The following is a 72,089-nucleotide window of genomic DNA, read 5'->3' as shown; positions in this document are numbered from 1 at the left end:
AATTGTTTTAGATCAATAGTAAATGGTGACTGCTGAATCTGGAGGTGATTGACAGGTGTTTGTTTTGTTATTGTGATGCCACCAGAAATTGCACACAGGGCCCTCTTCAAGGTAGGCAAGGGCTTCACCATTGGCCTTTCCATTTTTTATGTTGAGACAGGGTCTCATTTTGTTGCCCAGGCTCCCTGGAATCTGGGATCCTCCTGTCTGAGCCTTTGGAGTAGCTGAGATTGAAAGTATGTACCCACTTGTACCCACCTCTGACAACTTCTGAGCCACATCACCCACAAACAGATTAAGTCCTCTTTGAAATTTCCACCTTACAATTTGTTCCAAGGCTGGGCATGGTGGCACCTGCCCGCAATTCCAGTGACTAGGGAGGCCCAGACAGAGGATTGCACCTTGGAGACCAGACTCAGCAATTCAGCATGGACCTAAGCAACTTGGTGAGACATAAAACAAGCCAAATAGTCAGTGTTTCCTAGGGCTTTAAGCATGCTAGGCAAGTGCTTTACCACTCAGTGACATTCTGAACACTCCAATTCATTTTTCTAACTCCCTTTTTTAAAAAAACTATTTTTATGTGTAGGTGGATACAATACCTTTATTTTATTTTTTAAAAATATTTTGCTGAGGATTGAACCCAGGGCCTCAAGCATACTAGGCAATTACTGTACCACTGAACTACAACCCCAACCCTTAACTCCCTTTTAATTAATTTCCCTAACATAGAAAAGTGTTCCTATGAATTAGTAAGACTGAAATCAATATGAAAAAAAAGGCATGGAAAGATAGTTCACAGAAACGGAAATATAAATGTCTCTTAAACATATTAAAGATGCTCAACTTTGTTTTTATTAACATACAAATTTAAATTATACTTATTATTTTCATCTATAGAACAGCACAGCTCAAAAAGGTTGAGTGCCCACTGTGATGGTAAAGATATGAGGAAATAGTAACTATATTATTGATAGGAGTATAAATTGATCATTTATAATATTTGAAAGGAATCACACAGAGACACAAACCAAAGCCAAATGCTGGAGCAGTTCCCTTTTATTTTAAAAGTGTACACACTTATATAGGACCAGGAAGAGGTTGATTGGTTGGGGCATGAAATGGGTGAGAGTTGATCGGGTGAGCCTTGTTGCTAGGGTCTGGGTGGGGTATCAAGCTCAGTGGGCTGCAAGTTCCAGGGGTGGGAGAAGGTCGGCCAAGCACAGATTGGGAAAAATAAGAGTAGTGACCTTATAATATTTATTGAAACTTTAACCAGGTGGGATGGTGTGTACCTGTAGTCCTAGTTACTTGGCAGAGGGAGAATCACTTAAGCCCGAGTTGGAGATCAGTCTGGAAAATATAGTAATATCTTCATCTGAAAAAAACAAGCTAAAGAAAGGGAAAAAGTTTGAAAGGTAAATACCCTTCTAGGAGTGTGTCCCAGAGGTATACTTGTTCATATGAAATCACTTAGAGACAAGGTTATTCATTGTAGTGTTGTTCCTTATGACAAAAACAAATCAAATCCACCTTAGAAACAATAAATTTAAATAATTAGAAGGAATAGGATGCAGGTTCAATAAATAATAGTGAATTCATATGATGAAACCTATAAAGTTAAGACCAAGACCCGGTGGAACATTCCCCAAAATACACTGCAAAGTAAAAAGACCAGGATGCTAAATATAATACACAGAATATGGTACAACTTATATTTTTAAAGTATGTACCATTTTATGTACATAGAGTTTCTTTGCAAGACTACACAATATTCTTGTAACAGGGATGAAAACTGGGTGACTGAAGAGGAGAGGGACTTTCCACTCTACCTTTTTTGTAACTTGGATTTTCAAGCATATGAATGTGGTATTTGTCCAAAACACCGATTAAAAGTTATTTTTTAATGAAAACATTTCAAAACGATCATAAAATTTTGCTTCAAGTGTAAAAAAATGAAAATATTAAGCACTTTGAGGAAGGGTGTACATATACATAACAAAATTCAATTATAAATTTGAACTGAAGTTAATAAACTAATTACTACATTAATAATTTGATAGTAGTAATTTTGTCTGCCATTTAAAATTTAAAATGGCTTTGGTAGATAATTTAAATGCCCCAATCACATCTTTGATTTTAAAAGGCAGATAAAATTTTACCACTGATATTCTCCCACTGAAAAATAGTTTCTAAAAGCATTTATTCAACATTTCTCCCATTTACTATTTCATACTTCCTTAATTCATTTAAAACTACAAGTGCTGCTGTCAGTAGCAAATCAAATTAACACCATAGGAAACAATTAATGTTCCTTTCATAGTTTGCTGCCATACATGGTACTTTTATAGTCGACCTGCCTGAAAGAAGTGGGAGGAGGGTCACAGAGAGATTATCTTTTGACTTACAACCCTTACAAGAGGCTCTTTCCAGGAAGCCACATGCCCTGCAAAGCAATATGAATGATATTGTCCCAAAAAGAACTATTTTAATGAAACTCCAAAAGATTCATTGTGCCCCTATGGAACAAACATGTATTTATGTGTTACATACAATCTGCTATTAAACAAAAACAGTTGTCCTGTTGCTCTGGAGTATGAAAATGACACTGAGGTCATATATGTATTGCCAACACTACCGGATAGTCAGTTTTTTGTAAGTACTTGTCCCATTCAAGTTCTTATAATTTGTATTATCACAATAAAATCCTTCCAAGTCCTGGAGATTATCAAGTTGATTTTTCAACAATGAATGTATTCATCATCTGTTCAGTATACCTTCCAGACAGGATTTGGTTGCTTATCAATCACATATGCATGCTGAAACTGATTACAGAAAGGGAACTTAGTAAAGAGAAAATAAATTAAAAATATTGATTTCTTTGACCCAAAATGTTAGCACATATAGTAATTTACCTATATTGTTTTCTATTCAAGACTAATTAGTAGGTGTGACAGATGTAGCATGTGGCAGGCAACATACATTCTACCACCCTATTATCACAGATAGGAAAGCTAAAAGCTAGACTCCATAGCAGCTAGGATTCTGGAAATGATTTAGGATAGGCTTATCAGATACACGAGTGAGATCTCAGAAGGAAGAAGTGAGGTGGAAGGGGCAAATCTCATACTTCTGCAGGCAAGCATCATTCAATCAATAGTTTTGTGCAGCAGCAGCAGCACCAGCAATGAATAGACCAACTTTCTTGCATTCCGACCCTGTTAGTGGATCATAGTTATTTTGGAACTACTCTGTTGGTGGCCAGATTTGAGGTGTGGTTTTAGGACTTGTTCTAAGGATCAACACATCTAGAGTCTACTTAGAATAAATACAGTCTCATTTATCTAGCTATAATGGATTCTATTCCCAGCAACTGAACTCAAAATAAAATATCAAAAGACAAAAAATTCCTCCACAAGGGTAGAAAACATGATATATGTTAGTTTATACTACTAGCCCACAATGAAGTGCCATTTTATTTGATAATTATGATAGTCTACTCTACTCAAGGATACTCAAATTTTTTGTTTTTGCTTTTGTTTTTTGGAGGGCAGAGGTCTTGCTATGTAGTTCAAACCAAGTCTCATACTCCTGAACTCAAGTGATCCGCCACATTCAGCCTCCAGAACATCTGGGATTTCTGGCATGGGCTATCATACTTGGCCAAACTTTAGTTTTTTGCCAAATTCATATATACCCTCTACTTAGGCAAAAATATTTGTGATCTTTTGGTGCGATCCTTCTAAAAATTCTTGTTGGTACTCCTGGAATATGAATAACAGGGATTAATCCTCCTAATTCTCTTCAACCAGCCCTCACCCAGCAGCTACTGGGAGCTGAAGCCCTTTTCATTTGCTCACATAGCATACCTGAGAATTCTGGGTAGTGTAATCCATCCCTTTTGGTCAGGAATCATGCAGATTATCCTCAGAATTGCAGGCCACATGCTCACTATGCAACTCTCAGGATTCTGGGTACTGAACTCCATTCCTCTGTTAGTACCTCATGCAAAGGATCAGCAAGCTGCACATCACATGCTCACTGGGCTCATTGTAGCTTTTGGCTAGTGCAACCTATCCTTCATATACAGCCTCAACCAGATGCTCCCCAGGCACCCTGGGGATTATGGGTAGTGCACTCAATTCTTCTTATGAAGCCCTCACGCAGAGGCTCCTAGGAACTGATGGCCACATGATCACCACATCCCCCTGAGAATTCTGGGTAGTGTATCCAATCCTTATGTGACACTCACCCAGAGGATCCAGGGAGCTGCAAGCTACATTCCAATCATACAATACTGAGTATTCTAGATAGTCCAGACTATCCAAGTTGTGCAGCCCTCACAGAGAGACTTCTGGGAGCTGCAGGCCACATGCTCATAAGTCATGCTCAGGATTCTGGATAGTACTGCCAACCACACCTGTGCAGGCCTCATGTAGAGGCTACTGAAAGCTGAAGGCCACATACTCACCAAAACCCCATGAGGATAATGGGCAGTGTAACCCATACTTCTTGTGTGATCCATACCCAGAGGCTTCTGAGAACTTCCATGATACCACACAACCCTGAGGATTCTGGGTAGAGTAACCCATCACACCTGTGTAGCACCCACCCAGTGACTCCCAGGAGGTTTTGGCCACAGGCTCTCCAGGCACCCTCTGGATTCTTGGCAGCGTATCTCCAGTTTCCTGTGGAGCCCTTACCAAGGGGTTGCAGTGAACTGCATGCTACAGTCTCCCTATATAGCACACAGTATTCTGAGTAGTGCAGCCCATCCTCCATTGCACCTTTCACCCAGAGGTTCAAAGGAGCTGCCGGCAACATGCTCACCACAAAACCCTGAGGATTCTGAATAGTGTAGCCCATTCTTCCAGTGAGGCCCTCATCCAAGTACTCCTGGGATCTGCAGGCCACCTGTTCACCAGTTCTCCTGAGATTTAAGAATAGAGCAGCCAATTCTTCCTTGGAAACCTCATCCGTAAGCTTCTGGGACCTGGAGGCCACATGCTCAGCACCCATCCCTGAGGATTCTGGACAGTGCAGTCCATCTCTTCTATGTGGCCCCCATAGGGAGTCTTCTGGGATCTGCAGGCCACATACTCATAAGGCACCCCTGAGGATTGTGGTCAGTTTAACTCATTCTTCCTTTGCAGACCTCACTCAGAGTCTACTGGAGGCTGCAGGCAACATGTCCATAAGGCATACTTAGGATTATGGGTAGTGCTACACATTTTTCCATTGCAGCCCTCAACTAGAGTCTGCAAGCCACATGCTCACCATGCAGCCCTGAGGATTCTGAGAGTACCCGACATCTCTCCTGTTCAGACCTCACACAAGGCTCCTGGGACCTGAAGGCCATAGGCTCCCCAACGAACCCTGAGAATTCTGGGTATCAGAACCTATAATTCCTGTGTGGCCCTCACCCAGAGGCTCATGGAAGCTAGAAGACACATGATCACCACATATGATTGAAGATTCTGGGTAGTGTAACACATCCCCTCTCTGTGGCCCTCACCCAGAGGATGTTGAGAGCTGCAGGCCACAGACTTACCATGACTCCTGAGGATACTTGTTAGTGTAGCTCATCCTTCCTTTGAAGCCCTCACCCAGATGCTACTAGCAGCTGAATTCCACATGGTCACCACACACCCCTGAGGATTCTGGATAGTGTAACACCCTAAACCAAAATCCCTAAAACAAAGTCTCCTGTAGTTACAAGCCACATGCTTACCTAGCACAATGAAGATTCAGATATTGCAGCCAATTCTTCCTTTGTGGCTATAAGCAAGGGATTCTGTCAGTTGCACCACACCATGGTGTGTGCTCACCACAGCCATGATGACTCTGAGTATTGTAGCACATCCCTCCTGGGCAGTCCTCATTCAGAGGCTCCTTGGAGCTGAAGGTCACAGGTTTATACGTCACCACTGATTAATGTGGGTAGTTTAACTCATCCTTGTTGTACAACCCTCACCCAGAGGTTCAAGGGACCTGTGGGCCACATGATCACTACACACCCCTTAGGATTCTGGTTATAAAGCCCATTCCTCCCGTGAACCACCCCCCCTATGCACAAACTCTAAAGAGATGCAGAACACATGCTCACTACACACTCCTGAGTATTCTGGGGGGTGCAGAACATCCTTCCAATGCAGCCCTCACCCAGAGTTTCCAGGAACTGTATGCCACCTGCACATGAAGCACCTCTGAGGGTTATGGGCAGTGTAACCTATCCTTCCTTGACAGACTTTACCCAGATGATCCAGGGAGCTGCAGGTCACATGCCTTCCACAAACACTGAGGATTCTGGGCAGTGCAGACCATTTTTCCTTTGCAGTCTTCACCCAGTAGCTCCTGAAAGCTGCAGGCCACATGCTAATGACTCACCCCTGAGGATTCTGGGTAGCTGATTGCATATCACTTGTGCAAGCCTCACACAGAGGCCATTGGGTGCTGCTGGCCACATGATCACAACACATCTCTCAGGATTCTGTATAGTGTAGCCCAACTCTCCTGAGTGCACCTCACACAGAGGCTCCTGGGACCTGCAGGCCACATACTCTAAGGCACCACTGAAAACTGGGGGCAGTGTAAACCATCCTAACTGGTCAAATATCATCCAAATTATCCAGGGAGCTGCAGGGCACATGCTCACCACAAACCTCCAATAATACTGGGTAGTAAAGCCCATCCTTCCTTTGTAGGCCACACCCATAGGCTCCAGGGAGTTGAGATCACATGGTCACCATGCACCCTTGTTGATTCTGCATAGTGCAGCCCATCTCTACAATGCAGTCTTCACACAGAGGCTCCTGGGAGCTGCAAGCCACATGTTCATAAGGCACCCTGAGGACTCAGGGTATTGCAGTCAATTCTTCCTCCACAGCCCTCACCCAGAGGCACCTGGGAGCTCCATAACCCATGCTCACCACAATCCCCTGAGGATTCTAGCAGTGTATCCCATTGCTCCTGTGTGGGCCTCAGGCAGATGCTTCTAGGAGTTAAATGCCGCATGCCTATCACACATCGCTGAGGCTTCTTCTGGTTAACTAATCCCTGTTGTGAAACTGCACTCCGAAGATCTAAACTTCCAAAAAGACTAAGCCCCACATCAATGGGATAAGATTTCCCCCCACATCCTCTAGGTCAGTCGCCATGATAGTGCATCCCTTCATACTGACAAAAATGACTCCTGGAACACTCACAGAGGGTAGTGGATTGCTGACCTTGCTCATGTACCATCCAGGAGGCTACTGTCTGGTTGACTGTTTCCTCCTTTCTCAGGTCTATGAGGCAGCCTGGGCTGGGTATTGTTGTTGCCATATATAGGCAGAGGATATTCCATCTTCTTTTATTCTGGGAGGGTGAAGAGTTAAAGCCCTAATAAATGTAACAATATTAATTTTTCCTTTTAAATCATTTTTATTCTCATCATTTCCTTTCTTCCAACTTTTTTCCCCTTTTTGAGCACCCTTAATTATACTGTTCTATTTTCAGGCAATTTTAATATAAAGGAATATTAAATAGAGAGTTATTCCTGTGCTTGTGATTTGTCATTGAATCTTCAAAGGGAAAGTTTTTGAAGACATGAGGCTACTCTCAGCATCGTGATTGACAGCTCTTGGATGGACCTATTTTACTGACCTTGAACTTAGAGGTGTGATGTGCAGAATGTGTCAGTACTGTGAGATAAAGAGACTTTGGGGTGATAGAACACACTAACATCATTGACAAGAATGAAGTATGTAAGAGAAATTGCTGATGTGCAGATCTGTCCCTAAGATGTAACAGTCCTGATTCTGAATTTTAGGGGAGGAAAACAAACAGAAATAAGTGAATACTCTGCAGGCTGAATGGAGACACAGAATCAAAAAGTGCTATTTTCCATCCATGTCTTGCTCACTATGTCAGATTTTATGGGTCTGCAGCAATTTCCTAGGAAAGGGCTCCCATGTTCTGCTGGGAGGGCACTCACATGAGCTGTCACTTGGACCTGCATTGTTGGTGTGTTCTGCAGACACCATGGAAGCACTAGCCTCCCAGACATTGCTAGCTTTGTGGGTATTGGAGCCCCATCTTGGAGATACAGTCTAGTGTTTTTGCTAGAGGCTTGTGTTTCATGGATTTGGTCCCATTTTTAGGAAATGTATTCTCATCTGTTATTTCTTGACCACTTTTTAAAATCATAGGTGATTTCTGATGTATCTTGCTCTTATTTTGCCTGGAAGCATATTTGTTCTTGATTTTATATTTGCACAATATTTGCAAAAATGATTTTTGTATTATTCATAATTTAGTCAAGATTTAATTATTCTGACATTAATCAATAAAAGTATGTTTAAATAGGACTGTCAAATTATGATTATCTAGAAATTGAAAATAACTTTTAATTAGTTGTACTTCTTTAAATGAAATTACATAACCAGTGAAATCATTGTTTTTAATAAAACACAATTTAAAAATTGATCTTTTTAAAATTTCACTGGAACAGGGGAAAGCCAACCTAGGGAAATGGAAATGTTGCAAATACAATTTGGATAGAGAGGAGCTAAGTATAAAGTGGTTCCAAATTAAACTAACTAAAATGAAGCTGGAGAAAGGAAAAGAGCAAAAACTTTTTTATGTACATTGCTAATTTAGATGTCCCACAAGCCATTTTTCCAACATTTACTCATTAGAGCATTATGCAGGTGATCTTATTATATGCAATAAATACTAAAGTTGATTTAAGAATAAATTCTGCTTCAAGTCTCCCTTCATAATATCTGTTTCTTCCTTTTTGCTGCATGATTTTATAATTCATTTCATTTGCACTGTTGGTGCATAAGCTTAAATAAAACACATTTTGAAGTGTTATAACGTAAGGTCTTAAAACAGAATCTCTGTTAAAAGTTAGAATTAGCAGTTGAGGTATAGCTCAATGGTAGTTTACCTAGCATGCATGCAACCCTGGGTCCAAGCTGAAGCACAGAAACATGTAAAATGATGAATCATGCAATGTGAATGTGTTGAGAGCAGGGTGGTATCTGTGCTGCTAACTGTCTCAAGGACAAACAGGACTGCTGGGTCCCTGTGCTTACCAAGGTTGTTAAGAGATATTTGTCCAAGGAATGTGCGGTTGCCTGGAGACCTTATCTGTCAAGGACGGGAGCAGGGCTTAGCCCCGACTCATCTCCTGCATAGTTCACCCCTTCCCTCCTCCCTTCTTCCACTAGGACCGTTCAGTTCTGGCAGGACCCAATGAGAATCAAATAGATTGGCAGGACCCAACCAGAGGAGGACTAATGTTTAGCTGTTCAAATGTTAACCAATTAAAAGAACACTGTAAAACGGCTTGCTTTTCATTATAAAAACCCTGCTAACAAGGGCTCGGGGCCTCTCTTAGCGTCACTGGTTTAGGACACAGAGGACCAGGCTCGAGCTTGCTAATAAATGACTCTTTGTTGCTTGCATTGATCGTGGTCTCTGGTCGTCTTTGTGGGGTCTCGAGCCTTTGGGCACAACATATGGGGTCACATCCGGGATGTTCCAAGCCCACCTAGACCCCTGATCATAGAGTCATTCGGCCGGTGAGTAAGGCATTGCCATGTGTTTTCTGGTCTGGATTGCCTGCAGGTTCTGGTTCTGGGCAGGCATAGTCCTGGCGGACGTGCTATAGGACCCCAGCAGGGTCTCGGGAGACGTCCCCTCAACCCGTCGGGTGACGTTGTCTCATCTGGTGACTCTGTCACATCTGGGCAGCTTCTGTGCTGCATCTGGGCAGCTTCTGTGCTGCATCTGGGCACCTTCTGTGCTGCATTTGGGCGACTTTGTCGCATCTGGTGACTCTGTCACATCTGGGAAGCACTGTGCTGCGTCTGGGCAGCTTCTGTGCTGCATCTGGGCAGCTTCTGTGCTGCATTCGGGTGACTTGTCCCATCTGGTGACTCTGTCACATCTGGAAAGCTTCTGTGCTGCATCTGTGCAGCTTCTGTGCTGCATTTGGGCAACTCTGCCGCATTTGGGTGACTCTCACATCTGGGCAGCTTCTGTGCTGCAATTGGGCAACTTTGTCACATCTGGGTAACTCTTTGTCCCATTTGGGCATTGGGTTGCGTCTGGGAAACTCTTTGATACAATCAGAAATTGTTTGTTTTTATTGACAAAGTACCAGCTAGCCAATTTTTGATTTGGCACGCTATGTGTCTGTCTGTTTGTGTATTGTACTATATGGTCTTTACTCTTGCCTTCTATTAAATTCTTCATTGTGTTAATCTGATCTGAGGCTTAGGGATACTCATTGCAGGGTACTTTACATTCCTTCTCCTTGTTCCTGAGAGATTTGTTTACTCCAATCCCCCTAGGCAGAGAGCTCAGCAGCTCCATTCCTCAAAAGTAGTAAGAAATAAAGTTTTGTGATTTTCTGCATTCAAACCTAACCTGATTTCTCAACCAGGAAGAAAAAGGGTTAAAAAGTCCTAGGTGATCCCTCTCTCCCCCCTGCCTGGCCTTGCTAAAGCCTGCATTGGAATGTAAACTGCAGCAGTCTCAGCGGTAAAGGGGGGTGACCTGAAGAAAAGAAAACAAAAAAAAAGTGTCCATTTTAAACTCCTGGGCTGCTACGCAGAACTAACTCATTCTCTAGGATTCTTGTTTTGTTTTGTTTTTCTCTAATGCTGTATTTTTGAGCTCATAATTTTGATCCTGCATACCTAGGTTAATGATTTTTTTCTTTTTGATCAGTTCTATTTTTATTCAACTAGAGTTTTTGAACATCTGTTACATTGCAATGGAGATTCACCTATAAAGTTACAAGGCCTTTGATTTTGTATTATTTGTATGTCGTGCTAGTGTCATGTTTTGTCTGTATCAAAACTGAGTGCTCCTAAAATTAAAATTTAAAAATGGATCCAAATACTTTTATTCACGTGATTTAAAAGGATTCGATTTAAATTGGGTAAACTAATAAAAGTAAAATGTCTTTAGAAATAACTCGCAAGTCTCTAGTTGGTCAAACTAATGGAATGTTGATGTTAAACAATGTCTAATATCAATTGTTTCTAGGACTTTTCTTCAACAGGAAAGAGACAGCAAATACTGTTCAGGACACTTGTCTGATATCTTGGTTTTTACAGAATAAGTGAATTAGAGTTAACATGTATGGGATTACTCCAATGTGTTTGTTGGTGACATCTGATTAATTTGCAAAGTTAAAATGCTCATTGTTAAATAACATCAAGTACTTTTAACTCCTTAAATTACATGGGGTAACATATTTAAACATTATTAGTGTTTTCATAGGTTGGTAAATTAAAAAGGGTTTAAAATTGCTTTGTGTCATTACTAAAAACAAGGTTATTAAGAGTTATGTTCTAACAGATACAACCTCAACTCAGAGGGTGAGAATTCCATCTGCTCTCTTACCACTTCCCCCTGCTCCCCCTCCAGTTCTGCAAAGCTCCAAGGAGCTCTTAGATTTGGATTTAGAGTTACCATCTCCCCTTTCACTGTGTTTCAGTTAGAGTACTATAAACCACAAAGTATTTTATCTTGTTAAATTGGAGTAATTTGTCTAAATTCAAAAATTTCATAAGAGTTGTTTCAGAATGTGGACAAAAAGGGGTCAACAGATAGGAAAGAGAAAATAAAAGGTTCTGGGTTTGGAAATATATTTAATAAAAAGGAAAAGAAGGGCTGGGGAGATAGCTCAGTTGGTAGAGTGCTTGCCTTGTAAGCACAAGGCCCTGAGTTCGATCCCCAGCACCCAAAAAAAAAAAAAAAAAAGGAAAAGAAAATGTTTCTGGGTAAGAAAGTGCCTGTGTGATGGAATACATGAGGGTCTAAGTAAGTGCTAAGAAAGTCTGTGTGTAAGTAAAGGGCAAGTTTCAACAAGTCTGTGTGTAACTAAGTTGGCTGTATGTATGTGAGACAGCTAAAGCTATTTAAGGTTTTTCCTAAGGTGAAATACTAATGTTCTGATATAAGCCAAAGTTTAATCTATATGGTAAAATGGCATGGTAAAATAACAAGGATTTCTTAGAAACACTAATTTACTCTTAACTTTGTGTCTGTTAAGTTTCATTCTTTAAAACAATTAGTCTTAAAAATTGGGGTTTATACAATTATGGTTAAACAACTGTTAAGAGTATTGTACTATGTTACAGAGTCTAAATTTTTCTTTAAAAACTGATTTTAGTAAGATTAAAGTGTCAAGGTAATTGTGAAATGGTCACTCCTTGTATATTAAATGTATTCATATTTTCCAGGTATACAAGTTTTTAAAGCAGGAAATTTGTCAAGCTGCTATTCTCCAGAATAAACTTGTCTGTACTGGTAATATTAAACTTAAAGAGTACATTTTATTGGGGATTTATTTCTATCATTTAATGTTCTATTATGGGACATATTATCAGTAAGGTATATGTAAAATTGGTTACTTATTTCACTGAGATAAAAATTTAAACGTAAACGTATATCTAAGAGTGACAGCATGATTTGTTTAAAGGTTCATATTGTAGAAGGTGAAAGCATTTTGCTACACAAAAGAAAAGTTAAAAGCTCTCTCAGCCTTTCTTTGATTGATTCCTGTTTTGGATATAATGTTAGACTGTGTTAACTAATGTTCATATGGACTCAGGAATCAATATATGTAAACTTCTTAAAATGACATTTAAGAAAGAGTATAATGCACAATAGCAAAAATGGGACAACAATGACTGAGATTGGGGTCCCTGACTTCATGACTGTAGCATGCCTGGTGCCTGGGAGTGTTCCTGTGTAGGAGCACAAGATGCCTAACTGCTGTGGCAGTAGCCTCCCTGGGGAGGCTCTGTACAGGAGTCCTATCAGCTCTTACATTGATCTCAGGCACACAGCTCTTGGGCAGAAAGAAATTGTTTTGCTAGATAACCAGTGTTTCATCAGTTCCCTTCTCTAGTTCCTGCCCACCTTACAGTAACTTTGGACAGTGGACTTCTTTGAGAGCTACACGGAGTTCCTAACATTGCACTTTGCAGTTGTGGGAAAAAGTTATGTAGATGTTCTATTCTCTGTAACTCTCCTGAAAACAAAGAATAATGCTTACATAGTCTTTAACCTAATAATAAGACATGTATAAATGTTGCTAACATAACTCCTTAGATCTGCATTTCCATCAGAGAACAGAGCTCCATTTGATCTCAGCTTAATCTTCAAAATCTGTGTTTATAAACCTTTATTTTCTAATACTCCTTTGACCCTCACTGAACTTGAAAATTTGGTCATGCTGGTCATGGCAAAAGGGGCAAAAATTAGCTTTAGGATTAGAACATTTTACTTAAGACTTGTGAAGAGCCCTGCCTTACCTGAGATAAGGCTCTGCCTCACCCTGCTACATGTTAAAATGACTCCAAAGTAAGCCAGACTTTAACTCATTTAAAGTTGTGCTCAAAAGTTTGATGCTTGTTGTAAAGATTACTGTGATCTCAAACAGGGTATATAATGTAGAACTCAGCCAAAATTCAAGATAACTATTATACAAGCTAAATATGTTTTTACTCTTGCTAATTTCATTTTGTAAAACTGTTGCCTGTTACTGTTTTGCAGAAGTAGCTGCTTCCAGAACATACAATCTAGGTAACTTGTGATAATAGGCCATCACCTTCAAAACAGATAGTATGTGGTAGTACTTTAATAAAAGGGTAAATGACTGTAAAGTTATGGACATTAAAGTTAAAGCCCAGTACTCTTACTTTATGACTGGTGATACTGGCTTGCTGGATGATTAAGATCAAACTTAGAAATTGGAATTAAATACAGAGACCAAGAAAAAAAACAGTATCTTGCCCTCAAAGTCAGCCTGAACCCAGGGAATAAGAGGACTTCTCTAAGGAGCGCTGCAACTCTGGGTCACACAACCTCCTGATCAAGGAGATTATTGAGACTAGAGGATGAAAATCACTCAGTGCACCTGCTGCAGAGGAGGGTCATGGAAAAAGGGAGACACCCCTAATGCTTTCAAGGAAAGCCACCTCATCGAGAAGACCCTACCTAACCAATAGCACTAATGGAGCTAAGAAGCTGCTCTTAAGTTCTCTATGAGTGGCCCCTGTGGAAACTCAGCTGACTCTTTAACAAGACGGGAACCAGGTCAATTTGACCAGCTTGATCTTGGACACCCAGCAAAACAGTTAAAACCAAAATATAGCCATTCTTGGGCATTTAAAAGAAATAATAGTTAAAAGTAACTTAAGATGTACACTTGTGTTAACCCACTAAAATTAAGAGTGGAAGCTACAAAAGAAAGATCTTAGGCAAATGTGCCTGGTAACTATCAAGGAAAACTGCCAGTGTCAGAAGATTTTAGTCAGTTTAAGGCCAACAGTCACAGGTAGGCTTTATCTATGTTTGCTAGTATGATTATCTAGCTCTAAGTAACAGAAATATAGAGATCTCTACTTAACACAGGCTATACCAATAAAGAGATATTGTACAAAAATCAGATGATATTAAGTAGCTTAACTATATTTTCTGGGCACATCAATGACATTAAGAGTTAAATATTATGTTTACATTCCTGATAACATGGACAATGTTAAAGTCCCCAAATAAAAGCCTTGTTCCCTCCAGCCTTTGCTAGACCTTGTTATGGGAACAACTTCTCAGTTCTTCCACCCCCTGGTGAGGAATTATTGACTTCTGTCATCTTTATGATATTCATTGGCATGTTCCAGATTCCACAACATTTATATTGTATCAATCTCATTTCATTATTCATGTCTTTTTGTTCTTCTCTCATAGAAGCAACCAACCCCAGATGCCTTTACAACCTGCTCTTCCCCAACAAAACTTCTACCTTGGACCCCTCAGTTGACCCGATTTCTAAAAAGGGAACTCCAAACTGCTTGCCCCATGCTGCCCACTTCCAGCTCGAAGAAGCCAGATTGGTCATCGCCCATTTTCCCTACAGCAGTGAAGGAGTTCCTAGTATTAGAGGGGTAAATGAAGTCAGAATTGGGAACAGGCAGTTAGTATAGAAATATGGGATCGGGTCAAATTAAGGAAGTGAAGGCCATGAATGCCATCTGCTTCTGGAAGTTGGAGACTGCCCCTGGGAGAATAAAATGTTAAGGATCTCCTTAACTCATTGATTACCAAATTTACCTGCCTTTAAAGACTGTAAGCAAGGAGGTCTATGTGCAGCTCTGGGAGAAGAAAGTTGGTTTTATGCTAATCATTCTGGAGTAGTGAGGGAATCCATGGCAAAAGTCAGAGAAGGACTAACAAACAGAAAGAAAGAATGGAAAGCTAGTCAGAGCTGGTTTGAATCCTGGTTCAATTTTTTCCCTTGGTTAACTACTCTGGTGTCCGCTATAGTGGGACCCCTAATATTGTTGTTACTAGCTTTAACTATAGGACCTTGTATAATCAATAAGTTAATTGCTTTTGTTAAAGATAGAATAAATACAGTACAGCTAATGGTGCTAAAGGCCCAATATCACCCATTAAGCAGCAAGAATTAAAACAATAGAGACCCAAGATTGGCTCTCTAAATGTTCTTGGAAAGGGGGGAATGTTGAGAGCAGGGTGGTATCTGTGCTGCTAACTGTCTCAAGGACAAACAGGACTGCTGGGCCCCTGTGCTTACCAAGGTTGTTAAGAGATATTTGTCCGAGGAATGTGCGGTTGCCTGGAGACCTTATCTGTCAAGGACGGGAGCGGGGCTTAGCCCCGACTCATCTCCTGCATGGTTCACCCCTTCCCTCCTCCCTTCTTCCACTAGGACCGTTCAGTTCTGGCAGGACCCAATGAGAATCAAATAGATTGGCAGGACCCAACCAGAGGAGGACTAATGTTTAGCTATTCAAATGTTAACCAATTAAAAGAACATGTAAAACTGCTTGCCTTTCATTATAAAAACCCTGCTAACAAGGGCTCGGGGCCTCTCTTAGCGTCACCGGTTAAGGACGCAGAGGACCAGGCTCGAGCTTGCTAATAAATGACTCTTTGTTGCTTGCATTGATCGTGGTCTCTGGTGGTCTTTGTGGGGTCTCGAGCCTTTGGGCACAACAAATGCTACTAGCATGGTATTTGGTTAAAAAAAATGATCAAAGTCAGTAAAAGGGTCTTGAAAGATAGAGACTAGTTCCAAAATTATTTTATGGAGTTTACTATTTCATTTATTTTTCCCTCAGAATTTGTAAAAAACAAACAGTGAGATTTTTAAGGTTCATAAAATTTGGATGATGTTAGATTTTTGTATTCTTTGTTCAAATTAATTGTCACTTATTTTTAAAAGGTATGATCTTAAAGACCATATTATGCTTCCTAAATACTCTGATAAGTAACAGTTTTATTTTAAATATTATTAGATTTCTTAAGCATGCAAATAGGTTATAAACATCAAAATAATATTACTGAACTCTAATTATATTTAAATTATAAAACTTTTAGTTTAGATCCCAAAGTCATTTTTAACTGAAGAATCTTCAATAAGTTAAATGAAGTAATTTATTGAACAAGTTTGAAAAAACAACTAAGGATTCACAATGCAGGAGCACAAGAGCAGAAGGGCAGGAACTCAGGGTCAGGAAGCACTTTCAGACAAAACAGAAGTAAGGTACAAAATAGCTCAAATGGTTACAAAGTCACCTTTGCAGATTTCAACTAGTGTTTGTCTCCTTCAGTCAGTTCAGAACATGCTGCTGTGATTGGCTGGTACTCTCTGTTAGTTATAAGATAATTCTCTTAGGTAGACTTTCAGTCCTCTAAATACTAAAATAGATTGCAAATGGAGGTTCTGTGCTTGGACCATTCACCTTTTACTAATTCAATATTTTTCAGCCTGTGAGCAGGGACAAGTAGTTTTGTCCTGAGGCCTGAGCTCTTTAAAAGAAGTAAATGTTTTATACTGAGGTAATTGCAGATGCACACTGAACAGAAATGGTGAAGAGAGACCCTGTGCCCTTTGCCCTGCCTTTCCAGGTGACCTCATTTGAAACACTGTGTTGTGGCCTCATCAGGTGCTGCCATCAGCACATTCAATAGGCAGAAAACCTCTAGTGCTAAGGGCCCCTCCTGTCTCCCTTTCTCTTCACCTCTGTCCCTCCCCAGCCTTATCACATCCTTAACCCCTGACAGTCTTGAAAAGGTCCTCTGTGTCTGTGTCCTGGTCACCTCATCTGTGTTGCTTAAGTGGACTCAGGTGGTGTGTTACCTTTCAGATGGTTTCCCAGCATGAGTCTCTGGGAACTCACCACACCTGTTTGTGTGAACAGTTCATTTTCTCTTTGTTAAGTCTTGTCCTGGTCCATGGTTTTACCAGTCTCTTGATTTGACCATTTGCCCACTCATCTTAGTTCTGGAAGCCTTATGGCTAAAGACACTTAACACCTTCCTTGTGATTGTATTCTCTTTCAGCAAAGTCCCCTCAAGTCTTTTGCCATTTTCTTTAAGGTTTTTTTTGTTGTGTTTCATGTTGAGTTTTTAAAATATTTTTAGTTTTAGATGGACCTTTATTTTATTTATTTATTTTTATTTGGTGTTGAGGATTGAACCCAGTGCCTCACATGTACTAGGTAAGCACTCTACCACTGAGCTACAACCCCAACCCCTAGATTGCACTGTTTTTTGAAAAAAAGGGAATAATTTGCATAACCCTATGTCCCAAAGATTTCCCCATTTACTTTAGTTTTGTTTTCCAAAATGTTATGGTTTGGATCCAGAATGGCCCCAATGCTCAGGTGTTCATGTTGCAGTGTTCAAAAGTAAAAAGACTGGATTACAAGACTCTAACCTCATCAAGGGATTAACCCATGCAGTCGATAAATCATGTGAATGGAGCAGCCTGGGTTATAGCCCTGTTGTAGAGCACCTGCCCACCATGTGCGAGGCCTTGGGTTCCATCCCTTGTACTGGCAGAAAATATAAAAATATAATGACTTGGATGGACTTCACTGGGAGGTGTTGAGAATGGCAAGCAGGTGGGGTTTGGCTGGATGAAGTGGGTTCCAGGGTGTGGGCTTGCACACTGTTAAGACCCCTTACTGTCTGTCTGTTTCTCTTTCTGATTTCTGGTTACCAAGAGCTGAGTTGCTTTCTTATTTCATTCCCGTCCACCATGAGGTTTCTGCAGTGCAGTTGGCCAACCATGCTCTGATTCCATAAGTCTAAATAAACCTGTGCTCCTCTGAGTTGCTCTTGTCAGTTATTTTGTTCACAGTTATGGGAAGCTTAGCAACACACTGTGCATCTCACAGTGTTGTGTTTTCTTCCAGGTCTGTGGTCCACCTTAATTTATGTGTAAGGTTTAAGACAGCTCATTTCCTTTTTGGCAGTGGTTGATGAGCTCTCTCCCTGCACCATTGCTGAGAAGACCACACTTCTTTCACTAAATTAGTTTCTTGGCTTTGTGCAAAGTCAGCTAACACATTTCTCTGGTCTCTTTTTGGTGCTGTGTTCCAATTTATTGTCCCTATGTCTCTCCCTCTGCCAGTCATCACATGTGGTCTTCATGACCAATGCGATGAGTCTGGAAGTCTGGTGAAATAACTCCTTCAGCTTATTCTTTATATTCAAAGTATTTTAGCTGTTATATAATATTCAAAGTATTTTAGCTGTTATCTTTCTTCTGTCTTTCAATACAAAGTTGACAGTAATTATGTTTGTGTCTAAAATGCCTTTTCTGATTTTTTGGGGTGGCTACCAGGGATCGAACTCAGGGGCACATGATCACTGAGCCATATCCCCAGCCGTATTTTGCATTTTATCTAGAGACAGGGTCTCACTCAGTTGCTTTGCCCCTCACTTTTGCTGAAGCAGGTAATTCTGAGACTCACAATTCTCCTGCCTTAGCCTCCTGAGCCACTGTGTTTACAGGTCTGCACTATTGTGCCTGGCACTTGATGTGACTTTTTTAAAAAAAATATTTTTTAGGTTGTCAATGGACCTTCATTTTACTTATTCATATGTGTTTGAGAATTTAATCTAGTGCTTCATACATGCTGGATAAGCACCCCACTGCTGAGCCACACTCCCAGCCCCTCTTGATGTGATATCGATAGGAATTTCCTTGCTCCATACATCCTGGTCCTAAGCTTTTGCCCACATCAGATGGTGCTTTGATTTTTGCTTCATCATCCAATAAGGGTTAAGAAACTTGAGTAGTAGAGAGTCTGATGTATCAACATACACTTCTGTTTCCTGGGTACTTTCTTCCTGCTGATATCCCCATCATTCCTTTCTGGACAGAGAATTCCACTGGCTCTTCCACAGGGCAGGTTTGCTGGTGTCAAGTCCTCTGTTTGCCTCCACTGAAAAATGTCTCTTTTACATCTTCATTCTGAAGGGTATAGCCACTAGTTGGAGACTTATGAGACCCCTTATCTTTTTGCACCTCACAATTTGTGCCACTTTCCTCTGGCCTTCATCTTTGTAATGGAAACCTCATTGTCATTTTAAGTGTAGAAACTCTGGAGTTTTGCTGTCAAGAGGAGTAGATAGTATGGGACCTAGCTGGAGAGGACCATCGCATCAAGTCAATCTTCTATTGTTTTTTTTTTCCACAATAGGAGAAGTTTGGTGCCATGAGCAGCCTGCAGGTTGCACACTCCCCAGTCTTAACTTAGTGACCCATGAGAAACTCTGAAGTGCCTGGCATGGTGGCCACAATTTCATCCCAGCAAATCAGAGAGCAGAGGTAGGAGGATCACAAACTCCAGGCCAGCTTGTGCAACTTAGGGAGAACTCATCACAAAATAAAATTTAGGAGAAAAAGCTTTGAAATAATGAGTGAATTTCTTACCTCTTCTTACTCCTTCTGGTGGGATTCAGGCCCAGAGGAAATGCTGGTTCATCTTGAGGAGCAGCCAGGAAGGCTGTGACCCAGGTGTGTTAGAATACTACAAGCATGACCAGTCCAAGAAGCACTTGTGGATCATCAACCTGGGCCCCTGTGAGACTATGACCCAAGTGTGACCTTTCACAAGAAGAGGCTGCCAGGTGGCTTCATGTTCAACATCAAGACCAGAGAGGGCACATTTTACCTGTTGGCAAGAATGAAGGAGAACATGCATAAATGAGTGTAGAACATCCATCATGTCCATGGCTTCCAGCAGGAGGTGGAGAGCATTGGTACAAAGACAAAAGCCTCCTCTGGAGGCTGATATGGACCTCAGGTTCCCTTTGTAGGTAGACCAGGTGCCAGTCAAATCAGATGTCAGGAGGACTCACTGAGCTCAAATGGGAAACCAAGAGATGTGGGTCACAATGAAGCAGAAGTTATTTTGTGACATGTCCTCAGGCCCCTTAACCTCACCTCCATCTGCCATTGTGCCACCCTCCCTCTTCCTCAGCTCTCACGCATGCTGACTTTCTGCCATCCTCAGGGAGGACCTTGTGGGTACTCTTCTATCTGGCTTGTGCAGTAAGTCTTGACCTTTGGTCCTCTGTGATTATTGTTGATGTAGAATCCCAGGGCTCCTCCAAGTCCACCTGGTGAAGACAGGTGAGAGGGAAGTAAAACTTTATGTTTGGGTTCTCATGGCAGGATTCTTTTAGGAGTGGTCAGTCAATCTGGACTTAGTGATGACATTTGTACATCTCTGTGAATGTACAAAAAACAACAGAATTTTGCACTTTGAAATGGTGGCATTAATGGCATGTGAATTGCATAGCAATATTTTTTAAAAAGGAAGTTCCTTAGGTTACTACTGTTGGCCAGCCAGGTTCAGGTCCCCTGGACTTGGACAAGCAGTGTGGGCTTGTGCCCTGTGCTGTCACACAGGCACAGAAGGCTGCACTCGCACCAGAATTTGGTGCTTTCAGTCCTGAGGTCCTGTAAGTTTTGAACATAGAGCACTGTGCTTTCATGTTATACCAGGCCCTGGAAAGTGTGTGGCCTGGGGTAAAGTGCTGCTGTGCACCTCTGATTTTTGTCTTTCTGAGAGGAGGTTATTGAGCCCTCTTCCTCTCACTTTTTGTAAAGAGTAACTCCATTTCTCAAAGCTATTTTAAATTGCCTTGTGTGCTCTCTATGGTGGGAAGCTCCTTGGTTCTCCATGCATGTCTTCCATGCTTTTGTATCTGATGAGGCTGCAGATGTTTTCAGCTGACTCTGGGGCACAGGCCTCCAAGTTTGGCATGTGGACAGGCATCAAACCTGATAATCACAAGGAGTTTGTCACCAGGCCAGGGATGTTGGCTTGAGCAGCAAGGGCTTTCTGAGGGAAGATTTAAATGATCAGGAAGATTGTTAGTGAAGCAGTTGAGTAGTTGGTTAGTTTCTTTTTCTTCTAAAGAATATGTTCCCTTGGGTCCTTAGATTCTTTTTCATGAGGGAATGTTCTCTTAGCTGGCTGTATGTTCAGTTGCTAAATGGAGGATATTAGTTGCATTTAAGGACTTCAGAACTGTGAGATCTTTCTGAAGAGTTCAGGTGGCTTCTCTTCCTTCTCAGAAGAGAATCAAGTGTGTTGCAAGTTTGCAGCTGTCTTAAAAAGTGCACAGTGTATACAAAACTCTCCACAAGAGTCAGAGCTTAGTCATTAGTCAGGGTTCCCACCTGAGCTGGGATCTGTGAGGGAGCAAGGAGCCAGCATCTGAACACTGTTTATGAAAGAACCTGTTGCATTAATTGCTCTTTCAAGTATTTCTGTTTTTCTAGTAAGGAAACAGTATTTCTTTCCTGCCTAACACTGAGACTTTGCAGAACTTAAGGTCTTTCTGCTGACCTGGGCTGAGTTGGTATGGGCACTCCACTTTCACTGCCTAAAACTCCCTTGAGGCAACATCTTTCCATTGACGGGCCTGTGGAGAAAATTCCCACCTTTTCCCAGGATCAACCTGGTATGCAGCTGAAGAGATGCTTGCACTCATACCAGCCCTCACAGCCACAGAATGATTGACAGCAGCTCTGACTTGAGCTTCTCTCTGAAAGCAGAGACCTTGTAGAAATACCACTAATGAGCAACACTTTCAAGCTAACCAGTACTGACCCCAGGTCACAGAGCTGACAGCAGGATTTTGTGTCAGCCAAGTCTGATTTTATGTTCTGATGCCTAGCCTTTTTGTCCCTGACCTTTGCAAGAGTCAGGCCTGGGTGCCCCTTTGAACTGAAAGCTTTCCCTGATCTCTGCCACTAGATCCTGCCCTGGTCCTAGGTTTTTGGGGAAAATGTCCCAGGGAAGGAAAGACTGACCCATCTGAGCAAGCAGGTAGTGTGAGTGGGCAGTGGAAATTATCTAGTATGCAAGGAAGACTGACCACTGTAAGCAAGCAGAGACTGTGAGGGGCCAGTGTGAAATTATTGGGGTGTAGGGAAGACTGATCAGATGAGCCAGCAGTCGAGTTTTTGGAGCTGGGATAATCCACTGGGCTGCAGGGAAGACTCATGCAGTTCAACTTGCAGGCAGTGTGATTGACATGCAGACAACTGCTGGTGTGCAGGGAAGACTAACAAAGCTGAGCTAGTGGGCAGTGTGAGGGGCCTATGGAAACCTTCTGGGGTGCAGGGAAGACTGATGCACAGTGAGTAGGATGGCAGAGTGAGGGATGTGGGGAAAACCTATAGGGTGCAGCAAGGAAATCTGAATCCCAGTGAGAATTCTGGAGGTGTGAGGTCTGCACAGACAGTTGGTGTTCAGGCAAGACTGAGGCAGTGTAGTGTGAAGGGCATATGGCAACCTGCTTGGATGCAGAAACCACTCAAACAAAATGAGTAAGTCGGCAGTTTGTAGAGTTTGCAGACATTTTGGGGTGCAGAGAAGTCTAACTCAGGTGAGCAAGCAAGCAGTGTTAGGGGCCAGTGGCAACCAGCTGAAGTGCAGGGAAGATTGACACAGAGTGTGAGCAGGCAATGTGAGGAGCCTCGGGCAACCTGCTTGCATGTAGGGAAGTAGGACCCAGATGAACAGGAAGGTGATGTGAGGGGTGTGCAGACCCTAGATGGTGTGCAGAGAATGATGATCACAGTGAGCAAGCTGCAACTTTGTGTGGCATGTGGATACCTACTGGGGCACAGAAAAGACTAACACTCAGTGAGTAAGTAGTCATTGTTAGGGACCCATCACAGCCTGCTGAGCTGTAGGGAAGACTGAACAAGAGTGAACAACCTGGCAGTGTGAGGTGCGTGCAGATTGCTGCTGGCACACAGGGAAGAATGAGCCAACTGCCAAGGAGCCAGTTTGAGGGGCTGATAGATACATGATGGGGTTCATGTCAGGGAAGTCTGGCCCATATTGAGTAAGCAGGAAATCAGAGGGCACGCGTACATCTGCTGGGGTCCAGTTAAGACAGACCACAGTGAGTAAGGAGGAATGTTTAGGAGCATGGGGGAAATGCTGGGTCATAGGAAAGACTGACACAGCTGAGCAAGCAGGCAGTGTGATTAGCCTGTGGAAATCAGCTGGGGTGCTTTGAAGACTGACCCAAAGTGAGCAAGCAGGCAGTCTGTGGGGCCTATGACCACCTGCTGGATAGCAGGGAATACTGACCCAGCTGAAAAAGCAGGCATTGTGCAGGTGAGGAAATACCCAGAGAAGTGCAGGGAGACTGATAGTTGACCAAAGAGGCAGTGTGTGTAACCATTGGAAATCTGCTGGTGTGTAGGTAGGGAAGCTGACCATTAATGAGGAAGAAGGCAGTGTGAGGGGCATTGGGAAACTTGCTTGGGTACAGGGAAAACTGACCCTTCTGAGCAAGCAGGCAGTGTGAGGGTCCTGTGTAAACCTCCTAGGGTGTAGGGAAGACTGAGCCAGCTGAGCCAGCAGGCAGTTTTTGGAACTTGTTGCAACCTCGTGGGGTGCAGGGAAGACTGATTCAACTCAACAAGCAGGCAGTGCTGGGGATACATGCTCAGGTCTAGGAAAACTTCCCTGCAGTGATTAAGCAGGCAGTCTGACAGTCAGGTCAACATCTCCTTGGGTGTAGGGAAAGCAGACCACAGTGAGCAAGCAGGAATGTTTTGGTTTATGGGGATAATGGTGCAGTGCAGAAAACACTGTCCCAACTGAGCAAGCAGGCAGTGTTATTGACTACAATAACACTGATTTGCAGTGCAAATCAGCTGGTGGGCAAGGAAGACTGGCCCACAGTAAGCAAGCAGGCAGTGTGTGGAACCTGTGGCCACCTGGTTGTGTGCAGGGTATACTGACCCATCTGGATGAGAATGCAGTGTGAGGGGCAGGCAGGTTTCTGATGAGTGGCCAGTGGAAATCAGCTGGTCACAAGGATTAGTGACCCACAGTGAGCAAGCAGGCAGTGTGAGAATCCTGGGGCAACCTGCTTGTGTGTAGAGAAGACTTACCTAGGGGAACAAGAAGGAAGAGTGCAGTGGTTGTGGAAATTTGTTGGGTTGCAGGGATGGGGGACCAGGGTGAGCAACCTGGCAACGTGAATGGCATGCAGATTGCAGCTGGCATGCTGGGAAGAATGACCTAATTGAGCAAGGAGCCAGTGTGAGTTTCCTGTGGATATGTGTGGGGGTGCTAAGAAGACTGGCCAGAAGTAGGCAGTCTGAAGGGCATGTATACATTTGCTGGGGTTCAGTGAAGACAGAACACAGTGAGCCAGGAGCAATGTCTAGAGGCCTGGGAAAATGCTGCAGTGCAGGAAAGACTCACTTTGCTGAGCAAGTGGGCAGTGTGAGTGTCCTTTGGAAGTCAGCTGGGGTGCTTTGAAGACTGACCCAAAGTGAGCAAGCAGGCAGTGTGAAGGGGTGCAGATTCCTGATGACGTGCAGGGAACTGAGCAAGCAGGTAACTTTCTATTCCTTTAGTGTTTGAGCTCATTGTGTCCCAGAGGTTTTGATATGTTATATCATTTTCCTCATTTACCTCTATTTTTTTTTATTTCTAACTTCTTTTCTTCTGCTATTCATGCATCATTCAAAAGTGCTTTGTTGGACTGGGGTTGTAGTTCAGTGATAGTCTGCTTGCCTAGCATATGTGAGGCACTGGATCAGATTCTTAGCACTGGGTCAGATTATTATTTACATGTAAATAAGTAAGGTAAATGTCCTTTGACAATTAAAAAATTATTAAAAATATTTTGTCTAATATCTAGGAGTTAGAGTGGTTTCTAGTTTTTATCTCATTGATTTCTAATTTTATTTCATTATGATCTGATAGAATTTCTACCAGGTATTTTCTCTCATTTTCTATTTGCTAAGAATTGCTTGGTGACCTAAAATAATGCCTATTTTAGAAAATGTTCCATGTATTATTGAGAAAAATGTGAATTCACTCATTGATGAATAAAATATTCTATAGAAGTTTGCTAGGTCCACATTTTTTTTAGTTCTGTAGTATCTTTATCTAGTTTTTGTTTCTATGATGCATCAAGTGATAAGAATGTTGTGTTAAAATTAAATGGTGATATTATATTGTGGTCTATTTGATAATATTGGAAAGAGTTTCTTTCATGTATGTAGATGCTTCATTTTTTCAGGCATAAATATTTGTGATTGTTTTATCAGGTTCATGTATGATTCTCTTAAACAGAGTGAAATGATCTTCATCACTTCCTGTTAATTTTGGGCTGAGTAAATTTTAACTGGTATGGTAACCCATGCTTTTTTTGGGATCACTGTGAATTTTAGGTTTGTCTGATCTTTTCACCTTCAGTCTGTGGATATCTTTGCCTGTAGCTTGAATCTCTTGCAGACAGCATATTGCTGTGTTTTGTTTTTAATCCAGTCTGCCAATCTATTTGTTTTCATTGATGAGTGTACACCATGTACATTCAATGTCATTGTTAAGAGAAGATTTTTATTTCCTGCCATTTTGATTTATTTCTACCAATTAAATGGGATTTGATTCCCCTTCACTTCAATATTCTAGTGTAGTTTCTCCCTTTCCTGGCTTTCATTTCTTTCCTTTGTTCTTCATGAAATGTTGTATTGAGTGTTTCATAGTGCAGACTTTCTTTCTAACTATGAATTCTTCTTAGCTTTTGTTAATCTTGGAAGGTTCTTATTTCCTCTTCAATTCAAAGCTTAAATTTGCTGGAGGTAGTACTCTTGGTTGCATCCATTTTCTTTCAGTGCATGGTATACATTATTCCAAGCCCTCCTAGTTTTTAAGGTCTAGGTTGAGAAATCAGGTGAAACACAGATTGGTTTTCTTCTAAGTGCAATCAGTAGTTATTATTTTTCATCTTTTAAAATTCTATCCTCATTCTGTTAGGTATTTTGATGATGTGTCTAGGATTGGGTATACTATAATTTTGTATATTTGAAGTTCTATATGCTTCCTGAATATGAATTTCCATTTCATTTTTAAGGTTTCATAGTATTTCTGATATTATTTCATTGAAAAAATTGTGGATTCCTTTATTTCATTAAAAAAATTGTGCATTCCATTAGTTTGTAATTCAGAACCTTCTTCTATCCCAAAGAATCTTAAGTAAACCTTTTTTTTTAAATTATTTATTTAGTTTTTAACTTTTTACAGACTGCATTTTGATTCATTGTAGACAAATGGGGTACATCATTTTGTTTCTTTGGTTGTACATGATGTAGATTCATACCATTTGTATAATCGTACATGTACATAGGATATTAAATAAGCCTTTTAAAGTTATTCCATATTACTTGAATTTTCTGTTTATGGTTTTGCAAAACCTTTCTCTATGGTCAGCTTTATGTTCAAGATTATATACTTGCCTTTGAGACCTGACAATCTATCTTCAAAGTGCCCTTGAGATCACACAGGATCCGGAGCTGGTGCTGATAACAGCGGAATCCCCCGTCTACCTCTCTCCTTGGTCCTGGAATAGCGCTACCGATCACCAAGTAGCCATAAAATAATAAATGCTCAGCACTCGCTCAGTAGTTTTGTGAATGTCTCAAGTAAAAGAGACATAGGCAAAAAATAAAAAAAAAATTTTGTGTGAACTCCAAAAATAAAATTCTCTAGGGATTAAAAAGAAAGAAAGAAAGAAAGAAAATGCCAGCCGATATAATGGAGAAAAATTCCTCGTCCCCGGTGGCTGCTACCCCAGCCAGTGTCAACACGACACCGGATAAACCAAAGACAGCATCTGAGCACACAAAGTCATCCAAACCTATCATGGAGAAAAGAGGAAGAGCAAGAATAAATGAAAGCCTGTGCCAGCTGAAAACGCTCATTTTGGATGCTCTTAAGAAAGCTAGCTCCCGGCATTCCAAGCTGGAGAAGGCGGACATTCTGGAAATGACAGTGAAGCACCTCCGGAACCTGCAGCGGGCGCAAATGACTGCTGCGCTGAGCACAGACCCGAGCGTGCTGGGGAAGTACCGCGCCGGCTTCAGCGAGTGCATGAACGAGGTGACCCGCTTCCCGTCCACGTGCGAGGGCGTTAACACCGAGGTACGCACTCGGCTGCTCGGCCACCTGGCCAACTGCATGACCCAGGTCAACGCCACGACCTACCCTGGGCAGCCGCATCCCGCCTTGCAGGCGCCGCCGTCGCCCCCGCCAGGACCCGGCAGCCCCCAGCACACGCGGTTCGCGCCGCCGCCGCCACTGCTTGTGCCCATCTCCGGAGGTGCGGCGCCCCCTCCCGGCGGCGCACCCTGCAAGTTGGGCAGCCAGGCTGGAGAGGCGGCCAATGCCGGCTCCTGATGGCCAATTTGCCTTCCTCATCCCGAATGGGGCGTTCGCTCACAGCGGCCCAGTCATCCCAGTCTACACCAGCAACAGTGGGACCTCAGTGGGTCCCAACGCAGTATCTCCTTCCAGCGGCTCCTCGCTCACTGCGGACTCCATGTGGAGGCCGTGGCGGAACTGAGGGGCTCAGGCCACCCTTCTCTTAAGCTCCCCAGCCCACCTCTCTCCCCTCCAGACACTAAACAGGAACTTGGATGTTAGAAGACTTTTGTGATTAAGTGGTTACTCCGTTTTGTTTTGTTTTTAATTTCTAAAAAGTTACTTTTTTGTAGAGAGCTGTATTAAGTGACTGACCATGCACTATATTTGTACATATTTTATATGTTCATATTGGATTGCGCCTTTGTATTATAAAAGTTATTTCGTTTTTTACACGAGATTTCTTTTTTATGTGATGCCAAAGATGTTTGAAAATGCTCTTAAAGTATCTTCCTTTGGGGAAGTTTGAGAAAATAAAAGAAGTGAAGGCTTAAAAAAAAAATGCCCTTGAATTTTGAACTTGGTTAATTGATTCCTTCATTTCAAGTTTTTCCACTTTGTTCTTTTTCAGAATTTCAATCTCTTAATTCAAGTGTTCTTTCTCTTTATTTTAATCTTTGATTTTACTCATTACATGGTCTTTTTGCTCATGAAGTAGTTCAATGATAAATTTTCTAATTGCCTTCTCTGGTATTTTATTGTTGAAACATTATGGATTGTTTAGGATGCATTGTTCCCTTGCTGTTTCATATTATTTGTTCATCTACTCATCTGCAGGTATTGTTGTGACTTCTTTTAAGTGAAGGAATACTTTGTGAGCTTCTTAAGAATTGGGGGAATATTCAGATAATGATATTTTAATTTAATGTGTGACATATTCTGATCCCAATATCAGCACCACTTTAAGAGATGTTACTGAGCCCTATTAACTATAATCACTTCTTAACCAATTTTTTTTCATATTCAAACTTATAAGAAAAAAAAAACTTGTGATATTTTTCTGTGGTTCCTCAAATTCAAATTCAAACCTCCAGTAAAGTTATGGAAGAGGTCACAGGTAGTTATTATGATTATGAGTACATTTATAACATTAAGTGAGGGTCAAAGATGGAAAGAAGAAAGTTTGGACAATAGGAGAGAGGAAGAGAAAGAAAGAAATGAAGGAAGGAGGGAAAGAGAAAGAAAGAAAGAAAGAAAGAAAGAAAGAAAGAAAGAAAGAAAGAAAGAAAGAAAGAAGAAAGAGGGAGGAGGGAGGAAGGAGAGAGGGAGGGAGGTAGGAAGGAAAGGAAAGAAGGAAGGAAGGAAGGAAGGAAGGAAGGAAGGAAGAAAGGAAGGAAGGAAGGAAGGAAGGAAGGAAAAGAAAGAAACAGAATAAAGAGAAATTCTATAAAATGGTAATTTACACCAAGATATAAGAGAGAAATGATGAACAGGTGTTATTTGAAGTAGCAGCAGATATTGCAAGAGGATGAGCAAGGGCAAAGAGAAGTAGGTATAAACTAGAGTTAGGAAAACAAACATAGGAAGACTGATTCCACTGAATACTTTAAACATTAAATGAACTACATTCAAATGAGTTGAAGGTAAAATATTGGCTATGGGGTTGACAATTATCATTCAAGTTAAGGAGTTATTTATATGATCAAAGTTGATTTTAGAGTTGTAAATAGTATACCATGTCAAGGTTGGTAAAATTCTAGTTGAATCTTAGTTTTAATTTCCTTGAGGTTTGGATATTTAGCAGATGTCCATCAGTCTTTGTGGATCTCTCAGGAGTTGCAGGGGCACAGTAGATGATCCCTGAGTTGCAATAAACCTCATAGCAGTAACTTCTCATTTGACAGCTCAGGGGAATACACCTTCCTGCTTGAAGAGTGCAGAGCTGTCCTTTGGCTCTTTGTATTGTGTGCAGTAGTTCAGAATGCTTGATCGTTTTTGTGGTAGTGAAGATCCTATTGACTGACTGTGAGCACAGGAACTCTGGTTGTGGAATTTTCTGTGTGATCTCTGATGCAAAAGTATTCCCTCAGCCTATTGCCCTCCCTGAAGTATTATAGTGAAGGGTCTCCAGTGGCTTAACTGGATTCTCTTTTTCATTGCCCCAGACTGATAATGGCAGGTGTTAACTCCTTTTGGTTACTAAGACTGATGCAAGATTCTGCATTTATCCAAGCAAGGTTGGTCCTTTCACTTTCCAATTGTGATCACAATTCAAGGTGTGCACCCTTTAAGGCATTTGTTAGCCCCTTTCTGCTGCCTCCACTGAGAATTTCACACTGAATCTCTGTCAATAGATATTCAGACATCATCCCTTTGCTGTGGCACTACAATCCTGGAGAGGTCCCTAGGCTACCCACAGTGCCTCCCTTCATTGTCAGTGGTTGGTATAAGGTCACCCCCCCCAGGTGCCAACATGGTGCTGGCCGAGCTTCTCTTCCTGATTTTACTCCTCATAACTTCTTCCCGCTGGCGGGAACCTGCAGCACATCAGTCCTTGCCACCCCGTCCAGGGACCTCAGCAATAGGGCCCCATTCAATCAACTGCCACCCCGCCTCTCTCCCTGAACTATTAGCTCTTCCCCAGCCCTATAAAAGAGCATGTATTTTCAGAATAAAGCAGAACTTCTCTGGTGATTTGCTTTGGACTGTGTCTCTTTGTGCTTCTTTCATTGGTGCCAAAACCTGGGAGGGAGATCCCTCATCAATTGAGGACACCCTCCATCCACCCAGCCAAAGCTTCTCCCCCTCGTCTGCCTTCTCGAGAGCTGGCTACCCTGCAACCATCACCAGCCAACTGTCAGGTGAGTTACCCTTTGTGAGGCAACCACCCTTAATCAGACTATGGCAGGACTTTGGTCATGATCGTCTGGCAAATTCTGACGTCTGGTTATAGGGGGGAGACCACACCCCACCTCAGCCTGCACGACCACAGTGGACTCCTAGGTGCCTCTTTCCTCCCTCAGTTGGGTGGGAGGGAACAACAGACTCCTTCCTCTTCTCTCTTCTCTTGATATTTCTCTCCTCTCACCTCTCCTCTTCCATGCCGACTGGAAAAAACCTAACACTAGGTACTCCAGGACCTCCGGCTCTTGCCCTGGCAGGGAAAATCTCCGGTGATGACCTAACTTTTCCCTTGCCACTGACTCTATCAAGTCCCGTGAATGGTTTTGCTTGCTGGGGACACGTGAACGAGTTGCCCATTCACTTCCCTGGGTCCGGAGAGCTCTCTCTCTCTCTCTCACACCCTCCCCTCCTCTGCCTCTCATCTTCCTCAGTTCCTCTCCTCTGTAAACAATGGGGGCCTCTTCTTCCCTCCCAAATGACTCCCCCTTAAAATGCCTACTCTCCAACTTGACTCGTCTCTCACTCATTCCAGATATTAAACCTAAAACCCTCATTGAATTCTGCACCCAAGATTGGCCTTCGTACCTGTTAGACAATCTTAGTCAGTGGCCTCCCGAAGGCTCCCTTGACCCCCAAATTCTCCGGGATCTTTTCAATTACTGCCAGCACTCAAAAAAGTGGAAGGAGATCCCCTATGTTGAAGCCTTTACCCTCCTCAGTTCTCACCCCATTCTCTGTTCTTCCTGCAGCCCTCATCAGGTTACCCTCGCCTGCAAGCCCTCCCCTACGGGTGAACCTGCCACCTCCTCTTTTGATCCCACGGATGAACCAACCCCCTACCCTCACCCACCTCCCTCTGTCCCTTCCTCTCCTTCACCATCCTCTCCTGAGTCCTCTTCATCATCACCCTCCCCTGCCCCTAACTCCTTCAGCCCTCCAGCCACTAGGTCACACTCCCAAACCACCCATTCCCATGTCCTGGCACCCCTTTGAGAGGTCACTGGACCCAAAGGGGTTATTCCAGTTCATGTTCCATTTTCCAGACTGATCTCACCCAGCTTGAGAAGAGATTGGGCTCTTTCATGACTGATCCCACTATGTGTATTCAGGAATTCCAATGGGTCCTCCAGGCTTCCAGTCTCACCCACCATGACATCTACATGCTTCTGGCCAATACCCTTCTTCCTGAAGAACGTAGACAGGTATGGGAATTAGTCCAAGTCCATGCAGATGACACCCAATATGTTAACCCTAACCATCCCACTGGCCCCCATGCGGTTCCTGAACAGGATCCAGACTGGGATTATAGCACCACAGCCAAAGTGAAGCTGAGAAATCAGTTTGCTGCCTGCATAGTTGCTGGCCTTAAGAAGGCCACCTGTAAGGCAGTTAATTTCCAAAAAATCCAGGAAACAATGCAGAAAAAAGATGAAACCCCTTCTGCATTTTTAGATCATCTCACTAAGGCTCTGCAACAATATACCAACTTAGATCCCGAGACCCCGATGGTAGACACATCCTTATGAATTATTTTCTATCTCAAAGTTACCCTGATATTAAGGCTAAATTTAAAAAACTTGAACAAGGGCCTGCAACATCTCAGACCGAAATTCTGGCTATGGCTTTCAAGGTCTTCCATAATCGTGATGAGGAAGCTGAATGCTGCAAATACCAGAGATATGAAAAGGCAGAGCATAGTAAGTTTCAGATGCTCGCTCAGGTCCTTCAAGGGAACCCCTAAACACGGCGCCAACATCATCCACAAGGTAAAAATCCTCCAGGTGCCTGCTTCAAATGTGGAAAAGAGGGTCACTGGGCAAGAGCATGTCCCACCCCAAGGACCCCTATTATCCCTTGCCCTAAATGCCAACAAATGGGTCACTGGGGATCAGACTGTCCCACCTCCCAAAGGGGAGCTGCGGCCAGGAACCCTAATGCTGACCTCCTGGGCCTGGCACACAACGATTGACGGGGCTTTGGGTCCTCCTCCCCGGCCATCACTGTTTACAGGCAGGAACCCAGGGTGGAAATTCATGTTAATGGGCACTGTATTAACTTCCTCTTAGTTACTGGAGCCACATTTTCGGTCTTGAGGGGGTTTGGGGGACCCACAATACCATTGTCCTCTCCTATTGTCGGGGTAGGAGGGAAATCTATACTTCCACTGAAGACCCCTCCCTTTACATGTACCATAGAAAATTTCCCATTCTCACATTCCTTCCTTGTCATGCCCCAGTGTGCAGTGCCACTTCTTGGTAGGGATATCCTCTCAATCCTCAAAACCACCATCTCAATACAGCCACCATCTTCCCCCACTCTACACTTCCTAATGGCCCTCCTGACAGAAGATTCCACAATTCCCTTTTGCTCTGACTGGGCCGGGCCACTAGAGGGCCTTCCACACACCCACTTTCCTGTCCCAACCCACCTTGTCAATCCTATCATATGGGACACCCAAAGCCCCTCCACGGTCCATTGCCCTCCTGTCCACATTTGCCTTAAAGATCCCAACCAATTTCCTAGTCAATCCAAGTATCCCTTGTCCACCACTGCCCTGCTTGGCCTCCAGCCTGTCATACATGATCTTATAACTAAAAAATACCTTCAGCCTACCCATTCTCCCTACAACACCCCCATATTAGTGGTTAAGAAACATAATGGTACCTACTGGTTGATACAAGACCTTCGCCTCATTAATTCCTCTGTTGTTCCTCTCCATCCCCTGGTCCCTAACCCGTACACTCTTCTTTCCCAGATCCCGGCCACCTCTACCCATTTCTCTGTTATCAATTTAAAGGATACCTTTTTCTCTATTCCCCTTGCACCCAAATCCCAAGACATTTTTCCATTCACCTGGACTGACCCCAAAACCAGACATTCTCAACAACTCACATGGACTGTCCTTCCTCAGGGTTTTAGGGATAGTCTCTATATCTTTGGGCAGATTTTGGCAGTGGACCTGGAAGGTTTCCACTCAGCCTTTCCTGACTCCAGGCTCCTTCAGTATGTAGATGATCTCCTCCTTTGTAGCCCTTCGGCTGAAATCTCCAACGCTGACACCATCAACTTACTCAATCACCTAGCCCAAAAGGGGTATCGGGCCTCCCCCCAAAAGGTGCAAATCTCTACACCCATGATCACCTATCTTGGGTTCCTCGTTTCACACGGGAAAAAGGCTATTACCACTGACAGGAAACACCTCATTAACTCTCTCCCCACCCCAAAAACCAAGGCCAATATTTTATCTTTTTTAGGACTGGCAGGATACTTCAGGGCATGGATTCCAAATTTTTCCCTCCTAGCTAAACCATTATATGATATGGCAAAGGGCCCCCAGAATGAGCCACTACTTTCAACCACTGGACGGCCTTTTCAGATCCTCAAACAAGCGCTCCTTCGAGCTCCAGTCCTTCACTTGTGTAATTTATCCAAACCATTTCTCTTCTATGTTCATGAAAAGGGAGGCCAAGGGTTGGGGGTCTTGGGACAAGAGTATGGCCCCACTTTTGCTCCAGTAGCCTATCTTTCTTAACAGCTAGATCCCACCATTAGAGGGTGAAGCTATTTCCTCTGGCCCTTCTCTGCCTGCGGACTCTGCCAAAGAAACCCTCACTCCTTTCCCCTTTTGAAATTATGGTATGGCCACCCTCTTCTTCCCCCTGGCATCTCACCAAAAGCCTGGCCCCTTCCCAAGAACTATGCCCTACCCCTTCTTTTCCACCTCCGAACTGAATTATGAAAGCACCAAGACTGTCTTCTCCCTGACCCCGACCTCTCTCAGAATCCCCTCCCTCTAACACCTGGTCAGTTTGTGTACTATTGTCCCCTGGGAGAAAGAGATCCCCTCAAACCAAAATGGGAGGGCCCAACTTCGGCGATCTTGTGTACTCTGACAGCTGCCAAGCTGGCCCTCCCTAACAATCAGCTTACTCCATAGATTAATATTTCTAGGCTAAAGCCATTCTCTAGTTCCCTGGATCCTGAAGAAACTCACCTGGAGTCTTCAGCGACACCTTCCTGCGGACCTCAAACAAAATACTCTTGCTTTACCTCTCCTCATAATACCTTAAAGCTTTATTTTTCCCATGTCTCCCTTCTTGAGCCAGTTCCTGAGCATGATCCATGTTAGTCCAGCCCTAATCCCTATCCTCCTACCCCTTCTCCTTTGTTCCTCTTAATAACCTCCACACCTTTTGTGTGGAGATTTAAGGTGAGGCAAACATACACAGAAAAGAACACCAAGACCACCTCTCTGGCAGCAATAGCCAACTGTCCCCTGTTTCTCCCCTCCACTCCCCACTGCAGGCGTCCTTCTCCTCACCTTCCTGCCCTCTCTCGCCTCATCCCATCTCCCTCCTGGGTCTCTCCCCATCTGCATTTCTGCATCCCAATGGACCACATACTAACACCAGCCAGTAACAACTTCTCTGGGTTTCTGTTTTCCTGTCTGTAGAAATGGGAATCATCAAAGTAGTTCTAAGAGAATCCGAAGGCTGGCGTTGGGTTTCAGTGAGTTTGCAGGTGTAAAGTGCTGACCATACCATCATTAGGGTTCCTCCTTAGGAGGATGCCTCCCTGCCCAGGCTGGTGGTCTCAGCAAGTCACCCAGGATGTTCCTTACGAGTGGAGTCAGCCTCAGCTCTTTCTTTCCATTCCTGTGTCCTCAAAAGGCATTCTGGCTCTTACCTTTTCTAGTTCACAGTGTGCTCCTACCCCTTGCTACTGAATCTGTGCCATCCTTCCCAGTTTGAGGAAACCAAGACCTGGAGAGCTGCGGTCACTCAAGAGGAGCATGGGTTTCCTGTTTGGTGCTCTGGGCTGGGCTGGCCCTCACAGGCAAAGCCCAGTCTCTCAGGGTGGTCTACTGACACTGGCTAGGAGCCACTTCCCTACTGGCAGGGTGGGTCAGTAGGCAGGTCCTTGAGCAAGACAGTTTGTCCGCTTTTCAAGAAGCCCTAGTGCCACCTCGTGGTCCCAGGGAGAAATGCACACAGGGAAGTCTAGGCTCTGGCTTACCAGTGGGGAGGTACTTCCTCCAGGTCCAGGGGCTGCCTGCCTACCAAAGCTTTATCTGCAAAGCACAACCTGGCTGAGCTACTCTGCTGAAAAGTGGAAATGGGTTTTGAGGCTGCTTTGCCTTGCACCTGATTCATACAAGAATCCTCCTTTAACGCCAGACCCTGTGCTCTGCAACAAGGGAGCAAAGAGGTGGTGGTGTGTGGCAGAGGAGTATCTGCCCTGCTTTGGCTCCAAGGGATACCCTGGAACTGGAGAGACAGAAGTAGCCCAGAGGAACGCTGTGGGAGGCCAGTTGACCTGTGTGCTAGGATCTGAACTCACACAGCTGAGTCAAGTCACCCATGATAGGTCACATGTTCCATGGTTTGCCCCAGCTGTCAGAAATTCTGTATCTCAGCCAAGTGTTTCCCACCAGGGCTCTAAATTGACTGCTATTTAAATGCACAGCTGTATGCAAGGCCCAAGCCTTACCCTGTGTAAGAACCTGAGACTGGCGTGGTGTCTGAGAGAGAAATGTATTAAATCAACTTAAGGAATGAGAAAAATACAATGTCTGTGACTCTAAGTAAACAAAGCAAAACTAACAAAAGCAGAAATTCATTACTTAGAAAACAAAAGTGGGTTTGCTCTTTGAAAAAGATAAGTGAAACAGAACTCTCTGTGGTAAAAAACCGATTAATGATACCACTGTTTTTCGGTGACGAGTTCTGTTTCCTCAGATGTTGAAGTATTATGTTAGAGAAGCACACCAAGGCAAGCGTATATTAAGCAGATCTTATTTAAAAGTAGTAGTACAGACTTCTCCCAGGAGGGAGAAGGGGGCCATGGCTGATGTTCTAGAATCCCAAGAAGCGAGCACACACTACATCTTTTATAGATTAGGGTCTCTTTTGTTCTGTTCTCTCCCCGCTTATCTCTCTCCTTCCTGCCTATGTGACTAGGCAGCTCTCCACACCAAAGGGGAATTGGCAGATGGAAAGAGGAGAACAAACCTTGCAGGTGACTCTTATACTCATCACTACTTCTTATCTAGACTTTTGAAGGGTTTCTGGTTGATGAACTGTACCAACTCACGACCGTTCCATACAGACCGTTCCACATAAAATCTCACCTTATGTGTAAGATGCAATAGTTGTAATTATTGTGAATCTACATTTAATCTTGATTATTATTTTAATGCAAATACACATGCAGTATTACCACTAGCAATGGTGTAAGATAATGCAATCCATCCACATTTATCTGAAACAGAGACATTAATATGACATTGAAGAAGCAGCTTAACTATTTCTGTTGATTTATGTTCCACAGAAAATATGAGCACTGTTCTAAAAAAACAAATAACCCAATCAATCAGTGGGCAAAGGAATTGAACAGGCACTTCACAGAAGAAGGAATACAAATGGTTAACAAATGCATGAAAAAAATGGTTAACATCTCTAGCAATGAGAGAAATGCAAATTAAAACTACACTGAGATCCCATCTCACTCCAGTCAGAATGGCAATTATCAAGACTACAAATAACAATAAGTATTGGCAAGATGTGGGGAAATAGGCACACTCATATATTGCTGGTGGGAATGCAAATTGGAGCAACCATTATGGAAAGCTGTATGGAGATTCCTCAGAAAATTTAGAATGCAACCACCACTTGACCCAGTTATCCCACTCCTCGGCATATATCCCAAAGAATTAAAATCAGCATACTAAGACATGGCTACGTCAATGTTTATAGCAGCTCCATTCACAAGAGCTAAGCTACGGAACCAACCTAGGTGCCTTTCAATAGATAAATGGATACAGAAAATGTGGTATATATACACAATGGAAATATTACTCAGCCACAAAGAAGAATGAAATTATGGCATTTGCTGGCAAATGGATGGAGCTGGAGATTATCATGCTAAGTGAAATAAGCCAGCCCAAAAAAGCAAAGGCAGAATGTTCTCTCTATGTGGATGCTGACTCACAATAAGATGTGGGGAGGGAAGAATAGAAGTTCACTGGACTAGACAAAGGATAATGAAGGGAAAGGAGGGGATGGGAATAGAAAGACAGTGGAATGAATGGATGTCATTTTCCTATGTTCATCTATGAACACACAACCAGTGAAACTCCACACCATGTCCAACCACAAGAATGGAATCCTAATTGGAATGGGTTGCACTCCATGTATATATGATATGTTAAAATATATCCTACTGTCATTTGTATGTAAAAACATTAAATAAAAACATCTAAATTGAACAATGACCCCTAGAAGCAAAATTTAATAAACATTACCACTTTCTCTCTCAGCAATCCTACTGCCAGAACTAGAGAGGACTTACAGAGGATGGGCTCATTTATCCTCCTGTATATTCTCAGCCTCTGATTGGAGAAATGAAAACTGAAATATAAAACACATTTCCCAGCATCCTTGGCAGTGAGGTGTGATCACGACTGTGTTTTGGCCAAGGAGATGAGGGTGGAAGCCACTGAGCCTCGAGCTCCTTGGTTCCTCCTCCTCCTCTAGGCCTCGGCAGCTGTCTTGAGAAGAACAGCAGAATGGGAAACAAGAAGGGTCCTGAGGTGTGATGGCAGGGTCAAGCAGTCACAACAGCCCAGACAGCATGCCTGAGCTATTATTTTATTTCCCAAGTGAAAGAAAAATCTCACTGTTTAGGGTGGTTTTATTTTCCCTAATAGAAGTTAAACATTCATTGGATTTCCTTTGTTCTCCTTTTTGTTCTTAGTTCCCAGGCTCCAGAAAAATGTAATCCAAGAGGACCAGCCACCAATATTACTAATTCCTCAGATCTCTGGGGCAGGGTTAGAGACGCACAGGAAACCTGTCCAGCACCTAATCTGACCCCTTGAGGCAGAGTTAACACTGATTCCTGCTCAGGATTCTCAGCCTCCCTGGAATATTCAAGAGAGTCTCTTTTCTCTAGATGCCAGCACCCAAGTCCAAAATCTCTGAGCTCACTTGACTTTCCTGACTACTGTACCTAGTACAAGCAAACTCTGATCAGAGTCTCAGCTCCTGCATTGATTTACCATGAGTGAGACCTCAGAAACCATGAGTGGCAAATAAACTTCTCCTTCTCTGAAACTGTTCTTATCAGGTCTTTTGGTCACAGTGAAAATAAAGCTGACACCAATGTACTGCCAATTTTATAAATGGCCTCTGACCCTGAGACGTGGCTTGGATCCCTGAACCTTGACTTCCCCCTAGTCATCCAAGGATTCAAAGATCATCTAGGGAGAGAGATGGGCTCTGCTCTCATTATATCTCCTATTAGGAGAGGCTTGTGTTTGTCTCCTTTTGGAGTCTCCCTGGACTGGGCAGCAGATCTGGATCCACTGCTTCCAGCTGCTTCTCCCTCTTGGTATTTGTTGAATGGTGGAGGTGAGTATGGAACAGGGGTGCTGAATTCAGGCTGGAGAGGAAGGAGTTTGGAATAGGAGAATGTGGTCTAAGGACATAGACTCTAATTAAGAAAATTTTAGGTGCACAAACTCAGTGACTTCCAGATGTGATGCAGTACACAGGATGCCCGTGTAATTGATGAGTAGACACCAGTCTCTAACTGGTTCAGCAAAATGCACACGTACCTTGTGAAGCTTAAGAGGAAAAGCACCACCTTCCAGAAAGTTTGGGCAGACTTTTGCTGGGCCATCTTGAGAAACTAGAGCTTCAAGCACATTCTGGGAAATTCTGGGTCAGCACAAAGTGAGTGGGAAGGAACAGAGAGCCCGTGATCCAGAACATGTCTCCTGCTTTCCACCTGAGTACCTGGGGAACTATCTGCTCACCCTAGTCCATGCTACCTTGCTACCCCCAGCTGTGCAGGGACCCTCCCTGGGTTTCCCCAGCTGAAGGTAGATTCCTACGGCCTCTTCTATAATTCCTCCGGTCCACATCTTTCTTCTGCACCACCCTGGAGGAGAACAGCTAAAACTGGGGGCTCACAAGGGGAAACAGGTGTCCACTTTAGCCCTAGATACCTCCCACGTGGGAGGGAGGAGGGGAAACTAGGGGCAGAGTGCTACTTTCAAGGCCTGAGGTACCAAGTCTCCTGGGAAGCCTTGAACTGGTATTTTCTGAGCTGGACAAGTAAGTCCCCAGGGCACGCTGGAGACCCCCTAGGCACAGTTGCTAATTTTAGAGGTGCTAGGGACCAGCACCACCTGAGCTCTGTGTCACCTTAGAAGTACCTACACTAAGGGTACCCCAGGTGCAAGGATCAGGCAGCATATCCCAGGATCCCAAGCTCAACTCAGGGATGAGATGATGTCCCCAGAGAAGAGGCTCTTCTGAGAGCAGTAGGGACTGCTGGAATCTCTCCCTGATGTGTTCTTTCTCCCTGCCTCCTGACCCCATCGTACAGGAAGTCACTTTCCACAGAAGTGGCAGCAGGAGGCCATGGACTGGGTACAAAGAGGGAGAGGGAAGAGGGTGCAGCCACAGCCCAGGCAACTGCAGGAAGCTCATGCCCTTCATGAGGCTGAGCTTGGAAACCATGAAGCTCTTCTCTGAGGCCAACGAGTCTTGGCTTCCACCTGTGCTGATAATCTGCCTCCACAGCCTCCCTGGCTGGGAGCAGCTTAGGGTCTGCTGGCTAAGGCTAACTTGGCCTCTTCCCTCCCCACATTCCATCCCTTCCACAGCTACTCTGCTACCTCCCAGGAGGGGAGCTGAGTGGATACAACAGACACCAGATGGCAAAGCCAAAAATTTACTCTCTGACCTTATAGACAGTTTTGCCAACTCCTGCTCTAGTGAAGTAGGACCATAGTAATACTCTATACTAAGAGTGACATTTGATATGCCAGTTAAACTAGTGTACTTAGTTCCTTGACATCAAACACCTTTGTGCTCAGGTAAAATGCTTCCTTTACTCTTGGTACTTTTCACAATGATAAACAAAGACAGCCGAGGTCGTCATCATTGTACTGGGGAGGGGAATTCACCTGCTGTCTTCTCTCCTCTCAGAAGTAACCAGTGCAACTGGAATTTGGCACCCAACTGGTAGTATCTATGAAAGCTGCTGATACCAAGATGGAATTGTTCTTGTCAGTTCTGGAACTGGGAAGTTATGCTTGATTGCTGGCCCAAGTTCTTTCTAAGGGTCTCCAAATTATTTATTCTCATTCTGCTGCCATGATTTGTGACCCTCCCCTGCTTTGCACACCTCGCTGGTATGAAAAATTTCTGCAACAATGTTTATCACTTTTTTTAAAGATTACAATTCAGTAAAAGATATTCTGGACACACTTACCCAGTAACCACACCTCCAGTAACCACTTGATAGGAACTCCTGTGGCAGGGGCCTAGACCATGAACTCTGCATCAAAGTAGCCTGTTCTCTCTCTGTGTGGTCAACTTTACTTTCAAGATTAAACATTTTTTCTTCATTGCCTGAGGTTCTGCCTTCCAAGTGGTCCGGTCTGTTGGTGATGCTTTCCATTGACTTCTTAATTTGGTTTACTAATTCCTTCATTTCAAGGATTTCTGCTTGGTTTCTTTTCAGAATCTATCTCTTTATTGAAGTGATTTTTACCTCTTAATTTTATTTCTGATTCCACTCTTTACATCATCCTTTACCTCACAGATCAGTTTAGGTACATTCTAAAGTTTTTCTCTGACGTTTCTTCTACTGTGGTGCCATTGGATTCTATTGTTGGTGCATCTTGGTTGGTTTGGGGTGATTTGTGCCCTTGTGTTTTCATGCTGTGTGTGTGTGTGTTTACCCATCTAGCAGTGTGGAGTTGAGGCAGTACAAGGTTTTTTTGTTTGTTTGTTTGTTTTGGTTTGGTTTTTTTTTTTTTTTTTTTTTTTTGAGGTGCCTAGGGATTGAACATAGGACCTTGTGCTTGGGAGGTAAGTACTCTACCAACTGAGCTATCTCCCCAGCCTGGCAGTACAGTTTCTACCTTGTAGACATATAGTGTGCCCGAAGGTTTCCTGTACCTCACCTTTAAGGGGGAGACAAATAATGACAGCAACCAATGCAAATAATATACAGCCTTAAGCCAAATAGCCCCTATTATGATGTCTACAGTTTTGTTGGAACAAATCAGACATTATTACCTTATGTGCATATATGATTCCACAACTGGTGTATACAGGGTACACTAGGAAAATGACAAGTTGCACTAAATTTATGTATGATGTCAAAATGCATTCTATGGTTATGTATAACTAAAATTTAAAAATTAAAAAAAAATAGCAAAGAAAGATGTGTGTTGGGATAGGAGGATCTCATGAAAAGAGAAGGGAAATCAGTGGAGGAAAGGAATCAGGGGAGGAGGGAAGGGCAAGGAGAAATACTTGGGAATGATATTGACCAAATTATAGAGTTATAGTGTGTGCATATATGAATACATAATAATAAGTCCTACATTATGTACAATGATAATGCACCAATAAAGAATCTGGAAAAAAGAAAAGCAGCCTATTCTCTAGAGTAGCAGTTTCTCCCTTGGCCTTTCAAATTGTTCCTTGCCTCAACTTCCTTGAAAAAGATCAGGGTTTACTTCAGCATTAGGACTTTTATGGCAATGCTTCCATTACCAAGTAAGTAGTTCAAACTACAAACTCTGCCAAATATCACTGTGCCACAAAATGGAAGGTTCACCCTCCAAGAATAATTCATCTGAATTTTGGTTTTGAGACATTTGATCATGACTGTGTTTCTGATCAGGGGAAGACTTATTAAAAGGCAACCCTCCACCTTCCTTTCATCTTCCAAGGGCTGGTTGTTTATGGTGCTTGCCATTTGGATATATCCCATAATTTTAGAATCCTTAGAATCACTGGGGTTTAAATTCCGTTTTTTTTTTTTTTTTTTTTTTTTTTTTTTTTTTTTTTTTTGGAGTGCTGGGGATTGAACCCAGGACCTTTTGCTTGTGAGGCAAGCACTCTACCAACTAAGCTATATCCCCAGCCCTCTTTGATTTTTTTTGAGAGATGTACATAGAACTTTTATTACAGCATACTATTAGACTTCTTCTTAGTCTTTTTCTGTAACTAATTTATAAATTAAATTTTATTGTGAAGTATTTTACCATTTGGGAAAGAAAAGTCATATACATAATGGGTTCAGTGCTCTCCATGGGATCCTGGAACAGAGCTCCCTCAGGTAAGAGGCAGCTACTGCAAGTGTTGTGTGCTCATGGGAAACTGTACTGGGGGAGGTTTCTTCCAAGCAGTGGGAATGCTTACAAAATTTTTAAACTAACCTGACTGTACTATGGAAATTTGCTACCTGTTTGCTTCTCATATATGATTTCCATCTCTTTTGTCTTCAAAAAACAAAGAAAACACTTTTTTTGTTGAGGTATAATTGACACACACACACACAAATCACATGAAGTATACAATTCAATGTGTTGACACATTAGCCCATGAAAGTACCACTGCAATCAAGATAATAAAATTGGCCTACTGCCCCCAACATTTCATTATCCAACTGTTGGATTTTTTTTCCACCCTATTAATTTCCTAGAATTTTACCTTAAATATAATCTTAGGGTATGTGTCTATTTTTTTCTCTTCTTTTACCCAGTATACAAATTTTGAGGTGCATCCATGCTGTACAGAATATTCACTCACTTTATCATTTTGCAGTGATTCATTGCATGGGTGCAGTGCAAGCCATCCATCCACCTCTGGATGGCCATCAGCTTGTGTAAAAGGTCAAGTTGATGCAAATAAAGCTGCTGTGAACATCTGTGCACATGTCTAATAAAGACAAGAGCTTTTGTTTCTCTTCTGTAAATACCTAGAAGTAATCAAACAGCAGGTGTATGTTTAACTTTTTAAAACCTATCAGAATGTTTCCAAAGTGGCCGAGCTATTTTGATTTTTTTGCCAGCTGTGTATGAGGGTACCAGTTTTTCATATCCTCACCAATTCTTCGTATGGGTCATTCTTCATTCTTTTATTTTCTTAAAAATTTTTATTGGTTCTTTATAGTGACATATGACCGTAGAATTTTTTATGATAGAATTGCACATGGAATATATCTTTTTTTTTTTTTTTTGGTGGCAGACATCATCTTTGCTTTTTGTAGACTTCATTTCATTGACTTTGGCTGGTAAGCAGGCAAATTATGGCAAAGAATGAGCAGACCACCGTGCAGGCAGAGGTGCATTTTTGTAGTGGCAAAGTTCAAAAACTTGCTTTAAAGATGTTAGATTCACTGAGACACTAATCTCAGTGAACCTGACAGAGTAGTAGAAATCTATTTAAATTGTAAATTCAGATTTAGTTCAACCAAGAATTCAACAGATATATAAATGCTGTAGGTAAAGCAACAATATCACAGAATAACATATAGGCATTAGAGAAATTGGGCAGGTATAATTTCCCGTTTGGCAGTCAACCTGTCACATTCACAATTTCTTGAATAACTAAAGGTTTAGAGTACTTACCATTAAAGAATCCTGAATTTTATCAAATGCTCTGTCCACATCTATTGAGATGACTGTATGGTCTTTACTCCTTTTAGTATGTAGATGTGCTACATAGCATCAAAAGATTGACATGTATTCAAACATCATTGCATCAGAGGGATAAACTCTACATGATTATTTGAATGATCCTGTTAATATGCAGTTAAACATTGTTAGTAATGTTTAAAAATTTTTACCAGTTTTGTTTTAATATTGGATTCCTATCATCTTTTTCTCCTCCTCCTGCTCCTCTTTTTCCTCTCTTTTTTGTACTGTCTTAGTTTGACTTTTCATGGTACAATATAACTCATAAAATAAATATGGAATTATTTTCTTCTTCATTTTTGAAGAGTTTGAGGAATTTTTAGAATTAGTTTGTATAATAATATTTCATGTGTTTACTCATTCGATATTTGGAACTTGGGCTGTATTCCTTGGGGATTTAACTTATTGGTAGGGATAAAACATCATCATTTGGAAATACTGCAAAGGCAGGTGAGGGTATATTGATACACACACATGATAATAGAGGTGAAGATACATCTATATCACCAGAGTGCAAAAAACTAAATTCAAACCCACACAACAAAGAGCAGAAAAGAGACTAACATAGACATCACGTTTCATCCACAAAATCGCGCTTATGCCTTATGTTCAGGGACTAGCTCTACAAATGAGCAATACATCCATGCAACTGGCTCCGGTGCAAAGGATTTACAATACCCTCAAACCAGAAAGATACTTCAACACTACCATAAATCATTGATAGAACACATTCTCAAACCTATTTATAAGAAATTAATCAGAGTATGTTAACAGGGAATGACCTCCAAATATGAGCTGTCTGAATAAGAAAGAATAAAACACAATGCACAATACTTTAAGTTTTTAATGGTTTAACACTTTAAACACAATTCAAAGAGAAGCACTAAGAGACAACAACCATACCTACTGACTATAGAGGAAGATAGGCAAAACATAAGGGATTACAAGGGCTTATTGAATTGATGATCACAGCGCCTCAAGAAATTACAGCAGTCACAGAGCTGGTCAGTGGTGGTGCTGGAAACTGAGTCCTAACTTCCCCATTCCAGGGGCCACGTTTGGTCCTAAGCTCACAGAGCCCGGAGGCAGTCTGCCTCTGCTGGTCTGGGCCATCAGCTGACCCTGGGATTGACTCTGAGTATGCTATGGCTGGCTGGGGTGGGAGCTAAGCAGAGAGGGCAGTTCGTAGCTGCAGGACAATGAGCCATCTGAGTCTGCCAAGACCACACATCATCTCCTTACCAGGGCCTGCCCAGCAGCTGAGCCCTGGTTCCCTGGCAATCACCCTGCAAATGTGTGTGTGGCTGACCTGGGAACTGTGGCCACAGGCTCTCACAGAGGTGAGTCAGGGAGAGCCTCTCAGCCACTCTGGGCTTTCACACATCTCCAGGCTGGCCCTCCCCTCATTCCCACTGAGCCACTCCATGCAGTGCACCCAGACCTCAAATTTATGTTCCTACTGAAATTCATATTAACCTGTTCCACCTGGAACAGCAGCATCTCTTGAAGAGGTTTGATTTCCCAGGGTAAGGGAATGGACAAGAAGCTGACAGGGCTGTCCTGAGAATGACGTAGGGGTCTTGTGGGAGAGGAGAGAGGAAGGGGTTGGTGTCCTGGACTTCCTTTCTTAAGGGGACCCTCTTCCCCTCAATCCCACCCCAGCGCCAAGCGCTTCCCGGGCTTGGGTTCAAAGAGTCACTGCCAGGGAGTTGTGCTTATTTCCAGTCTACACACACACCACCCACTGGGATGGTTTTATGCTTCGTGTGTACAAAATCCTCCTCAATAAGTCAAAGACACAGCGGGCAGAGTCAGGGAGTGTCCAGCCAGGGACTTTCTGACTTCTGCATTTCCAGCACCCCCCACAGGCTTCCTTTCTTTACTTTATTAAAGTTGAGGAGATTTCCCTAAAAAGACAACAGTCAAACAACATCACAAAGACCTTGTAGACCATTAACACCCCCATCCCTAACCTCTGTCATGAGCTAATTCCACTGCCCACCAGGCTCATGGGATGTCCATGAAAAAGGACTGGAGTGGGTTGGTCTTTTGATCTGGAGTAAAGGAACACTGGAACGGAGCTTTGGGCATCTAACTCCCAACCCTCTCTGAAGACAGGGAGACTGAGGTCATGTATAAAGGGGAGTAGTGACCACGTAAGTATTTGCTAACCTTGGAGGGTCCCAGTTTCACTCTTGTCCCCTGGTACTACCCGAGAAACAGGCTATAGCCAACTGTGCTAAAATCTTAGGCAGCTGAGCTGTCAGCCAGCTTCCTGTGAACAGCAGGGACATGGGGTTCGTGTGGAGGCTCCTTCACTCCTAGGTAAGATGGACAGAGGCCATTGTGAGACTCTCGGGAGAAGAGGTGTTCCAGGTGCTGAGATCTCTCAGCCAGTGCAGGGCACTCTCTTCCAAGCCTCAGGATGCTGGTCCCCGGGGACCAGGATCACTCACATCCACACGACCCTTCGCTGCAGTGCACACCATCACCAGGTCAGTGAGGAAGGTGCCAAGGACGGCATGGCTCCCCATGCCATCAGAGTGGTGGTGAAGGTGAGGCACAGACCCAGGTGCACATTTAAGGCCTGAAATCCCATCAGCTTGATTCCTGGACCCTCTACTCAGGCATCCCAACTGGAGCCACGGGGTGCCTCCCTCCCATTCCCTCTCTCTTTTCCCCTGGTCTGGCTTGAAGGACACCAAACACCCCTATGTCTCTAAGGTGATATCTTCACAAGCTCAAAATACGTGGTGCATGTCCCCACCTCTAGCCCCACACCCACTCTGAATGCAGCTCTTCCAGGATCTTGCTCTGGTCTCTTCTGCAGGCATCTCAAACACCTGGCAAAGGAGCCCAGTGCTTTACGAGGACAGCCCAGCTCTCTTGGTCTGGAGACCTCCAGCTGGAAAGGAAGATCCTGGTCTCATAACCCCCTGGAGTCCTTCCCTACCACAGGCTACCTACCACCTTCTGCTGCTGGTACTAACTCCTCTGGGCTCTCTGAGGGCTCATCTCAGGAATGGCCATCTTGGATATCCCCACCTGCCAGGGTCATAAAATGACTATTGAGACTTTTGTCCCCTCATCCCGTTATAATCCTGTCTCTCTGACTTCTGACCCAGGATATCTGGCTCACGTCAGCTGCTACAATATTCCTACCAGGTCCAGCGTGCTCTGGTGGTAGGTTGACTCTTGGGTCCAACTGTCACTTGGTGTGTCACCTTGAGCATGCGCGTTTTCCTCATGTGGATGTGAAGAACAACCCACTTCACAATGTGATGTGAAGATCACCCGCCTCACAGGTCTGCAGAGGGCTCAGTTGACACAAGTATCACTACTTTTGACATCATCCCTCTGAGGGAGGCCTGAGAGAGGCACCCCAAAATGCCTTTCCTCCCATGAGCCTCATAGCCACACTGTGATGTCTGCATGAAGGACCTGTCTTTCCTGTGTCCTGATGAGGAATCAGAGGACGAAGAAGGGCAATAACTGGCCCACAGTGACACAAGAGAAGCCAGGTCCTCCTGCAACCTGGAGACAATTTCAGCTGCCTTTACCATGCACCCCAGCCCCACCGCTGACCAGGGTGCCTTCCTCTGAGCTCTTGGTGTATGTCCAGGTGCCCAGCCACCGTGGAAGAGGGGCAGGGTGTCTCCAGCAGCAGGTGTGAGAACCTCCTGACTGTCCAGTTCCACTGAAATCCCTGTCCCAGGAGTCAGATTGGAGGCTATGCAAGGTGTCACTTCTCCAGTGATTCCCCCAAGGAACATACTTACATACAACTCTCTGCTCATTTATTTAGAAATTGTTTCCAAGGTGCCAACTCTAACAGGGAAAGGACTGAATAGGTGTCAATACATTTTCGTCTTCTACTTAGAAAGATAGGAGGCCTGATCAGAAAGAATCCACTACGAATCCATGAACCCCCTACATCTTTTGAAAATCGACCTGGAAGTTTTGTCACTGCCAGGTTGGGACCAGTGTAATGATCTTAAGACTAGTTAGTAATTTGAGCAATGGAAAGTGGGGGGAGGGGTTTATAGCAAACACAAAAAAATCTCTCCAAAGTATTATTAGGACGTGAGCTGAGCTGAGCTGGACCACCTGTCACAGATTTCTCTGATGTCCCTACTCTATTATAGGTAAGAGATCTTCTGTTTTCAATGATACAGTGAAGACTATAGAGGAACAGGGTTAGACTTCCTAGGGAATTTTGTCACTACTTTGCTAAAATCGGAGGCCTTATTTGCCACATACACAACAGTGTGATGGAACTACAAGTCAGTCGGATGGACCAGCAATGAAGTTAGAGAACTGCTGACTGTGCAGCCCGTGAACTGCCCAGCTGAAAACACTACACCCATTTGTAGGAACTCTTGTCCCTCAAGAACAAGCCTTCAATTTACTAATAGTCCTTCTAAGCTCACTTCTTTCTCTGTTTCTCAATATATTCACCCCATAGTGACAAATGCAGTTTGCCATGAGCAACCCCTGCTCATTTCATTGTCTCTGGCATATGACTTTTGACATTTTCCCCAAAAGATGGGGCAAAGGAAGGAGAAATTTAAGAAAGAAAGAGTGTGAGCTCAGACTCTTTTCATGTGAGAACCCAAAGGACACACACTAACTGCCTACAGGACAGTTTCTCACTGGTTTCCTCTGAATCCTAAGGGATCCCAGGGACTGGGGAAGGGAGCTCCCATTTGGATCAGCTGCCCTGCATCCCCACTTCAACTCCACAGCTGTTTTGACAGTTTAGATTTCAGTTGGGCAAAGAGTTCCGTCATGCCACAGGGTACAGCTGAAAGTCAGTTTGGCCAACCTCGTGTGCCTGACAGTTAACTGATTCCCAAGTGCAAATTCAGACCTGAGACCCTAGGGAGGATCAGACCTCTCCTACAAGGTGGATCCCATCCTGGGGGTCCTGACTTCTCAGGCCCTCCCCAGGGTCTATAAAGAGGCAGTGTAGGCCCCTTGTTTGGCCAGCTGTTCTTCTGGAGAGAGCAAAGCCACCTGGGTACTTCTCCCCGTGTCTTCTTCAGATCATGTGTTGGTGTGATCTGCAGAGCAGGGAGAATGGCCTGCAGGGAGAAGTTCCTTGGTACTGAGCACTCCAAGGGTGAGAAGGGATGAACCAGGTGGGGCAGGGTGAGCTGGAGCCCTGCCACTCAAGGTTCATGTGCATCAGCTGATTTATCCTTCCTGCATGACACAGATGTCCAGGAAGGCTCAGAAGGGCTCAAGAGAGGGACCCAGGGAGCAATACTCACAAGAAGAGGGATGGTAGCTAAACCCAAAGGAGCCGAAAGCAAATGAGGGCACCCCACGCACAGCTTGACATCGACCCTGCGTCTGCGACCTGATGAAAGGGCTTAGGCATCGTCCAGGTCTTAGACCACAGCCTACAATCCTAAGAGCTGACCAAAGCAGACGCAGAACACAGATCTCTAGAGAAAAGCTTCTGGGCCTTCGTAGAGCTGACCCTGGCCGCCTCCATCCAGTGCTCCACCACCCTGTCACTGTCCCCAGCTTTCATGCTGACATCCCCAAGGCGGGTAGAGATGACACAGTTGGCCACATTGTTGAAAGGTCCAGCGCCGGCATGGAGAGCAACTGCCAGGTGCTCTTTGCCCTTCTTGTGCCACGGGCACCACACAGAGAAGAGGCAGCCACGGGGCAATACCTTCTTGAAGAGCTCCTAGGGAGGAGGGCCCAGCCTGCCCCAGCTAGAGCCTGCGGCCGCACACACTCCCAGGAAAGTGACTGTGCTCTGAGTTGGAGATCAGGAAGCTTAGATGTGGATGGAGACTTCCACAAGTAGCTGGGATGCTTCCCAACTCCTGATGACCTGGGACCCAGCACTCTTGTGAAAAAGACGTGCACTTCCTCCCAGGCCCTCCTCACTCACTTTCAGATACAGAAACCTTCTCAGTCTTGCTAATGCCCAGGGGGCACCTTCTGCACAACCTCCTCAGCCCTCTGGTCCTCCTTCCACTGGGATGCACGTTCCCTGTGGCAGCTGTAACTAAGCAGGGTTCGTGTGATGGTTGGTGGATGTGTGGATCTGCCTGCACTTTAATACTCTCCCCACCGAATGGGCCGAGTAACTGCACTGTTCCCTATCTATCCCATCCCAAATGAAGCTGGTACTCTTAGTGTCCCAACTCTAATGTCTGCCTAGGGACAGGGAAAGCTTGGGATCAAGAATCTAGTTCAGGTTCAGGAACAGCTAGGATTGGTGCATAACACTGTAACCTGGTCTAATGCTATTGGGGCCAGGGGAATGGTCTGCCCCCTGCTACCCTGAAGAGCTCAGCAGCTCACCACATTCATCAGAGTGAAATGCTCTGACAGCAGCTTTGGTCTGGATCTTTTCGGTCACAGAAAAGGGGCAAAGGGTTTTGGTGCTGATGTTCCCTATAGTAGAGTCATGAGAGGTGGCTCCTTCCCTGACGCTGGCACAGGTTCCAGATCTGATCCTGGTGCTGACTCTACCTGGGATGGAACACCTTGTACTGCAGGTGATCTGGCTGCAGAGTAGACCCTGCCTTTGCCAGTGGTTCTGGAGCTGGCTCTAGACCAATACTGCAAAAGCCTGTTGCTCATGGAGCTGAAAGAATAGAAGGGTTCACCACTGTTACTTTCTGAAGAGCTTTTGAAACACTAAATAAATCTCAGTGTATTGGAGGGAATTCCAGCCCCCAAATAAAATCCCCAGTTTTTCAGATTGTAGTGCACCTTGGCATCTGTTTCTGTCTCAGTGTACTCTGTACAATGCTTTGAGCCAGAAGAATGTGGACCGGAAGCTCCAGGGTTGCTCTAGTCAAGGTGACCCGACATAGGCCACCTTAAGTTTGAACACAGCAATGTGTGGTGGATGACATTTCTGTGTGCACCACCCTGGCAAGGTGCCAAGATGAAAGAGCGAATGCTGGGGATAGATGAGTGAGCAGCAGAGGCAGAGGCCTGGTCTTTCCTTCCAAACTGTCTGTGCAAGAGTCCACTGTGTGGATCTGAGGCCCTGGTCCTGACACTCCATGTCGACAGGAAACACCTCCTGTGTTTGTCTGGCCATAGCAGACCTGGTCAGCAAGGCTGCCTCAGACAGTCCCAGGTCTCAGCTTCCCACTGACTTCCGTTTCCAATGAAGAGGGCGTACAGTTATAGGCACCTGAGCACTAGATGCCAGGCTCCAGGCAGCTCTGTGAGCAGGCTGCTCATCATTGCTCCAGTTTGGGGCCCCCTGGTGCTGTGGCTGGGATGAATGGATGTGCCATGAAGCAGGACAGGCAGAGCTGGGAACATATTGTGCTGAAGGTGAGAATTTCAGGTGCTAGCTCTGAGTCCCATGCTCCCCTCTCCTCTGCAGCAGATCTGAGTCCCTATTTGAATTCCTCATCCTTCAGGACTAACCTCCAAGACTTCAGCTTCTTCACAGAAATCATAATATATACTGGTTTTTCTCTTGTTCCCTCACCTGCACAGCCTATAGATTTTTCACTCTGGGTGACTTCTCTGAATCCAAGGTCGACACACTTTTTAGCTAGTCCTGGGATCCATCAATCTGGTCCTAAGATGGCAGGATGCCTTTACACTTCTGGAAAGTCAGGAAGGCGTCAGAGATAATTATTGTATGGACCTGACCTCCTTATGAGGTCTGTGAATGTCTGACCCACAGACAGAATTAAATCCCAGGTACCGTTTTCCACTTTTTTTCAGTGAATTACATTGTGTCCAGAAACGTAACTGAGCAAAATAGTGATTTGTCTATATGCATGTGCTGCATAAATGACCCATAAACAACACCTTGAGTGGACGTGGGGGTCCCCTGCTATAACCCAGGGATTCCTATACAGGCTATGTTAAGGATCACACAAGAATTTCTTCTACATAACTTAGGAGAATTCCCAAAACTAATGATTAGAAATCATGGCAGCTTTCTAATGTGTTTTCCCAAACACTGATTGGTGGACATAGGTTGAGATCATGACAGAATTTCTTTAGTGGGGGCATAGAAAAAAATAACAATAATAAAATGAACAACTACATCCTGACTTGAAGCTCTTTCTGCACAGACAGGTACTAGGTACCCACTTGCCACATCTTATGTCCTTTTGTCCTTATAAAAACCCCATGGATATTTGGCAGAAGTACTACTGTGACGTTGAGGGGACAGGCACTCACCAGGGAAGAGTAGATCCTTGAAATATGGGATGATGATAAAATCCCAGTAGGGGTACAGAAAGTGGGTGAAACAGGAGCTGCTCTGTTCTGGAAGGATGGAGCCAGGGACTACACCAACTAGTCCCTCGTGCCTTCTGGAGAGTTTGCATCATTCCTTTAGCTTCTGGCTCAACTCTCTGTCACATTAGAAAGGACAAGAGGGGACATACAGTCAGTGGCAGCACCATGAACCACCAGAGGGTTACATCTAGCATTTAGACAAGACTCAAACTGTCCAATCTGTGACAGTGGAGGATGTGAGTGTCCATGGGAAAAAGTGTTCTAAGGTTCCAAAATAACATTTGAGGAGGGTGGTGGGGGGCAGAAAATGATTAAGTCATTAGGAAATGTGACTCCCCAACCAGAACTTGAAGGAAATGAGTAGGACTCCCGTGTGGTCTCCACTCCGCTGCTGTGGGACCTGTGAAGGGATACACTTTGGATGGAACGTCACAAAGACAGTGGTGTTTGCCTCCTCTTCTCCTCAGGCAGCTGGTGGCCAAGAGGCTCACAGCCCAGCCGTAGGTGTTATATATAAACACCAAAAGAGAATAAGATTTACTTTCTAGATCACTTGTGTTTTGTATTCATCACGCAAGTAAGACCTAAGTTGTCCTGAAGACAATCATCAACCCTCTGTCACACTGGCCTCTGAAGCTAATGCTGGTTGTGTTTGGCAGTTAGCATCAGATGGGCCTCCTAGAAAGAATGCCCCAGGTGGAGGATTCCAAGCGGAGAGTGCTGGGGATGCTCTAAAGACTGCTGCCACGCAAGCCTGCCAGGCAGGACTGCTCAGGGGAAGGGTGAACACAATGATGTAGGCAGAACTGAGTCCCGGCACTCCATGGGGATCTCCAGAGCTGGGGCGGCCATCAGTGTTGTCCCAAAAGGAGACCATAGGTCCAGAAATTTATATCCCCCCACAAAGTCATTTCCCAGGCCAGGGCTGTTGTCCCTCCTGTGGGCATCTCCTATGTGGCACCACAAACCAGTGAGGAGCCAACGATCAACGTTCCAGTCCCTGGGGATGGATGAACTGGTCCCAGACAGACAACTAGGTCTAGGTCTCAACATTCCTCCATCTTTCTACTCCCTGATACTTATTCTTCAGAGCCTCACAACCCAGGACTTCCCTGGGATCTGCCTCAAACCCTCATGGGATGCATAGACTCAGCTTCCACAGTTCTGTTTGATCTACAAGCGGCACTGTGTGAGATCCAGGCACTTCTGCCCAGATGCACGCCCACTCAGCTGTGGGGCCGTGCAGGGCTCCAGAGCAGGCAGCCCTCAGCTGAAGATGCTGATGTGGTTCCTGCAACCAGGAGGAGCCACGTGTGCAGCTATAACGAGGAGACATCTTAGTCTCTCCAGGCAGCCAAGGCGGAGCTCCACAAGGTGGATGTTCAGTGTGAAAGGCTCCTATCGAGATGGGAGCCCAAGGAGAGGCTGGGGAGCAGCTGAGAACCTCTGCTGATCTCCATGAGGGCAAAGCGAAGGCCTTCTAACACACCTAAGTGGAAGGCTCAGCGATGGGGGGAACGGTCACATCATGTCATTTGGGGAAACTCCTCAGCATGAAGTTGGTTGATAGTGAAAGTCAGCCCAAACTAGAACTGGTTCTAGAGGACGGTAACCACTATCTACTGGGAAATATTTCCATAGCCTTCCTGTCCATCATGTTCTTCATTCTCCTTGATTGCTAGGAAATCAGTTTCCTATCTTTGGGGAAATCTTTGTTACATTTGTGGGTCATCTTTGTTAAAATGACCCACAGTTATCATCTCCACCAGCAGCAGCAGCACTATCGGGTTCCCTGACACTTCCTTTCATTACTTTTGTGTTTCTTCATCATTTCCCTCAACCTTTAATGAAAGGGTGGTACTAAGAAGAACTTCATCTTCAATAAAAAGGACTTTTGTCATTGATTTTTGTCACTTGACTCTGAGTTCAATCATGAGTTGAGCCCATGAAAATATTTTGCCTGTAATTTTATCATTACGGGTCACTGAAATTTTTGTAAATTGAACTTCTCTTTGAAGGAAACAAATTTTCCAAAATGAATAAAAAAGGCCAGTCTTCACTGGATGTTTTTATTTTCATCCATTTATCTCACATTTTCACATGCTGCAGGAATGGCAGAAGGAAAAAGAAAGACACAAAATGCATCTGGTTGTAAAAGGGACCTCCTGGGGTTTCAGGGACAAGGTTTTCTCTTCCTGTGGTATGCCCTTGCTCCCCCATTGCCTTTCCTAATTCTCCATTTCCATCCTGGGGTATCAAAACCGTGAAGATGTCCACTGCCAGATGTGCACTGAAGTTGGCCACACAAGCACAGCGTGAAACTACTGAGTTGTCAGCGAGGAATTAACGGAAATTTACACGCTCCCCCATTTCACATTCAGTAATCACAAAATGTCACAGCTGGATTATATTTATGTAATTTACTTTTTTTTAAACCCAGGGGCACTCTACCACTGAGCTGCCTCCCCAGATGTATTATTTTTTGAGACTGGGTCTAGCCAAGGTTCTGAGGCTGGCCACAAACTCAGGATCCTCCTGCCTTAGCCTCCCTACTCTCTGGGCTTACAGGTGTGTGCCGGGCACCTAGCAAGTGATGACCTACTGTAGCCCAATTAACTACATGTAATGGGAATAAAACCAAGAAAACTGAAAAGATTCATTCAGAGCTCCTATATAGCATTTCCCAGCATTTTATGATACCAAAAGAGATGATATAATTTCATGATGCTATATCAATTAATGACCAGATAAAATCCTCAAATTAACCAGAAGTGTGACTTTAGCAAAGTATAATGTCTCTGTGGGGGGTGGCAAGCCTCGTCCACTTTAGAGAATACCTCAGAACCTTTGCTCTCCTTAAAACTTCATGTGCCTCAGAACTCAGCTTTCTACTTTGGAGTCAAATTCCAAATTGGGGCAGAGAGTTTATGCTACTTATGTAATAAAATCATATCTTGCTGAAATTCTTCATTTAGACATACTGTGGATATTCTGTCACCATGTAGTTGAGGATTCACTTTCTAGATCAGAAGCCATGGATCTTATAATTATTAGCTCTGCAACTATAACGGCTTCAGGGACAAGTCCTCTGTCCATTTTGATTTCTTCTAGCTGTCCTTAACAGCAGAAATACTCGTCTTTTTATCTGAGTCATAGGATTCGTTTCCCTGGAGCAGTAATCCTCAAATCAAGGGTTGTTGGATTGCTAGATTTAGGAACACGTCCAATACCCCATTTCCAATCTGGGCTTATATTTTTTCATGTGTGTATGAACGTCATGGTCCTCTTTCATTTCTTCTACAACTACTTCTGGGATTCTTACTTTCTACTTTCCATATTATGAAAATTCTCCTTTGTAGCTGAATATGGGGGCTCTCCACTCCTGTGCCTCTGGAGGTGGAGGCCGGAGCATGGCAGGTTCCAAGGCCAGCCTCACAACTTAAAGGGACCTCATCTCAAAATCAAAACTAAGGCAGCTGGGTAGCATGCCCCTTGGTCAATCCCTAGGCCCAAAAGCAAGAAGAACAAGACAGCTCCTCTGTATTAAAGCATTTTCCCTTTCTGCCTTCTTTTTATTTTCACAGTCTACCTTATTTCCCCTAAATAGAGCTTAGACTACGACCTGCAAACACATTCTGGGGACAGAAGAGCACCAAAGAGATGAGACAGCTGCAGGACTGGGCCAGGTTCGGGACTTGTCTGAAATAGCACAGAGACAGACCTTCCGTCTTTTCCCCCCTCACGACAAGAGTATCATTTGTCCAATTACCAGGTATTTCTTCAAGTTTTTCCTCCTTTAGAGTGATCATGAAGTGGCTCTTCTTCAGGACCAATAGTAACGTTGATTTTTTTTTCCCTAATTCCACCGAGCCTGCGCTGCAATGGACTCATGGGGAGCTGCACATTATTTTTCCACCCCGATTTGCCTTACGTGGTGAACAGTCCTCCGTGGTGAACAGTCCTCCTGCTCTTGCACATAAGGACGTTTTGAATGGGCAGATCTGGCCTCTCCACCATGGTCTTCACTCATGGCTGGTTCTTGAGACATTTTTTGCAGAGGTATAAGTGGAAGACTAGTTTGCATGGTTTGATGCTCAGATTTCCTTTCTATCACATGTCTCTAAAATAACTTTATCCTTAGGTAACTGTTTTGGGCAGCTTTTTTGCTGCTGTGACTAAAAGACCTGACCAGCACGATTGTAGAGAAGGGAAAGTTTATTTGGTGGCTCACGGTTTCAGAGGTTTCTGTCCATAGTCCGCTAGCTCCATTCCCCAGGTCTGGAGGTGAGCTGGAAAGAACATGATGGTGGAAGAGGGGAAGCAGCTCACGTAAGGATCAGAGAGCAGAAAGAGAGAATCCACTGGCCAGATACAAATTACATACCCCAAAGGCAGGACCGCCAGACCCTCTTCCTCCAGCCACGCCCACCTGCCTCCAGTCACCACTCAGTTAATCCCATCAGGGATTCATTCACTGACTGGGTTAAGGCTCTCACAACCCAGTCATTTCTCCTTCAAACCTTCTTGAATTGTCTCACACGTGAAATATTAGGGGAAATATTACATCCAAACTATAACATCCCGTCCTTGGCCTCTAAAAGCTTACAACCATTTCACAATGCAAAATTCATTTAGTTCATTTCCAAGAGTCTCCATCACCTCAATAGTTCCAAGATTGCCCAAAAGTTCAAGTTGAAATCTCTGAGACTCAGGGCAAACTCCCATCATATCCTGAGTGCCTGGACAAATCAAAAGTAACTTAAAAGTATCCAGTATATAAAGATACAGAGAAAACATTTCCATTTAGAAACATAGGACATAGAATACCTGGGCATGGTGGCACATGCCTGTAATCCCAGTGATTCAGGAGGCTGAGGTAGGAGACTGAGGCAGGAGGATGAAGAGTTCAAAGTCAGTCTCAGCAATTTCCAGGCACTAAGCAACTTAGTGAGACCCTGTCACTAAATAAAATATAAAATAGGGCTGGGGATGTGGATCAGTGGTCAAGTGTAATTCCTAGTACCCCAAAAGAAAAAATTAGGGCATAGAAATAAGGGACAGGACCAAAGAAAGACTGAAATCCAGCTGGGCAAACAAGTCCTACAGTTCTGTGTCTGGCATCTGAAGCACATGGCACATCATGTTCTATCCAAAGAGTTTGTTGGTTGCAGGCCCGGGGGCCCTGCTGTTGGCTTCTCTGCTTCCAATTCCTGCAGCTTTCCTAGGATGATGTCCCATATTAGTGGCATTTCTTAATCTCAGGTGTCTCCACTGCAGCTTTGGCTTCTTCCTCACATCTCCACACTTTGTCCCCTCAGTGGCTGCCCGCAGGGACTCCGACCCTGCTGCACTTTGCCTGGCTTCCCAGGTCTTCCTTTGAAATCTTGGTGGAAGCCTCCGCGTCCCCCTAACCCTAGCTTCCTGCATTCCTGCAGAACTTGCACCATGTGGTTGACACCAAGGTCTCTCGTCATCTCCAGCAAGAGCCAAGCTTCCAGAGAACCAGGTTGCAATAGCCTCTGAGTGCCTGGCTAGCTGAGCACGTTGAAAGAACTTCCTAGGCTCTCTTGAACAAGAAGGGCACCCCAGCCATCTCTTCTAGGGAGATTTTTTTACTTTTACTTCCTTGAGTCGGAAATGGATATGATGCTGCCAATTCCTGAGATGCCTGCAAGTCATCTTTCTTATTGTCTCTGGGTATCTTTAGCATTTCTTTAGTGGTGGTAATATCTTGAACAACTGGTCCTAGCCCTGGTTTTCTAGTTCTGATCTTTCAAGTCCAAGTTTTTCAAATCTTTCTGTGCTGCTTTCTGCTCCTGATTATCACAATAAATTTGGCTAAAAGTTGCCAACAACACCCATGCCATTGACTGAATGTTATGCTGTCCAGAAATTTCTTCTGCCAGATTAAGAAGTCCATCATTTTAAAAATCACCCTCACAAAAAGTCTCAGGACACAGGCAAAATACAGACTAACTTCCCAATCAGAACATAACACAAATGGCTTCTAGTGCAAATTCCAGTAGCGTCTCCTTTTCCTCTAAACCCTCGAGTCCTGTCTTCACTGTCCAGAGTCCAGTTGGCATTCTGATCTTCTGAGTTCCCACCAGAATCAGCCAGTAAGCTTCACTTACTACAATCTGAAGTATTTCTAGTTTGCACTGCTAAACCTATCAAAATTTCTCCCCCAAATTCCAAAAAGCTCCAAAAGCTTCTGAACTGCATGGTCAGGTTAGTCACAGTAACAACCCCACTCTTGTTACCAATTTCTATTTAGTCAGTTTTTTTTTTTCACTGCTGTGACTGAAAGACCTGACCAGAACAATTTAGAGGAGGAAAAGTTTATTTGGGGGCTCACAGTTTCAGAGGTCTCAGTCCATAGACAGCAGGCTCCATTCCTCAGGGCTCAAGGTGAGACTGAATATCATGGCGGAAGAGTGTGGTGGAGGGAAGTAACTCACATGGTGATCAGTAGCAGAGAGAGACTCCACTCGCAAGATTCAAAATATATACTGACCCACCTCCAGTCACACCCTACTCACCTTCAGTTATCATTCAGTTAATCCCATCAGGGGATTAATTCTTTGATTGGGTAAAGGCTCTCATAATCCACTCATTTCTCCTTGAAACCCTCTTGCATTTTCTCACATATGAGGTTTTGGGAGACTCCTCACATCCAAACCATAATAATAACCAAAAGGCTTTTGGTTATATGACAGTGCAACATACAACATAAGATGATGATAATTTTAGGCATCTATATGGACTATGTGCATTAAGTCCAGTTGTAATATAATGTCCACCAACCACATTGGACAAAATAATTTTAATAATGTTTGCAAATTTCCTGCAGTGAAATGAAGTAAGGGAGAAAGTATTGTTTGTACCCTACCATGAAAGGTGCCATTCTGGAAGGTATGATTCTCTCATAGGCGGTTGGGTTGATTTTATGACCTGATTCTCTCCCTCAGTGACCAGGGTCACTCCCCATCATGTATGACCACAAGAGTGGGAATCTAATAGAATAAGTTATGCTTTATGTATGTATATTCTGCCAAAATACATTCTACTGTCATGTATAACAAAAAATAAATACAAATGAAAACAAATTTAAAATTTCACATACCTGTAAAGGTTAACTGGGGTCCAGCTATAAGGGTTAAGGGGAGAGCTAATAAAGAGGCAAACACACAGGATGGCCAAGAGCAAGAAGTGGCTTCCTTGGTAAAGCCAGTCCAGTTTATTATCTCTTCCAGGGTCACATCAAGTTACCTAGGTTACACAGTACAGTTAGCTTTGTGCATGTGCAGATCACATAACTTGCTTGCTTCTCCGAGTCCACTAGTACTGAAGGTTATTATAACAAGATAATGTCTCCAGGCCTCATGGACAGAGGAGTTGCACAGCATCTCTAAGCCATTCAAACAGAGCGCCTTTTGTCCTGAGGAGTGTGCTCGACTGGAAGGACTTTCGCTCTTCTCTACATTGACTGACTTGAAATCCCTGCGCGCAGGGATTAATTTCAGTGCCATCAAGTTCTTTCTGACCACATTCTGATGTCATTTCTAAGTGTGGTTCTTTATATATTGAATGAAAACAGACTACTTATAACAGTTAGGTAAAAGCAGTAGTCGTTATAAAAATAGATGGAAAATAACAATTAACAATAATTTTTACCTTCCCCATTAAGAATTTAAATGAGTTGATCTTTAACTGAATATTCACTTCTTTAGGAAATATTTCTAATTCTCCAAAACTTCCACAAATCACCTGGGGGTTGCAGGGGCACCACATATCCCTAGGGTCAAGGCATACAAATGAAGTCAGAATTAAAGACAGGAAGTTAAGATAGATAGGTGATTGAGTCGAATCAAGGAAATGGAGGCCAGTTTGAATCTGGGAAGCTGGAGACCACCCCTGGGAGACTGGAATGTCACTGTCTCCAGAGCCCTTTAATTTTCAAGATCACCTGCCTATACTACCCCGCCCAAAAGGTTGCAGACAGGGAGTTGTTAATCAATGCTCCTGAGCTACTTCCTGCCTGGATCACTCCATTTGGCCCTTCCCCCTGCCCATCTACTTTCCACCTTTTGGCCATCCCACCTGCATCTCTGGGCCTAGTTACGTAGGCAGGAAGGAGAGAGATAAATGGGGAGGGAACAGGAGGACAAAGGAAACTTTAATCTCTAAAATGGGCAGGACGTTCTCACTTCTTGGGATACCAGAACACCAGCCATGGCCCCCTCGTCCCTCCCGGGAGAAGTCTGTGTTACTACCTTTAAGTAAAACCTGCTCTATATGCTTGCCTGGGCGTGCTTCTCTAATGTTCAAACCTTTAACATTTGAGGAAGCAGAACTCATCAGTGATAACCAGCAGTATCACAAACATCTTGGATATTCATCCATGGAAAAGAAAAAACCCTCAGAACAAAATTAAAACACCACAGAAACATAAATTCACATGGTACCCTACTGTTTACCTCGTAATATTAACTTTTAAACAACCAAGTGTGCTGTTCTCCATTAATGGTTTCCAAAATTACCATTCCCTTTTTTTAACACCTTCATCTGTGAATATTGGGTTCCTTCCCTCTGAAGCTTTTTCACCCACTGTTCTGACACATGTCCTGTAAGCCTGACTCTGCTATGTGAAGTCCTCCTTAAGGATGGCCATCTTTCCCTAGAGAAACTGCTGTACCTTTCCTTGTGGCTGTCTTAGAACTTCATTGATTTTTTTCCACTCTGTCTTTACCCCTTTAATTGCAAAATATTCCTTTACATGTCTCCCTTCTTGCTTCTGCATCAGAGGGAGCCATCCTTTAAATCACCTTTGAATAAACAGAATTTATTTGTTTCCATATTTATTGAGGAACTGCTAAGTGCTAGGGACCCGGGTTTAAAGAGTGTAAATAAGGAGTCATGGTTGGCTTTCCTCAATGCCATGTCTGAGCTGAGAGCCCCCGAGTGGGGTTATCCATACAGAGGACAGGACAGGGAGAGAGCAGGAAAGGAGGACAAGCAGTACTGCATGGAGCTACGCATTTGTCTAAAAATACAGGGGTTGGCGAGGGCGGAATAGCAGTTTGGTAATACCAGAGAACAAGGCACCCAACTCTGTGACCCAGATAGCCCACTCCTCTGCATATACCCAAAGGACTTAAAATCAGCATACGATCATGATGTAGCCACAACAATGTTCAGAGCAGCTCAATTCACAATAGCTGAGCTATGGAACCAGCCTAGGTGCCCTTCCACAGATAAATGGATAAAGAAAATGTGGTACACATACATTATACTCCAACAAAGCTATGGGATTGTGGAACCAACCTAGATGCCCTTCGATTGATGAATGGATAAAGAAACTGTGGTATATATATAGATATATATATATACAATGGAATATTACTCAGCCATAAAGAATAATAAAATTATGGCATTTGCAGGCAAATGGATGAAATTGGAGAATCTCATGCTAAGTGAGATAAGCCAATCTCAAAAAACTAAAGGACGAATGATCTTGCTGATAAGCGGATGATGACACATAATGGGGGTTGGGAGGGGAGCGAGAATGGAGGAAGGAGGGACTGTATAGAGGGATAAGAGGGGAGGGAGGGGAGGGAGGGGTGGGAGGGAGAAAAAAATAACAGAATAAATCAAAAACTATTACCCTAGGTAAATGTATGATAACAAAAATGGTATGCCTCTACTTCATGTACAAACAGAGAAACAAGATGTATCCCATTGGTTTACAATAAAAATAAATTTAAAAATAAAGCTATGGGAAGAAAATATTCGAATTTCAAAAATAAAAAAGAAAGAAAGAAAAGAAACAGATACCTAAAGAAGCTTCTGCTGGAAGTGAAAGAGAAACATTAAACATAGCACAAGATGGGTCATTATAGAATGTATATTCACCAATAATACACCAAGACCCCTGTGGGCATGTGCAGACTGAGACATCAACAATGAGTAACCTGGCTTCAAAGCACAGAATTTCTGCTGTACCCCGCCACACTGTGTCTGGTTCTGAATCTCAGGCAACATCACATTCTAGTTCTGGCTGTTGTTCCTCCATCCCAGTCTAGTCACCTCAGCAGCGGCCCTGCCCTCCAGTGGAACTTACGGTGATAACCGGTTGGCATCACAAGCAGCCAAGTCTCGCTACGCGGATTCTGCCACAACAAGGAGTTCCTAAGGATGGAGGCTTACTAACCTGTTTTCAAACACACATGTCTCTGTTTCAATCTCGTGAAAAAGAAACCTTCCAGGACAGTCAGACACACTGAAGCCCCACTCAATCACAGGCAGCTTTCATGAAGAAAGATGTGCCAGAGAACAAATTGGAAAGGAAGGACACAAATGAAGGAAAATATTCAAACATACACGTGCAAGACACAAACATAGTCAAGGGCGTAGAGAAGGCAAAAAAATGTGAATCAGACTGCTGACAAAGTTTGAACTATAAAATATTTGTGGAGAGAACTCAAGGCCCTGGTAGTAGAACAAGAAAATTCAGAAATTCAGAGACTGATAACAGAAGTGGAAGCATGTACGTGTGGCCTTCCGGCAGTAAGTGGACACACAAATCTTCAAGGTGAAGTAGCAGTGGTCATGCAGTCATTGAGAAGTGGAAATGATCCGTTGCAAAGGCAATTGAAAATCTTGAATCGGCAACTCAGAGAACAATAAAACACGCGAAAGGCCTGTGGTCCTAGGAATGCAACTGTGCATTGTGTTCCCTTCAATCATTGAACGCAACTGCAGGAGTCCCTCAAGCGTCAGGAATTACTACAGAGTAAAAATGAAGAGTTTTTAAAAGTGATTGAAAACCAGAAAGATGAAAACAAAAACTCTGCTAGAATAGTTAAAGACAAAGACCAACTGCTTCTTGAAAATAAACAGCAATTTGACATTGAGAGAATATGAATAAAAATTGAATTGGAGCCGGGTGCAGTGGCCCATGCCTGAAATTCCAGCAGCTCAGGAGGCTGAGGCAGGAGGATTGGGAGTTCAAAACCAGCCTCAGCAACGGAAAGGCCCTAAGCAACTCAGTGAGACCCTGTCTCTAAATAAAATACAAAATAAGGCTGGGGATGTGGCTCAGTGGTTGAGTGTCCCTGAGTTCAATCCCTGGTACCAAAAAGAAAAAAAAAATTGAGTGCTTTCTTTTTTTAAGATTAGAACTTGGCTGTATCAAAGGTATATTTTGAGCTTCCATAGAAAAATAACTTTATATTCTTACTTATATATGAAATAATAAATTTTATATATAATAAACTTACTATTGGAATATTTTGATGCTTTGGAGTTTATAAAAACAAGTCACCTTAAGAAATTCATAATCTCTAAGACAAAAATGTTTTAATTTAGTACTTATCAATTAGAGTTCTTTTACTAACATTTAACTGCAGGGTTAAAGGTTCAGATTAAAAGGAGAGTCTCTGGAAACAATTATTATATTCAAACCAGTTTCTTTTCTGTTTTAGGACAATTCTTTGTTTCTTAATGATATTGTTTTTTGTATGGAATATTCTGTGCTACAGGCCAGTGCTATTAGTGAGATGTACACACATTTCTTTTACAAGAAAAAGTGCCAGTTAATGCCACTTTGTAAAACACATTGATAATATTCTCAATCAACATATAGTTTCTAAAAATCCTTGGTGTTTTATTTTTTTCCTGAATGCATGTTCTATGGCCTTTAAAAATTAAGTCAGATTGACAAATGCTAACAGCTAAGTTTCACTTTTGAAAATTTGTTGTTTTTATTTTAATAAAAAGAAATGTTTGGGTTTTTTATCCTTACTCCCCAAAACAAAGGATGGGAACCACTGAAGTTCAAAACACTAGAAAAACTAGGGAGAGTAGGAACATACCACAACATTGAAAAAGCTATATGTGCTGAATCCAAGGCCAACATCACTCTAAATAGAGAAAAATTGAAAGCATTCCCCCTAAAAACTGGAACAAAACAGGGATGCCCTCTTTTACCACTTCTATTCAACATAGTCCTGGAAACCCTAGTCAGAACAATTAGGGAAAAGAAAGAAATTAAAGGGATATGAAAAGGAAGAGCTCAAACTATCCTTATTTGCCAATGACATGAGTCTATATTTAGAACACCCAAAAAACTCCACCAGAAAACTTCTAAAACTCATAAACAAATTCAGAAGGATATAAAATTAACACATAAATCAACTGCATTCCCATACGCCAGTGATGAATCCGCTGAAAGAGAAATCAGGAAAACTATCCCATTAAAAATAGTCTCAAGAAAATAAAATACTTGGGACTCAATCTAACAAACGAGGTGAAAACCTCTACAATGAAAACTACTGAACACTAAAGAAAGAAACTGAAGAGAAGACCTTAGGAGATGGAAAGATCTCCCATGTTCTAGGATAGGCAGAATTGATAGCCAAAATGGCCACACTTACCAAAAGTGTTATACAGATTTAATGTCATTCCCATGAAAATTCCAATGATATTCTTCATAGAAATTGAAAAAGCAGTTGGAAAAATGAGAGGCCCAGAATAGTCATAGCAAACAAAGCAGGAGGCATCATAATAGCAGACCTTATATTATACAGAGCTATAGTAACAAAACAGCATGGTATTGGCACAAAAACAGACCAATGGAACAGAAGAGAAGACACAGAGACAACCCCACATAAATACAGTTATCACATACTAGACAAGGTGCCATAAACATACATTGGAGAAAAGATAGCCTCTTCAACTGGGAAAATTGGAAATCCATTTATAGCACAATGAAATTGAACAATCATCTTCCCCCTGCACAAAATTCAATCAAAGTGGATCAAAGACCTAGGCATTAGACCAGATACCCTGTGCCTACTAGAAGAAAATGTGGGCCCAACTTTCCATTATGTAGGCTTAGGAACCGAATTCCTCAATAAGACTCCTAAAGTGCAAGAAGTAAAATCATGAATCAATAAATGTGATGGTATCGAACTAAAAAGCATCTTCACAGCAAAGGAAACTATCAACAATGTGCCTACAGAATGGGAGAAAATCTTTGCTACTTGCACCTCAGACAGAGCATTAATCTCCAGGATCTATGAAGAGCTTAAAAAACTTAACACCAAAAAAACAACCCAATCAATAAATGGGCTAAAAGGACTGAACCAGCACTTCACAGAAGAAATGCAAATGGTCAATAAATACATGAAAAAATGTTCATCATCTCTAGCAATTAGAGAAATGCAAATTAAAATTACCCTGAGATTCCATCCCACTCCAGTCAGAATAGCAATTACCAAGAATACAAGTAACAATAAATGTTGGCGAGGATGTGGGGAAAAGGATACACTCATACATTGCTGGTGGGACTGCAAATTATTTGTATAGCCACTCTGGAAAGCAGTATGGGGATTTCTCAGGAAACTGAATAGAACCACCATTTGACCCAGTTACTTCTTCCCAGAGAAATTTATATGACAAAATTTGCTGATTTGAATATTTATATATTCTTCATTTCTACTGTTTTATTCAGAACAGAATCTTTGATTTCAATAGTAGGCCAGATGGGTTTTAAAACAAGATATTTAATAAATGCTACATATTCCCCATAATACATAGCTAACAATTCAAGACAAAAATACAAGTTTATTATATTCGAGTAAGGATATTGCTCACTAAATTCTAAAAAGTCAAAGAATTAAATGTATATGTGACATGGCCAACCATACATTCATGCAGAGTTGCTAGAGTGGAGTCAGTCCACATGCTTAGCTATAGAAATGATTACTTTGGGTTTTATGTTGTGTGTGTGTGTGCACACACATATGTGCTTTTCTGATTAAAACGGCAATATAACAAAAACACTGAAAACAAATTAAGAATGTAGGTTTAATAAAACAAAGCAGAATGAAGGGAAGGGAGAGGGATGGGAATGGGAAAGACAGTGGAATGAATGGGACGTCACTTTCCTATGTTCATATATGAACACACGACCAGTGAAACTCCACACCATGTCCAACCACAAGAATGGGAAGTCACACTCCATGTATGCAGGATGTGTCAGAATGCACTCTGCTGTCATGAATATCTAAAAAGAATTTTAAAAATACAACATGCAGTTATGATTACAAAAGTGAACTATGTTTTCAATGATCATAACTAAAATAGTAAAGGTCATTTGGGGTGTGCCTTTGGGCACCCCACTTGCTCTCTGCCATGCCTTTGCACCATGATATTCTACCTCCACTTGGGCCTGGAGCAATGAATTTGGCTGACCCAGGACTGAGACCTGTGAAACTGAGTTTAAATTAACTTTTCCTTTTCTAAGTTTTTCCGGTCAGCTATTTTGGTCACAGCAATGAAAACCTAACATACTTGTTATTCTGCTTCATCACTATAGCATCAAGTCCTCATCAGATATACTCAGTGACTAATTGCGTAGTACATACTGGATACTTGATAACAAGAAATTTATTCAAGGTCCAAACATTTAAAATCTCAAGTTCTAAATCACCACATTACTATAGGATATCTCCATTAATAGTTTATTCACACTTAACCTGCAAATTAGAAACCTACACACCTTTTTCCATTTCCACATTCTTTTCTTGACACTATTGCCATTTTACTGTCCTCAGGTTTAAGAAAAAAAATCTTAAATATTAAATTATTGAAGGCCACTGTGATCACTTTTTATAGCTTACAAAGTTTTTGTTTGTTTGTTTGTGGTTTTTCTTGATACCAGAGATTAAACCCAGGGATGCTTAAACACTGAGCCACATCCCCAGCCCCTTTTTATATTTTATTTAGAGACAGGGTCTCGCTGAGTTTCTTAGGGCCTCGCTGAGTTGTTGAGGCTGGCTTTGAACTCATGATCCTCAGCCTCCGGAGTTGCTGGGATTAGAAGGTTGCACCACTGTGCCTGGCCACAAGTTTTTATATTTCTTACCATATTTATTCAATACACATACGCTAGAGGTAGATACTATAGTGTCTTTATGGTACGGTGACGTCACTGACATTCCAATAGGTCAAATGATTTTTTTCCCCAAGAATTCACAGCGATTAAATAACAGAACCAATAAGCTAACATATCTTTTGACTTCAATTATAGTGCTGATACCACTTTGGATCAGCTACTTATATCTTAAGAGATCAGGCCCTTCCCATCTCTGTCCACAGTAGTCACCTTAAAAGAGGTCATCAGGGCTGGGATTGTGACTCAGTGGTAGAGCACTTGCCTAGCCATGTGTGAGGCACTGGGTTTGATTCTCAGCACCACACATAAATAAAAAATAAAGGTCCCTCGACAACTAAAAAAATATTTTAAAAAAACAAAAAAGATCATAAAGATGACTTAATGTCACTATGAGCATGGCTTCTATAAGGTACTGAATGCATTTCACTTTTAAAAATGGTTTCGACTTACTAAAACACCACAAAACCAAACTGTTATTGGAGTCCCTCATATTTATAATTCCTCAAGCTTGTCCTTCTTCTGAAATGTTCCTTGCAAATCTATACTTGAAAATCCAAATATAACAATACATGTAAGTCCTTGGCATTAGCTTTTCAAGGTCCAAGCTGCAAAAACAATTACAATCCAAACTTCTCTGAATCTCAGCAGGACATCTACACATCCATTTATGACACAAATCATACAGGTCATAGGTTGATCTGGAATAACTCTTTAGGTTTGAAATAACTTTGCAGAATCCAAGCTGATTGCTTATGACTTCTAAGTCTTAGTTTTTTGCAGTGTACTACACCGCTGCATTAAATGAACCTTACAAATTCACAGCATTGTACTGTACTACACTAATATATTTAGCAAATAATTAATTATAGGCACAAAAATGTGAAGAAATAGTTACTTAAAGGCATACACATAGCTTAGAAAGAAAAATCAAAGCATCCCCTTTAACTTTACTCAATGCTTCTTTAACACAAAAACAAAAACAGACAATAGCTAAGTATCCCAAAGGGATTCTTCATCCTCTTCTCCTGGCCCTGACGTGGATAGCAAACTATAAAATGCTGTCACCGATACATTAATGAGAATAGTATTAAGTTTTAAGTACTTCACACAAGTCTACCTCTATGAATATTTCCATAAAATAAAAGCAACAAGCAAGGCACATGCCTGTAATTTTAGAGGCTTGGGAGGCTGAGGCAGGAGGATAAAGCTCAAGTCAGCCTCAGCAACAGAGAGGCACTAAACAACTCACTGAGTTCCTGTCTCTAAATAAAATACAAAACAGAGCTGGGGATGTGGCTCAGTGGTTGAGTGCCCATGAGTTTAATCCCCAGTAACCCCCCCACTCCACCCCCCCAAAAAATAAAAGTAATGGAAAAAAAAATTTCAGAGTATTGAAGGAATTTCAGAAATTTAGCAGCAGAAAGACAGCAAAAGAAAAACATTTAAACAAAATGGCTATCATATTTGGATCTATGCACTTCAGATTTTTTATAATTGTATTTAAGTATAAAATTTTTTTCATGGATATTCACTAACTTACCAATTTCATTTGTCTTCCCCTCAATTAACATAATTCAAATTGTTTGCTCTCATGAAGCATTTTAAATACCATTTTCTTCTTTCCCAATTTCTCTATTGCTCCTTACTATTTAAAGAAAAAAAAAAAAAATTTAAAAAAAAATTAAAAACAGCAACTTCAGAACACATACTTATTCATTCTTTCACCCACTTGCTCGCTGTTTCAGTCAGCTATTTTGCTACTTTGGCTAAAGGGCCCCACCAAAACAATTGTAGTGGAGGAAAAGGTTTATTTAGGGCTTCTGGTTTCAGAGGTCTCAGTCCATAGACAGCTGGCTCAGGACTCAAGATGAGGCTGAACATCATGGCGGGAGAGTATGGTGGAGGGAAGCAGCTCACAAGGTGATCAGGAAGGAGAGAGACTCCACTTTTCAGATACAAATGTGTACTCCAAAGCCACGCCCCCAAAGCCACGCCCCCAATGCCCACCTCCTCCAGCCACACCCACCTGCCTCCAGTCACCACTCAGTTAATCCCATCAGGGATTCATTCACTGACTGGGTTAAGGCTCTCACAACCCAATCATTTCTCCTCTGAACCTTCTTGCATTGCCTCACTGAGAGTTTTTTGGGGACACCTCACATCCAAACCATAATGCTCACTCACTCAGTATAACAACAAATATTATGTCTATCACTCCTGAGTGTCTAACCCACCACCTGTAAATTGGGGTTGCCACAATCTTCTCCCTGGGTTCAAATTATTCACCAGAATGACTGGGAGAACTCAGGGAAACATGTTTCCTGGTTTTTTGCAAAGGAAACAGATGAAGGGTAAGGTATGTGGGAAGGAACTGGAGGACTATCCTTCAGGAATCCACATGTTCAGCTGTCTGAAAGCTCACTGAACCCAGTTCTTTTGGGCCTTTATTGAAACTTTAAGGGCATGATTGATTAAATCACCAGCCATGATCAACTTAACTTTTTGCCTCTCTCTCCTCCCAGAAGGTAGAGGGGTGAAGCATGGTGAGGATGAAGATCCCACCCCTCTAATCATGTCTTGGCCTGTGACCAGTCTCCATCCTAAAGCTACCTAGAGGCTGCCAGCTACTAATGATCCCATTAGCGTAAAAAAAAAAAAAAAATGCTGGAAATGACAAGGATTTCAGGAGTTATCTACTACCAGGGAGGAAGACCAAGTATCTTTTTAACATTACCACATTTACAAACACCCTGAACTCCACAGCAGACCAGAGTGGGGCTCCAGAGCTGCTTCCCACCCATGCACCTACAGGCTGCATCTGACTTTTGTTCTCAATGTTAATAAAGTAGGGAAAGGACACCACCCCCCAAACCCAGATTTCAAAACTTTATACTTGATAATAGGGCAAGAGTGCAATCTATAATTATTTGAAAATTACTTTTCCTTCCATCCACCACCCATCTTAGAATCAAGAAACACAGGTCTAGCAAGTATATCATTTGTGTCTTAAAGCTAGCAATTACAGAATAAATCCATCTAAAATACCAGACTTGCTTATTATCAAGAACATTTTCCGTTTTGAGACAAGAACACCATCAAGTATCTCTAGTTAGTAGATCCGGTTTGTTTTATTTTTTTCTTTCTTGGTACTAGGGATTAAACCCATGGGCACTTAACCATTGAGCGACATCCCCAGCCCTTTTTGTTTTTTGAGACATAGTCTCAAATTAAGTTGCTTAGGGCCTCACTAAGTTGCTAAGGCTGGCTTTGAACTTGAGATTCTTCTGCCTCAGCCTCCTGAGCTGCTGGGATTACAGGTATGCACCACTGTGCCCAGTCTGAATTCTTAACTGCCCACCTCTCAGGCAAGTGCAGCCTGTGTGTTCTTGACGTTTATCCCAAAATGCTCTGTTCCTTCTGTGGCACATGCTTGTGCTGCCAAAAGGTAAATCCTCAAAACAGAACTCAAGAAGAAGGAGACAATGATTCATTAAAGTAAACTGATGGTGTTGGTAATAATGCTTATCCCATATATCTGAAAGGGAACTGGTAATGGATTAATAACATATCCGAGCAGATGAACTAAAATGTAGTAGATAAGTTTGCTTTGGTCACAGTTGCCTATGGATGAGTTTCAAAATGAACATAAAGCCTTAACTTAATTTTCATTTTTTTAGAATCATCACTGCCTTAATGTTCAAATATCTATTTAAGTCGTCCTGATAAAGAAATGCATGTTTGCTTATGGCTTTTTGTAAATACAGATGCAGTGATCTATGGCTTTACTTCTGTTTGTGACAATGTTTGTTAATCCAGTCAATAGTTACTCACAAAAACATAGAGCATGTAATTGTTCTTCACGTACAAGAATTGTTCCCCCTGCAAAACCTTAGTTACCTGGATTGTCTTAAGATCATTTGTAAAATCTGAAATTCGGTGATTAAAAGGAAGCTAGAATTCTTTAAAAAAGAAAGAAAGAAAGAGAGAGAAATGCTGCAAACAGAGGGGTCAGATTTTAAAAGAAAGTGCCAAGGAGGGTAAGACGGAGGGTGAGATGGGCGTCCTAGCCAGGGCAGAACAATCGAAGGAGGAGGTATGACATCATAACAAATGAGTCCCAAAGCCACATGGAAGAGAGCAACTGGGTACAGATGAAGCAGGAAGATCAGAACAGTGTTCTGCTGGAGGGTGAACTTGCCTCTCCACGTAGTGCAGGTCCACTGGGTAAGCACTGAGTTCCAGTATCACACATACGCTTCAGAAGGTTGCCCTGGCAGCAGGTGATCGCAACAGGAACAACGGGGACTGGGAAAGAGTATTTCAAAATGACAGATGCAAAAATGAATCCGTGCAAGTAAGATGCAAACTGGCAAACAGGTGGCACATACAGACTTTGGGGAATGCCTAGATGGGTGGTCCAGGGGGGCTGGAGTCCAGGGCCTCCCCAGCATCAGCGTTGTGATCCTGTTTCCAAAGATGGGGAAAATGGGGTGACAGAGTAGATCAAAATGGTCAGGGAAGAGGAAGGGGTCCAGGTTCATGTCTTCTGTTTGGGACATATCAAATTTGAGGCACCCAGAGAACACAGAAGATGACAGATCTGGATAAACACATTAGGAGTAGGAAAAGCATCCTGGTTTAAGAAGACACCTGTTGCTAAGATGCACTAAACTGGGATGATGTAACAATGCCAGCCTACACAGAACTCTAAAGCTTTGACCATGAAAACAATGTCAATCTGTGCTTCAAATATACAAACACAGCCTTTATCAACATATGCAAATATTTATTTGGGGGGCATTATGCTTATATGCATTTTGAAATTAATGATAGGATTTAATTCTAAATACCAATTCAGGAAGCTATCCGAAAATGCCTTTCTAAAAAATAAATCTGGAGAGTTCCAAATTGTAAGCCAAGCATGGTGGTATGTACTTGGGAGGCAGAG

The 72,089-nt window shown here is 42.9% G+C and overlaps 1 protein-coding gene, 1 non-coding gene and 1 pseudogene across 2 annotated transcripts; 2 read left to right on the top strand and 1 right to left on the bottom strand.

Annotated features, from left to right (window-relative positions):
• The first annotated feature begins 26,849 nt into the window (after nt 1–26,849).
• On the top strand, nt 26,850–27,723 carry LOC124969264 (transcription factor HES-1-like). Its single transcript, XM_047532128.1, is given in 2 exon segments — nt 26,850–27,541; nt 27,543–27,723. Coding segments are annotated over 2 exon segments (822 nt in total). The 5' UTR covers nt 26,850–26,900.
• Nucleotides 27,724–32,071: 4,348 nt separating this feature from the next.
• Nucleotides 32,072–63,117, top strand: LOC124968289 (coiled-coil domain-containing protein 14-like; annotated as a pseudogene).
• On the bottom strand, nt 42,303–42,376 carry Trnav-cac (transfer RNA valine (anticodon CAC)). Its single transcript has one exon. It is a non-coding gene; the product is annotated as a tRNA-Val (tRNA).
• Nucleotides 63,118–72,089: the final 8,972 nt, after the last annotated feature.

This window comes from Sciurus carolinensis, chromosome 17 (assembly GCF_902686445.1).
Source record: "Sciurus carolinensis chromosome 17, mSciCar1.2, whole genome shotgun sequence".
In the NCBI taxonomy this organism is placed as follows: Eukaryota; Metazoa; Chordata; class Mammalia; order Rodentia; family Sciuridae; genus Sciurus; species Sciurus carolinensis.
The sequence above is the reverse complement of the archived record's forward strand: the minus strand, read 5'-3'. Positions and strand labels throughout refer to the sequence as shown.